We start from the raw sequence: 72089 nt of genomic DNA, 5'->3' as shown, positions 1-72089 counted from the left end.
TGAGGATGAGAAGAAATTAAGAGGGTGTGAATAGATAAGTCTATTAGTATACTCATATTAATATAGTATGGGATATATATATATATATATATATATATATATATATATGGTATATATATATGATATATATATATGGTATATATATGATATATATATCATATATAATATATGAAATTGACAGAAAGTATATTAATTTCAATTAATTTCAAAAATCCGTGCTGCTGATACAAATTCAACAATATTTGAAATAAGTTAATAATCACTAAAGTGTTTCACGAGTATTTGGAGATTACTGACATGATTTCTGTACTTGAAAATTTAACGCCTGGTAGTTTTATAAAAGTTTTTAAAAATCAAAACTGGCTAGCTCCTGCCTAATCCTAGATGTTCACTAGTGCCTTGGTATCTTCTTTTGAATTGGTTGTGAAAATAACATTTTATTATTAATAACTTTTTTTTGTTTTTAAGCAGAACATGCTCTCTCATGCTTACAATCTAATTACTTTAGAGATTAAGATACGAGATTAAAATTTTTAAGCCTGTCTGGGGTATATAACCATACTTTGTTTAAAAAGCAAAACAAAGAAAAAATATGATGAAATTATTTTCTTCAGCCCTGATTTATCACTAAAATGAAAAAGTACCTGGTTAAAATGGAAAGTAACAGTGGTATTTATAATGGTTATATCCTGAAGTTCTCAATGTTGTTTCCAAAAACTTAAAATTAATTTACTGAATCTCAGGAGAGAACTTCAGAATTCCATCTTTATTAAAAATGTGGAAAATCTTGTTCAAGGTCATAAGGCAATTTTCTATAAAACATTCATCACAGGAAACAAAATATTCACGGTCCTAATAATTAATGCTAATCATTGGAGGTTCTCTTGGTTGACACTAAACTTAAACTATTTCTTTGATTAAGACTAGTTTCTAGAAATCCACGTTTTTCTGTTAGTGCTCTCTACTCCACAGTCATTACTGACTATTCACTGTGGTAATTTGAATAGGTTTGGGTCCCATAGACTCATGTGGTTAAATAGGCAGTGGCACTATTGGGAGGTATGGCTTTATTGGAGGAGGTGTGGCCTTGTTGGAGAAAGTGTGTCACTGCAGACTTAAGGTATCCTATGTTTAGACTTCACCAATGTGGGACCATGATAGGATGACTTGAGTTTTGGTAGAAGTGTTGGCTGGAAGTATCCCAGAGACCCAACAGGTATCCATTGCCTATGAGGGATGGGCATCTATTCTGCTGCGCTCCCAGAATCCAGGCTCCTGGATTGTCATTGGGCCGTGCCATGAGGAACCATCGAGAAAGCCTTTAATGCTGTAGCATTTGCTGCACTTCCCTGAGATTTTCTCCACGGTTCCCCATGGCCCCAATGACATGAGAAAGTCCATAAGTTTTACAGGCTTTATTTTCATGGTGGATGGTAGCTGGATCTGGATGCACCTCCACTTAAGTCAGGGTGGGCCTGACTTAAATAGGGAGGGAGGAAGAGGAAGGGTCTGGGAAAGAATACTTAATTAGCCTTAATTAATAAAGCCCTCTGGCCTTTAGGTATCTCATTAATATGGAAATCTCTCTAGGGCTGAGGCCTGTAGTCACGCCCTCTACCTGTGCTCTTCAAGAGGGGTACCTGTGCTCTTCAGGAGAGGCTGCATTGTCCGTGACTGAACTGCGCAGGTTAATGGAGATCTTTGCCATGTCAGGAGCCTGAATTGTGGGAGCACAGCAGAACAGATGCCCATCTCTCACAGGCAATCAACACCTGTTGGGTCTCTGGGCTACTTCCAGCCAGGCCAGAGTTTTAAAATTATTAAGTTTTAAAATTTAATAAATAAGAAAAAACAAAATCTATTTCATTGAAGTTAAACAAGACCAACAGAAGAAAAAGAACCCAAAAGAAGGTACAAGAGTCAGAGATCTATTAATTCCCACACTCAGGAATCCCAAAAAAAACACTAAGCTGGAAACCATGTTATAAAAGCAGATGACCGGGTACAGATATGTTCAGGCCCCATACTGCTCCAGTCTGTGAGTTTATGTGAGCTTTGCTCATGTTTACTTAGAGAGCCTTGTATTCTCGTGTTCTCCCTTCCCTATGGCTCTTACACTCTTTCAGCCTCCTTTCTCTGAGTTTTAAGAGGAAGAATTTGATGGAGTTATCCTATTTAAAAATGAGTGTCCAAAAATCTTTCACTCTCTAAGTAATGTCTGGGTGTGGATCTCTATATTTGTTCCCTTTTACTGTAGAAGGAAGCTTCACTGAAGATGGTTGAAGGCAGGATTTAGTCAATCTACAAGTTGAAGCGAAGGAAAATGAGAACCATATGGTCAATAGACTTATTCCAAGGAACTTACTGCCCATGCACAGGTTAATACAAATAGCATTGCCTGAAAGAGACTCTAAAGTGACATAGGAGTCTGTGTGGTTTGCAGAATAACTTCTCCCTTGGTGCACAGACCCTTAACTTAGCCACAAGTGGGCAGACTTATGATTATATAGTTAATAGCTTTTGCCACTTTCCAGCTGGAGGTTTATTATCTTTCTGGTGACTTCTCACTATCCATCATTCTCCATGGCTCAAGGCCAGAAGAGCTGAAGAGGAATCCATATTTCAGTAAATACTCTGCAATGACAGATGCATGATCCTTCCCGATAATCTTTCAGAGAAGTACAAACGAGACAGGTTAATGCATTTGGTTGCTTATTTACTTCTGCAATAAAACCATGGAGGTTAGAGTGTACATGAATATGAACATATTCCTGAAAATAATTCCAGCACATAAGCAGACTATGAAATGATTTTGCTTATCCGTGAGTTAGCCATAACAGATTAATCAAAACAGCCAGTTTTATCTATTGAGGTGAGGAAAAAAGTATTAATAGATTAATTAAAATGAAAAGTAAATTGATGAAAATCTGAATCGTGAATTCCCCCCTCTACCATTAAATGAACCATCAATAAAATAAATATCTGCCCATGGAATGGGAGAAAGTTGAGCAACTTTTATAATCACAAATTCAGATCATATGAGAAAGCCCCATAACTTGTCAGCAGGATAGTGATTTATATCAGGGATCTAACCTTTTATTCTCACTCGCCTCCTTCTCTGAAGTCTCCACTCCCTTATCTCAGCTGACTTCAGGTCTCTGTTCCAGACCCCACTTGTTTAGCACTCTACCAGCAGAGGGACCTGGGAGATTTGAGACAATAAATGAGGCAGAATAAAGTCTTGAGCAATAGCCAACTTTATTTGGAGCATCTGGAAATTATACTTAGAGTGTCAAGAGAATGAATAAACTGTTCAGTCACAAGGGCAAGCAGCAAATGGTAGACAATCCATACATGGAAAAGTGACAAGTTTAAGGCTGCACACAGCAAAACACACTGTTCCATACAGGCATATCAATGCATAATAATTGTCCAATTGTAATTAATAATCGTATGCGAACTCCTATCTGCTATATGTGGGAGAGGCACCAAAGCACAATTCAAAAACAATTCTGATTTGAAGAAACTGAGGTCATAAGGCTCTTGTCTTGTTTTCTTGACTTTTTCTCACAAACACAGAATTCTCCTTGGAAGCCTCCATTATTGGATCTTGTTCCAACAGTACCCCATTTTGTAATTGGGTTGTTTTCTTAATATCTACTTTCTTAAATTCTTTATATATTTTAAACATTGACCCTCTATTTGATATGTAGTTGATGATAATCTTACCAACTACAGATTCCTATTCTGCAAGCTACAACTTTGTTCAAATGGCACTGTCTTATGCTATGCAGAAACTTCAGTTTCATGAGGTCGTATTTATTAGCTGGTAATCTTATCCTATGCGATGTTCTCTTCAAAAACACTTTTCCTATGCCAATGAGTTTCTACCTATTTCCCACCTTTTTTATATATGCATCAGGTTTGTTGTGTCTAATATTATATTGGGTTCTTTAATTGATTTGGAGTTGAATTTGAGCAAAATGGTAAGTAGGAGTCTATTTACATTCATCTACATGCAGAAATCCAGTTTGATCAGCATCATTGGTTGAAGATTTTGAATATTTTCTAGTTTCTATTTCTGCCCTCTTTATAAAAAATAAATTTGGTGTCCATTAGAGCATACACTTATGTCAGTGTCTTCAACTAAAGTCCATTAATTAATGTTTCTATTTTTGTGCTAATACCATGCTGTTTTTATTACCAGGGCTCTATTATCCTTCTATCTTGAAATATAGAAAGGTAATACCTCCAGCATATATTTCATTACTCATAATTGTTTTAGCTTTGCTGAGTGTTTGCTTTTCCATATGAAGCTGAAAATTGTCCTTCCAAGATATCTGAAGAATTGATTTAGAATTTTTGATGAGTATTGAATTGAATGTGTAGATTGCTTTTGGTACAATCAGCATTTCCTACAATTCCATCAGCAACCAGATCTTTCTACCTTAAATATCTTCTGCAATTTTTTCTTTCACTGACCTGAAGATTTTATTACTCCAGTCTTTCACTTGCTTGTTTAGTGTTTGTTCCGAGCCCCTCCGTGTCCCCTTCGCCAGCGAAAGAGATATGTGAGGCAGTGTTCAAGTGGTTATCACAGCGAGGCTTTATTCTTATATCAGCAGAAGCAGAAAGACCCCCAAGCCCGGAAAAGGCACTGCTATATGTACCCTAGAGTGGCGTGTTCACTTCTGATTGGCTGTTCACTCATTACCCATAATACGCCCCGGGATGGGCAGTGACTTTGGTGCGCTTTTTGCCTTTTGCACCTACATAGTTAGTTGTTTACTAGTGGGAGGACAGGATGCCCGCGCCATCTTGTAATGGCGAATGCTATCAAGCTCACGCGGCTCCTAACAAGTGTTACCCTGAGATAGCTTATATTATTTGAGGCTATTGTGAAAGGTGTGTTTCTTTAAGATTTTCCTCAAACTTTTTGTCATTTCTACATGAGAGGGCTACAGAATTTGTAATTTTTTTTTTGTATATATGTATAATTTTGGAACCAAAATTAACTAGAGTTAAAGTATTATCACTTATAGAAGATAACCATCACTGACATGTTTGAAACTTTCTAGAGAGAATATGGAACCAGCAAGTAGATGTTTGGAGGCGATGAGGGTACAGAAAGGGAAAATGTTTGATTTAACAACCGAAACACCAGACTTCTTAAAGGTTTGCAGAAGGGCTCAAGACTTTCACTATGATAAGGAGTGGGAACTAGCTGTGGAGTTAGGAGGCCTGTCAATAGCTGAAAGCCTCAAGGAAAATGGAGCCAAGGAAGACTACTCATCAAGAACTGCACTCTGTAGCAAGTTCACATTGATTAGCATGTGGTCCTGGTAGCTTTCACTGTATTTCTAAAGGCTCTGTGCCCTTATGTCCCTATGTGTACACAATGCTTAACATACAGGAAGTACTTAACCAGTGCTTGTTGCAATATTGACTGTTCAAACCAAAGTTTCGACTTGATAAGTGCCTTTTACTGGAAAAAAATAAAAAGATGATCATGTAGACTTTGCCTTTCAGTCTGTTTATATGGTAAATTACACTTCTTAATTTATATGTCGAGCCATGCATATGTCTCTGAGATGAAGCCTACATAATCATGATGGATGTCCTTTTTAATGTATTCTTGAATTCAATTTCGATGCTCATAAGAATTGGTATAGAATTCTTTTTCTCTGTTGTGTCTTTATATGGTCTGAGTGTCAGAGTAACTGTGGCCTTGTAAAGTGAACTGGAAAAGTCCCTTCTGTTTCTTTCTTTCTTTTTTTTTTTTTTTTTTTGAATAATTTTAGAAATGTTAGGCACTACATCTTCTTTGAAACTCTGGTAGAAGTCTGAACTAAAAGCATGTGGCCCTGAGTTATTTTGGTTGGGAGATTTTAAGGACTGCTTCTATTCCACTAGGAGTGATAGGTTTGTTTAAATTTCTTATGTGATGTTGATTTAATTTTGGTAAATGGCACCTATTAAGAAAAATTTTCACTTCTATTTTATATTTTTCAATTTTATAGAGTACAATTTTTAATAGTGTGACTTTGTGATTCTTTGAATTTCTTCATGACTGTTGTTATGTCTTCCTTTTCTTTTCTGATTTTGCTCATTTGGATCTTCTCTCTCTGCCTGTTCATTAGTTTGGATAGGATTGGTTAATTATTATGATTTTGCCAGAGTACCAACATTCTTTTGATTCTTCATAATTTGTTTCATTCTTGATGTTTATTTTATTGATTTCAGTCCAGAGTTGATTATTTCTTGCATTTTATTTCTTTGGGGTATGAATCTTTTCTTTTTGTTCTACAGAGTTTCAGGTGTTCTGTTAACTTGCTACAATAAAAATGTCTGTCATGTTCGAGTGAGGTGGAAGAGATGACATGAACAGATATAGACCTGTTTGAGGTGTGCATCCCCCAGGGCACATAGTCCTGTGATCCCTACCTCCAGCACCTTTGAGGTAGTCATGTAGCCTGATGCCCAGATTATAGATTTAACTTCCTCTCTCCCTATAAGGACAAGTGCAGTAAAAATTTTTTGGTTTCTTTGGAGACTCTAGGTTGACATTAATGTTTTATTGAGTCTCCAGAGAATGTAGGTAAAGTAGAAGGACAGGCCCATAAAAGCAGGCTGATATGAGAGTGGATATGATACAGGAGAAATTATAATGGAGAATAGAAATAAGAGTTAAAATAGCCTGAGTTCATGCTAGATGTGCCCACTTAGGGCTCCAAACATAGAGTACTGGGTCCTTTACAAGGTTCAGCAAAGTCTTGAAGGATTGAAGGTAAAGTAAGAAGAGAGGCCCCTGCAAGTGGTCTGCCACAAGGCTGTGGATGAGACTCAGACTTTTATTTTCTAAAGGATTTAACACAATGAAATAGAAATGATACATTTCATGGCCTATTATATTTGCATTTTCGTTTTATTTTTATCTCCTCCCATGATTATGGGCTGCTACCTTATGTCATTTCTTTTCAGCCTAAAGAACCCAGTTAACTTTGTGTAAAGCAAACCTGTTATTCACTAATTCCTTTTTAGTTTCCTTACCTAGGAAACTTATTCTCCCCCGACCACTGCCTTTCTCATTGTGTTGTGTCCTAGACTTTCTCTTTTAAAAGTTTGATTTAATCTCATTTAATTTTGTCCAGTTCACTTGTCTTGAGTTTGCTCTAGCCAAGATATTGACCTTAGGCTAGCTGATCTGTTGATCTTCCCAGATGGTCAGCCATTTGGAGCACTGTGTTTAGTGACTATTCTGCTGAGCATGGGGTTGTCCAATTTTATTCCTAATGAAGGCAGACATTTTTAGTGACGACACTTTTCATTTTCCAGTAAAACTGCTGTGTGGAAGGAGAATAGACTCACGCATGAACAACACCAACTCTTAGTTCTTCCCCAAAGTTCAGCAACTTCATTATCTCCCACTTTTCACTCTATTATACTTTTTCCACTGAACTCCAGAGTTAGAAAATGATGATCACAACCATATGTCTAGTATCTTATTTAACTGTGAGACTGTCTACTGGCCTTCGGGTGCTTTACAAGAAATTTTGTCTCAGGTATGCTCTTCAGTTTTATTATCTAGGTTAAGGACACTTTTTAAACATATTGCCATGATTATGGTTTGATTACACTTAACTGAGTGTTTGAGATGAAACTTATTCCATTTTCATTACCTACACAAATATGAGTAATGCTGAGATGAAAATAAGTTTTAATTGGATAAAAATTAAACTACAAACTGATGTTCAAAGCAAGCTGCAATTATCTGAACACTAGATGTAAGAGGCAACAAACGTGTACAAGCAAGAGAAAATATGAATGTTAGGATAAAATATTAGGGCCTAGGTGGAATGTTAAGGCCTAAGTAAAATGTTATGACCTAAGTAACAGTTACTTGGTTAACCTGCCATTACCAGGAAAGTTTCTCAGATGTTTCTGCTATTACTAGGAAACTTTCTAATGTCAAGATTGACTAAAAATTCTATTATGTTCTGGGCCCTTGAAAACCAATCACAATAGAAGTCAATGGAACTGTTTTGTATAGTTACATACTATAAGCTTGGATCCTACCACCCAACAGCACTTCCTGAATCTGTGAATAAGCTGATATAGCAGAACCTGCCCATGGGATAGACCTCAACATAAGAGAGACACTTGCAAAAATATAAGAAACTACTTGGAATAAGACATTCATTTTGTGTAGTGGTTTATTTAACTTTAAGTTCCCAAGACCTCCCTGGAAACTGACATCCTACTTGGCAGAAAGAGACATATGCACGGGTAACTGACATCCTGGCAAGCTAAGACATGAATGTTAGACAAGTTCCATTTTGGTAGAATTAAGACATGAACATTAGACAAGACAACCCTTCCAGTGTTGAATACCCCAACTAATGGGAGTAGGATAAATACACAACAAAGACATGTTCCTAAGGAAATCTCCTATCCGTAAATCCCAATTGGTGGAATAACTTGGCACAGATGTTTGTGAATTTGGGCTTAAAAACCCTGTAAGACCTTAACTCAGGACCAGGGTTTAGTTCCTGAATCTAGACCATGGCCCTGACTGACCAGTCCTGGAGCACATGATCAATAAGCTATCCCTGTCTGACTGAGATCAATATTTGTGTGGTTTGTGAGGCAATTTCTGGACTCCAACAATGGACATAAGATATCTTGCCTTATTCTTATGTTTTCTGATATATATTTAATACAAATGAATGATAAAAAGAAAGAAGGAAGAAACAAATACATGAATAAAATATATGTATACTATCTATACATGTAAGATACATTATATTCCTGTGTATTTGTAATACGTAGTTATTTAGGTATAGCTAAATTTACTTAGGTATAGCTTGGAATAAGTGCAAACTATTGAATTAATTTGAGTAAATGCGTACATACAAAAAATGCTGACCTTATTTATGAAATAGTTATCACATATTGTATTACTTGATACTATAAAATGATTAAGATTGCTTTCTTAAATATTGTTGTGTGACACTTTCCCTCATCTCCAATACTAACTAATGACAGACCAAAATAATATCATCAAAGTCCAACCTGTGAACCAATAAGATTTACCAGGATTACTTATAGGAACATAGGTCATGATTACTTACAGAAACTGAAAGGACTCAAAGTTAGCTGCATCACCAAGTTCATGAATAACAATTACAAAGTTGAGAAACTTGAAGTGACCCACACAGCCATCAGGCATTTTAACAAATAGAAAACCTGCTTTAACTACCTACTAGGTAGTTTAGTTGACCTGAGGCCTCTCCAGATCATCCATCTACTGGTTTCTAGTTTTACAGGCAGCTCATCTGGATTGTCTTCTCTATCCAGCAGAGCTTGACTGAGAGCATCTATCTAAAATACTTATGGCTTATACAATTTCAAGAAAGGAGGAAGATAATGAATCTTATCAGTTTCAGGAACTTCTTAAAGCCATTGAATTGTTTAGTTCTTGACTTTTAAGAAGTTTCACTGTAGTACTAAAAGTTTCATGTCTTCTGGGGACTTCTAGTCTTCTCACCTCCCTGTGAATAACTTGTCTTTTTTTTATAATGCTTTATTTACTGAAATTATAATATAATTACATCATTGCCTGTTTTTTTCTTTCTTCCCTTCAATCCCTCTTATGCAACTCCATTACTAGCTCTTAAGTTCTGGATGCTTTTTCTTTCATTCTTTTTACATATGTACACATATTGGAGACACATGATCAGTACATGATGTGTACATGTATGAAAAAAATCACAGCACATAACCATCACTCTATGTGATTAATACATGTTACTGTTCATTTTCAAACTGTATTAGCTATAAGTACTATAGCCATATGTTTACTCTAAGTATACTAGGTGTGATGATTTGAACAGTTCTGGATTCCATAGACGCATGTGTTTGAATGTTTGGCCCATAGGGAGTGGCACTAATAGATGTGGCCTAGTGGGAGTAGGCATGACTTTGTTGGATGGAAGAAGTATGTCACTATGGAGGCAGGATTTGAGGTCATCTATATGCTCGAGTTCTGCACAGTGTAGAATTCCAGAGACTTTTCCTGGCTGCCTGCAGAAAGCAGCCTCTTCCTGCCTGCTTTTGGATCAAGGTATAGAACTTTTTTCTCATCCTGCACCATTCCTGGCAGCACACTGCCATGCTTTCCACTATGATAATAATGAATTAAGCCTCTGAAACTGCAAGCCAGCTCCAATTAAATGTTTGCTTTTATAGGAGTTGCCTTGGTCATGATGTCTCTTCACAGCAATAAAACCCTAACGAAGAAACTAGGTGTGCCTTTCTATTGGAACTCTCTTTAAGTCAGTAAAGAAACACAATTTAGTTAGAAAGTCTATTTGGACCAGAAGTATTTGCTATCTATTATTTGATTGTACTACTAATATTTTTCTCTGAACGTTGCTTTCTTCCATCATCTTCTTACATAATACTTACCTTAAAAGGTGGAATTTAATCCCTAGGTACTACAAAAACAAAATAAAACAATTAGCACACACTCACACCCAGATACATACCAGCAAACTGTTAGCACTAAATCATTGGGTAGTTTCTTACTAATATATCTGTTGAGGCATATATTTTCTTTTTACTCTATAAATCCTAGACGTATTTTATTTCATGGTTAATCCAGAACATTCTTCTGTACCCTTATTTTCTTTAAGAGGAAGTTGCTTTTGTTGGCATTAGTTACTGAGCACCTCATTGACTAAGGTGCCATTTGACTATATAACAAAGCTACCCAGAAGTTAACGTTGTAAAATCAGCCTTATTTCAAATAAGGAAGAAAAGAAATTCATTCTTACACTTATTTTAAAGCCTGTCCTTATGCACACATTTTAAACAGAAACTTCCTCCTTACTAAAGTTATTAATCTTGAAAACTCAAAGGGAAGAACATCAAGCAATCAAAATGTAGAAAAGATATGCTCTTATTTTTTTCCATCTGAGATTGTTATTTTAATAGATACCTATGTCTTTTGTGTCTTTTCTGAAATGCACTCAGGTTTCACTTCTTTGCTGTCACCAGGGTCTGTTTCTAAAAGCCACATATTGATTTAATTTCCATGCACTGGAGTTCTGAATAGGGCTACGACTCTTCATTTACTCTCCATGTTTCACATTAATACATTTACTTCCATAGAAAATGGACTTGCAACAATGGTAATGATACCTGTCTCAACATTATCTCAAAAACACACTTCCATAACGAGAACAGGAGAAAATTTACATTCTGATTATTGACATTTAAGTATACAGAACATAACACTGCCATTATTTACAAGTGGAGTATTACTTCCATGAATATATGTAGAGAGTTTGTTAATTATATACCACAGTGTAGAAAAGATATTCTTGTACATTTTCAATGCCCCTTTTCCTCTATAATTACCTTTTAAGTAAGACAAGCATCTTGGCACTTCCTTAGTTATCATAAATGTATATTCTCTGACATTTATATATACCTTACACAGGATCATTAACTTTTAAAAATCTTTCTGATAAGAAATACATTCTCATTTCTTAGTATCTTGAAAGTGTAGAGACATAAGCATGATAAAGTTTCGGTATCAGTATACTCCTTTTGTTAGATTATACTTCATATTCAATAATGTTTATTAAAAGTTTACAGTATAAGTAATGCTAGTCTAAAGATTTGAAAAGTATGAAGATAATTGACATTTTTTTTCTTTCATGTGTCACAGCAAAACTAACACTTTGCTTTTCAGTCATTATGGAAGAATTTATGATTCATCTTACAACCAAAAGGGAAGAGGAAGTTAAGGGTCATATGAATACTATATTTGGAAATGGATAGACATTATTAGCATATCTAATTCTTCAAACTAAAAGGCTCTTTAGCATTTCCTGGAAGTAAGTCTCTTTGAGAATATTATATCCCTAACCTTGTAAAATGATCCCTGAAGATTCTTAATTATAATTTGAAAATGATAACTATGACAATGCTTGAATTTCTATTTTGAAGAGAAAAAATTAAGAACCCTGTGTGTCACTAATTTTTAATGGCCATTTTAAATATTTTTATTTGATAACTAATTCTTCTAAACACTGAACACAGGATTGAGTTCTAAATGATAAATACTGAGTTATTCCATTATACAGTATACCAGAAACTCAGAAATATGTTCTTGTATAAAAGTCTAGCATACTGACATTAAAAAATAAAACAAGTGAGTCTTGCCTGGCTCTGCAGCAGAATGCCTATTACAGCCTTCCCTCCTCCCTGCCCTTGTAGATTCTACAGATCTTCCCATTCCAACCTTCCAACCTCTTTCCTACTAGGAAACGCAGGAGCCATCACATTCTCCTAAAATCCATAGAAGGGAAAAAAAAAAAAAAAAAAAAAAAAAAAAAAAAAAAAAAAAAAAAAAAAAAAAAACCCAAGGAACAAAATACCCAATAAAGACAAAACTAGAAAACAGCACCTGTACCTACAGCCATCCTTTTCTAAAATGCTTAGATACCAGTATAAGAACATAAACAATGATAGCCAGGGAATTATGTCCCAAGAAGAGCCCATAAACTGTACAGTAGCAGGGCCTGAATATTCAAACGACACTGAAGCATAAGAAAGAGGGCCCAAGTGAGGATGCTTTAATCCCATTTAGCAGGGAAAACAAAATCACAGGAGGCAGAGAGAAGGAGAGACTGGGTGGGAGAGAGGAGGGGGAGGGGGAAAGGGGAGCAGGATTAGGAATGAGGGTAGAGAACAGAAGAGAAATCCAGAGGACCAGGAGAATTAATGGAAATATGGGGGTGGGAAGCACAGGATCCTCTATTAAGTCCCAGAAATCTGGAAGATGAGAGACTCTCAGGACTCAATGGGAGTGACCTTAGCCCAACTTGGGATCCATCTCATGGGGGTGGGAGGAGAGACCAACACTTGACACTATTACTGATGCTATGATGTATTTACAGACAGGAACCTAGCGTGGTGGTCCTCTGGGAGTCTCTACCAGCAATTGACTGGGACAGATGCCAATACTTACACCCAGTCATTAGACTGAAGTTAGGGACCTCTGGAGGAATTATGGGAAGGACTAAAAAAGATGAAAAGGAGGGCTACCACATAGGAAGATCAGCAGTCTCAATTAACCCAGACGCCCCAGGAGATTTCAGAGATAGAATCACGAACCAGGCAGCTGAGACCACAATGGGCTGTTCCAAGGCCCCAGGCGCGCATATATATATATCAGAGGACTATCTGGTCTGACATCAGTGGGAGAAGATGTGCCTAATCTTGAAGCCCAGGAAAGGAGATACAGGAGTGGGGAACACCCTCTCATAGGCAAGGGGAAGGGGGAATAAGATGAGGAACTGAGAAGGGCACCAGGAGGTGAGGGCCAGCTAAAATATAAATAAATAAAGTAATTAATGAAAAATAAAACTACAAGCCAGAGAGAGAGAGAGAAAGGAAGGAAGGAAGGAAGGAAGGAAGGAAGGAAGGAAGGAAGGAAGGAAGGAAGGAAGGAACCTCAAAACAGTATTATGGAGATGATTCAGATCCTTAAAGAGAAAATGTACAAATCCCTTAAAGAAATCCAGGAGACAGGCTATGCCTGCTAAGACTAGGTAAGCTGCCCACCCACAGACCTCCACTTCATACCCTCAACAACCTCAGGCAAACACTACAACCACCACCAAACACCCATGCACTCTCCTACTCTATCCCACCCAATCCCAGGCCGTTATCTTTCAGAAGACCAGGTAGTTCAGTCACTCATAGACCTTTCCCACTCTTTTGGTTCCCTCTGGTGAGGACTGCCTTCCCAACCAATTACAGGCCATGCTCCTCAGTTGTTCATATCCTACTTTGTAGCTATGCATCACCCCCAACAGCTGCAGATATTCTCCATCCAAACATGGACAGTACCTGCCAGAAGATCAGGGAAGCTGTACACCTGTGGACCTCCTCCAATGTCATTGTGCGGCTACAGCAACACTATCCCCAGTCTCCCTCCCCTCCTCTTCACCATATATCAGGCTGCAACTCAGGTACTCCCTGCTGGACCAGAGACAACACAGGCCACCAGAACTCCACCAGTAGGCTACCCACCTGTGTGGGGAGCCAACATAAGGTGGCTATCATCCTTGCAGCCATCTTGAGCCATATATCCTGACAAGAGACTTGTTTTCAACAGCCTACAACAGCTGAGCACATTCTGATAACATCTTGTTTTATATACCCAGAATTTTCCCTTGGGTGTGTGTGACTTAAAGGTGTGACTTAAAGGCATGACTTGAGAAGTCAGACTTATAAAAGGCAAGAGAAAGACAGAAGAAAGATGCTGAAAACTTGGAACTTGGAGGTACTAGGGACTAGGAACTAGGGACTAGTAACTCGAGACTTAGGACTTGGACTAGGAACAAGAAACTTGGAAAGAGAGAAGAAGAGAGACTTGAGAATAAATGGGACTGAATCACACTCTGTCTGGTCTCCATTCTTCGTGTCCGCCTTCACTCTGTCTCTTGCTGAACCCTGACCCACGGACCAGAGCAGCAGTACGAGCTGGAACAATTTAGCCCCCAAAGCTTGGGGCAGTGTGGGCTCTAACAATTTTGGCCCCCAAGCTTTTGGCAGTGAGGGTTCCAACATTTGGCAGAGCGGTCCCCGCACACACGTGCAGACTTTTTAAATTCTTTCTTTGTACTTTCTAAGCCCCATTCGCAAACCTCTTCTTCATCTCTGTGTACCAGCCTGTAATTTGTGCTGAGACACCCTGCTAAGTCCGAGTCCACACAGGACACTAGAACTCCTGTCCACTACTTAGGTGGAGATGCTCTGCTCTAAAAGAGACCATGCCTACCAGCAAAAGACCAGCCCCCAAACCAGTGGAGACCCCTTGCTTATTCACAGACCACACAGGCCAAAAGAGCAGAAAGGAAACAGAAACGATGAAACAACAAACCCATCCAACATACACAAACACAGAGAATGGCACCTGGACCTATAATCATCCCAAACCCAGATGCCTAGAGGCCAGCATAAGAACACAATCAACAACCAAGACAGTATGGCACAACCAGGGGCCAGCAATCCTACTACAAAAAGCCCTGATTATTCAAATGAAACTAAAGCACAAGAAAAAAAAAAAGAAAAACAACTAAAAACAAAGTTCATAAAGATGATAAAGTTCCTTAAAGATGAAGTGAATAATCCCTTAAAGAAATAAAAAAGAAAAACAAAAAAATAAACAAGATTAGTGAATCTATTCAAGAAAGCTAATAAAAAACAAACAAGCAGTAGAAGGAAATGAATAAAATTGTTCAAGACTTGAAAATGGAAGTAGAAACAATAAAGACAACCCAATCTGAGGGAAAACTTTTAGGTAAATGAACAGAATCTACAGATGCAAATATCACCAACAAAATACAAGAGATGGAAGAAAGAATCTCAGGTATTGAAGACAGGTTGGAAGAAAATGGTAAATCTAAAGAATTTCTGACACAAAAAATCCATGAAATCTGAGACACTATGAAAATAAAGAATAGAAGAAAAAGAAGAATCCCATAAATCAAAAACCCATAAAATTCTTTCAACAAAATCATGAAATGATTTTGAAATGAAATGAAATGAAAGTAGACACATGACAGACACCAAAAAATCCAGAGAATCATAAGAACATACTTTAAAATTCTGTACTTCACAAAACTGGAAAATCTAAAAGAAATGGATAATTTTCTTCACAGTTAAATCAAGATCAGCTAAGCAATTTAAACAGATCTATAACCTCTAGTGAAATAGTCCTTAAAATTATCCCAACCAAAGTCCAGTAATAGCAGATTTTAGCTCAGAACTTTACAAAATTTTACAATGAAATTTAACAACAAGGCTTCAAATTATTCTACAAAATAGAAACAGAAGGAACACTGTTCAACTCATCTTATGAGATCACAGTTTTCCCGATGCTAAACCAAATAAAGATACAACAAAGAAAAAGACATATAGATGAATCTCCCTTATGAACATAGATGAAAAATTACTCTAAAAAATACTTGCAACCATTATCCAAGATGACATAAAAATTATCCACCATGATCAAGTAATATTCATTACAGAAACACAGGAGTAGTTCAATACGTGAAAGGAAACTGAAAGACAGAAACTAATATGATAGTTCATTAGATGCAGAGAAGCCTTTTGACAAAATTCAACACTGCTTCATGATAAAAGTCCTGGAAAAATTAGGAATACAAGGGACACACCTAAACATAACAAAAACAACAGGTCTACAGCCAACATCAAAACTAAATGAAGAGAAACTCAAAGTAATTTTACTAGGAACTGTTCAATTTCAAATTCAATTTCACTAGGAACAATTTCAATCATGAATGAGACAAGGTTGTCAATTGTCTCCATACTTAGTGGATACACTTGAACTCTTAGCCTCCCTGATAAAACAACAGAAGATCAAAGAGATTAAAAATTGAAATGGAGGAACTCAAAGTATATTTATTTGGAGATGATTTGACATGTATGATTAATACATACAGCAATGGAGATGGATACAAAATAGAAAAAGATTTTTACCAACTCACATCTGAAAGAAGAATATTATCCAAAATATACAAAGAACTCAAGAAAGTAGATATTTTAAAAAAACAAATAATCCAATTACAAATTGGGGAACAAATGGAAACAGAAAGTTTTCAAGAAAGAAATCACAAATGGTTGTGGAAACTTAAGAAATGTTGAACATTCTTAGCCATCAGGGAAATGAAAATCAATACAACTTTGAGATTTCATCTTACACATCAGAATGGCTAAGGTCAAGAACACAGGTGACAGATCATGCTGGCAAGGATGTGGAATAAGGGAAACAATCCTCCATTGCTAATGGGAGTAAAAACTCATAGAGCCAGAATGAAAATCAATGTGATGATTCCTCGGGAAGATGGAAATTGATTTACCTTAAAATCTAGCCATAAGACTCATGTGTTTATACTCACAATACTCTCTTTTTGGTTTTGTTTTTTTCTATTGTGAATGGGACCAGGTCTCTGATTTCTTACTCTACATGTTTATAATCAGTGCATAAAAATCTAGTAAATTTTACATGTTAATTTTATCTGCTGTCTGGTAAAACCATTCTGGAAATCATTCTGGCGGTTCCTCAGAAAGTTGGACATAGTACTGCCTGAGAATCCAGCTATACCACTCCTAGGCATATACCCAAAAGTTGCTCCAACATATTACAAGGACACTTGCTCCACTATGTTTATAGTAGCCTTATTTATAATAGCCAGAAGCTGGAAACAACCAAGATGTCCCGCAAAAGAGAAAAGGATACAGAAAATGTGATACATTTGCACAATGGAATACTACTCAGCAATTAAAAACAACTACTTCATGAAATTCATAGGCAAATGGACAGAACTAGAAAATATCATCCTGAGTGAGGTAACCCAGTCACAAAAGAACATACATGGTATATACTCACTGATAAGTGAATATTAGGGAAAAAAATCTCAGAATATTCACAGACCATATGAAGCTCAAGAAGAAGGAAGAGTAAAGTGTGGATGCATCAATAATACTTAGAAAGGGAAACAAAATAATCACAGGAGGTAGACAATGAGAGGGACTTGGGAAGAAGAGAGGAAGATGAGGAGGGAAAGAGGGGACAAGATCAGGTGTGGAAGGAGATAGGGAAAATATACAAAGAATCAGGGAATTGAACAGAGGTGTGTAGCAACCGGGAATGGGGAATGGGGAATAACCACCGGAAAGTCCCAGATGCCAGGAAAGCAAGAGGCTCCCAGGACCTGACAGGGATGACATTAACTGAAATACCTAACAAATGGGAAACAAAACCTGTAGAGACCATATCCAGAGATTAGGCAAGACCCCTGGTTGAGGGATGGGTCTACCAGCCTGTTTCAAAAATGTTAACCCAGAATTGCTCCTGTCTAAAGGAAATACAGGGACAAAGAGTGGAGCACTAATTTAAAAAAAAAAAAAAAAAAAAAAAAAAAAGGCCATCAAGAGACTGTCCCACCTGTGGATCCATTGTATATGCAGACACCAAACCAGATACTATAGCTGCTGATGTCAAGAAGTACTTGATGACAGGAGCCTGATATAGGTGTCTCCCAAGAGGCTCTGCCAGAGCCTGACAAATACAGAGGTGGATACTTACAACCAACCATAAGACTGAACACAGGGACCCCAATGGAGGAGTTAAGGGAAGGACTGAAGGAGCTGAAGGGGTTTTCAACCCCATAGGAAGAACAACAGTATCAACCAGCCAGACAGCCCAGAGTTCCCAGGGACTAAACCACCAATCAAAAAATACATATAAAGGTATTCATGGCTCCAGCTACATATGTAGCAGAGGATGGCCTTATCTGGCATCAGTGGGAGGAGAGGCCGTTGGTCCTGTGAAGGTTTGATGCCCCAGTGTAGGGGAATGTTAGGACTATGAAGCAGGAGTGGGAGAGTTGGTGGGGGAGCACCCTCATAGAGGCAGGGTGGGGGATGACATAGGGTGTTGGCAGAGGTGAAACTAGAAAGGGGAATAACATTTGAAATGTAAATAAATAAAATAACCAATTAAATAAATAAACAAATAGAATATTCTTATATTTAAAAAATATGTACTGTCACTTTACTGAACATATTAATTAGTTCTAGTTTTTTGATAGACCTTCTGTTCTGAGCCAGGTCCCTGAGAAGACCTTGGGCGCTAGCTCTGCAACCAATCCACAACACCCAGAGGAGGCTGGACTCACAGCAGCTCTAATACACCTAGGAACATAGGATAATAATAGGATCACAGGGTCTCAGAAGGTTCGTCACACCAGGATTTCAGGATTCCAGAGGCAGGATGGCTCCCAGAAGCTCTTACACTCAGTGTCTCAGGATCACAGGATCACAGAGACAACTGGACTCTGAGGAGTTCTGACACAATGAAGATAACAGGACAGACAGGCTCCAGTCAGAGACAATGAGTACAGGAAGCACTGGAGATAACTAGATGGAAAAAGCAAGCACAAGAACATAAGCAACAAAATCCAAGGTTACTTGGCATCATCAGAACCCAGTTCTCCCACCATAGCAAGTCCTGGACACCCCATCACACAGGAAAAGCAAGATTCAGTTTTAAAATTACTTCTCATGATGATGGTATAGAACTTTAAGAACATAAAGAATTGCCTTAAAGAAATATAGGAGAACACAAGTAAACAGGTAGAAGCCTTTAAAGAAAAAAAACACAAATATCCCTTAAAGAATTTTAAGAAAACACAACCAAAGAGGTGAAGGAATTGAACAAAACCAACCAGGATTTAAAAATAGAAGTAAAAACAATAAAGAAATCTCAAAGGAAGACTACCCTAGAGATAGAAAACCTAGAAAAGAGATCAGGGGTTATAGATACAAGCATCACCAACAGAATTCAGAGATAGAAGAGAAATCTCAGGTGCAGAAGATACCATGGAAAACATTGAAACAACTGTTGTTTTGAAAATGCAAAATGTAAAAAGCTCTTAAACCAAAACATCCAGGAAATTCAGGAGACAATGAGAAGGCCAAACCTAAGGATGATAGGAATAGAAGAGAGCAAAGATTTCCAACGTGAAGGGCCAGTAATCATCTTCAATAATTTTTTTGAAGAAAACTTCCCTAACCTAAGGAAAGAGATGCCCATGAAAATACAAGAAGCCTACAGAACTCCAAATAAACTAGATCAGAAAAGAAATTCTCCCTGTCACATAATAATCAAAACACAAAATGTACGACACAATGAAAGAATATTTAAAATGGTAAAGGAAAAGGTCAAGTATCATATAAAGGCAGACCCAAAAGAATTACGCCAGATTTCTCATCAGAGACTATAAAAGCCAGAAGATCCTGTACAGATGTCACATAGACCGTAAGCAAACACAAATGCCAGCCCAGATTACTATACCCAGTAAAACTCTCAATAACCATAGATAGAGAAACCAAGATATTTCATGACAAAAACCAAATTTACATAATATCTTTCCACAAATCCAGCCCTTAAAAGGATAATAGATGGAAAACTCTAACACAAGGAGGAAACTATACCATATAAAAAATAAGAAAGAAATCTTCCAACAAATCCAAAAGATGATAGCCACACAAACATAATTCCACCTCTAGTAACAGGAAACAACAATCACTTTTCCTTAATATCTCTTAACATCAATGGACTCAATTCTCCAATAAAAAGACATAGACTAATGGACTGGATATTTAAATAGGACCCAGAATTTTGCCAAATAAAAGAAAGGCACCTCAATGACAAAGACAACACTACCTCAGAGTAAAAGGATGGAAAACAATTTTCCAAGCAAATGGTCCCAAGAAACAAGCTGGAGTAGCGATTCTAATGTAGAATAAAATCAACTTTCAACCAAAAGTTATCAAAAAATAAGAAAGGACACTTCATACCCATCAAAGGAAAAATTTACCAAGATGAAGTCTTGATTCTGAACATCTATACATTAAATGCAAGGGCACCCACATACATAATAGAAACTTTACTAAAGCTCAAAGCACACATTGCACCTCACACAATAATAGTGGGAAACTTCAACATCTCACTCTCAGCAATGGACAAATTATGGAACCAGAAACTAAACAGAAACACAGTGAAACTAAGAAAAGTTATAAACCAAATGGATATAACAAATATTTATAGAACATTTCATCCTAAAACAAGAGAATATGTCTTCTTCTCAGCACCTCATGGTACCTTCTCCAAAACTGACCATATAAGTGATCACAAAACAGTCCTCAACAGATAAAAGAAGGCTGAAATAATCCCTTGCATCCTATCAGATCACCAGGGAATAAAATTGGTCTTCAATAACAAAAAGAATGGAAAACCCACATACAAGTAGAAACTGAACAATGCTCTACTCAGCAATAACTTAGTTAAAGAAGAAAAAAAGAACAAGAGAGAGAGAGAGAGAGAGAGAGAGAGAGAGAGAGAGAGAGAGAGAGAGAAGCCTTTTATAATTTAATGAAAATGAGGACACATTATACCAAAACTTGTGACACACAATGAAAGCAGTGCTAAGAGGAAAACTCATAGCTCTAAGTACCTACAAAAGGAAACTGGAGAGAGCATACACTAGCAGCTTGACAGCACACCTGGAATCTCTAGAACAAAAAGAAGCAAATACACCCAAGAGAAGTAAATGGCAGAAAATAATGAAACTCAGGGATGAAATCAACCAAGTAGAAACAAAAAGAACTATACAGAGAATCAGCAAAACCAGGAGCTGGTTCTTTGAGAAAATCAACAAGATAGATAAACCCTTAGCCAGACTAACCAGAGGGAACAGAGACAGTATCCAAATTAATAAAATCAGAACTGAAAAGGGAGACATGACAACAGAAATTGAGGAAATTCAAAAATCATCAGATCCTACTACAAAAGCTTATACTCAACGAAACTGGAAAATCTGGATGAAATGGACAACTTTCTAGACAGATACCAGGTACAAAAGTTAAGTCAGGAGCAGATAAATCATCTAAACAGTCCCATAGCCCCCAAAGAAATAACAGCAGTCATTAAAAGTCTCCCCACCAAAAAAAAAAAAAAAAAAAAAAAAAAAAGCCCAGGACAGATGATTCTAGTGCAGAATTCTATCAGATCTCAAAAAAAATCCTAATACCAATTCTCTTTAAACTATTTCATAATATACAAACAGAAGGAACACTACCCAACATTGCCACGATTTCCCTATCTATTGAATATAGTATTCAAAGTCTTAGCCAGAGAAATTATATAACAAAAGGAAGTCAAAAGGATACAACTTGGAAAGAAAGAAGACAAAATATCACTATTTGCAGATGATATAATAGTATATGTAACTGACAGAAAAAAAAATCTACCAGAGATCTCCTAAACCTGATAAACTTCAGCAAAGTGGCTGGATATAAAACTAAGTGAAAGAAATCAGTAGTCTTCTTCTACTCAAAGGATAAACAGACTGAGAAAGAAATTAGGGAAATAACATTTAATAATAGGGAAATTTGTGACTTCACAGTAGTCACAAATATAAAATACCTTGGTGTGAATGTAACCAAGGAAGTGAAACATCTGTATGACAAGAGCTTCAAGTCTCTGAAAAAAGAAATCAAAAAAGATCTCAGAAGATGGAAAGATTTCCCATGCTCATGGATTGGCAGGATTCATGTAGTAAAAATGGCCATCTTGCCCAAAACAATCTACAGATTCGTTGCAGTCCCCATCAAAATTCTTCTTAAAGTTAGAAAGAGCAATTTGCAAATTCATTTGAAATAACAAACAACCCAGGATAGTGAAAACTATTCTTAACAGTAAAAGAACTTCTGGGGGAAATCACCATTCCTGACCTCAAGCTACAGAGCAATAGTGATAGAAACTGCATGGTATTGGTACAGACACAGGAAGGGAGATCAATGGAATATAATTGAAGACCCAGAAAGGAACCCACACAACTATGGTCACCTTATCTCTGATAAAGGAGCTAAAACCATTAAGTGGATAAAAGACAGCATTTTCAAAAAAATGGTGCTGTTGAACTGGAGGTCAGCATGTAGAAGAATGCAAATTGATCCATTCTTATCTCCCTGTACAAAGCTCAAGTCCAAGTGGATCAAGGACCTTCACATAATACCAGATACACTGAAACTAATAGAACAGAAAGTGGGGAAAAGCCTTCAATACATGGGCACAGGAGAAAAGTTTCTGAACAGAACACCAATGGCTTATGCTCTAAGATCATGTATTGACAAATGAGCCCAAATGCTCACAATACCCAAGATATAACTCACAGACCACATGAAGCTCATGAAGAAGGAAGAACAAAGTAGGGGTGCTTTGGTCCTTCTTAGAAGGAGTAAAATATACTCACAGGAGGAAATATGGAGACAAACTGTGGAGCAGAGATCAAAGAAAGGGCTTTCTGGAGACTGCCTCACCTGAGGGATCCATCCCATGTGCAGTCACCTAAGGGAGACACTATTGTGGATGCCAGGAAGTGCATGCTGACAGAACCTTGATATAGCTGTCTCCTGAGAGGCTCTGTCAGAGCCTGACATATACAGAAGAGGATGATCACAGCCAACCATTGAACTGATCACTGGGTCCCCAATGGAAGCCCATATTTTTGAGTTTTTGGTCTCCAGTAGAAATGTCTGTAAGGGGACTGATAAGCATGATAGAGTTTTACATTAGTTCACTAAAGTTCACTTAATTCTTGTGTATAGCATACTCTAAGCACTGACTGCTGGTTCCCTAGAGCTTTCGTGGTGGCAAGTTACTTCCTCATCTATTCTAACTCCTTGGAAAGACATTCTAATTTCTGTTGTGTACCCAAGCTTCTAGTCCTAAAATTACTAGACAGCTTACTCTTTCTCTACTCTCAATCCAAGTCTTAAAACAAATGAAGATAATTATATAACTGCTTTTTATAAAGTCCAGAAGAATTAGTTCTATAAATGAACCTGGTAGTCAAAGAGAAATAAACCTAGGAGTCACAGAAAAAATAGAACTCTGCATTATTTTTGTGTGTCTACTACTCTTCACAACGTGGTCACATCATCTCTCTCCTAAGCTGGAAGCAGCTGTCCTTAGTGTCTCACTCTAGACAATCAAAATAGTCTATACTGTTTTATGGCATCTTGAACTACCAAGACAAACAACAACATGGGAGTTATTCTACTCTTGGTACTGGAATTATCATTTAATAACTTATAGCTTCTGGAATAACAGTATCATTATCTATCTATGCAAAGTACATCCATTGAAACATTTTTGTTTTGCTTTGTAATTTTCTTACAAGTTGTAGATTTACATAAGATAGATATATAGATAGATGATAGATAGATAGATAGATAGATAGATAGATAGATAGATAGATAGATAGATAGATAGAAGATAGAGATAGGTAAGATATACATGCATGTATACATATATGTATATCATATCTCTGTGTGTGTTGTTTTTGTTAATCCTCCCCCTACTGTTTTATCACCCACTTTTATTGATTTAATTGTTTATTTATATTTTCTGGCATTTATTCATATTTTTCACTTTTTTATTTATTCTTCATGAATTTTGCATCATACATTCTAATCCTACTCATCTCTCCATCCTTTCTTATCTGCTCTATGCCTTCACAACCACACCAACAAACTAACAAAGAAAATAAGATAGAAAAAACTATGTCCTGGAAGCTGTAGTGTATCACAGTGTGTCATGTAGTATACTCATTCTCTACACATTTTTACTTGCAAATGCTCATTGCAATAAGTCATTGTTCTGATTTGAGACCTCTAGTTTCTGCTACACTATAAATACTGTATCCTCATCCTGATTTCTCTCAGATATCTTGTTGTTGCCCTGTGTCATGGAGATTCTGCCACTTTAGATCTGCATGACTTGTCCTTTCATGTATTCATAGATAGAGTAGATGTTGGTATGGGCCAACTTAAAGCCCTAGATCAGGGCCTGGGTAGTAGCTGAATTGATCAGTTCTCAAGCTCTTCCACACCCACACCACCAAGGCAAACTCTCCAGCATTGCCGAGGATAGCTCATCCAATGCTGCCTTCCCTCTCGTGGCCTCAAGGCCAGCTTACCTGAACCCTTGCAACCTGGGTAAGCTCTATTGTGCTGCCCATAAAAGGGGTGAAACAAGATCTGCAGAACAATTCTGGTAGCAGTCTAGACCAGAGATATCTGCATGACCTTTGGTAGTAATATTGCCTGGGACTTCAACAAAGACTGCAGTTGCAATAGAATCACAGACTTGGACATGGCCATGGGAGGCAACATGGGCCCAGATGTCACCATGACCTAAAGTGTCAGTGCAGGCCATTCAGATGAGGAGCCAACCCTCCCACCCCACCCCTCACCCAACCCACTCTCCTGCACCACAGCCCTAAGACTGGTCTCAGGTGGCAGCCCAAACCACAGACATCTGCATGGCCTTTGGTGGTAACTCAGGCCATGGACATTGACACAAACTGCTGCAGCAGGACCACACACCAAGACATGGCCCTTGGCAGCAGCTTGGACTGGGATGTCATCATGGCCTCTGGTTATGCAGACTCCCCTTATCGGTGGGAGTCTCCAGTTCCACCTTTCTTTGCAGTGTATGAACCCTTTGGCTTTACTTTCTCACTCATCTCTACCATGTACTCAATCTTTCCCATCTCTCTATCACATATTTACCCATCTTAGTGGTGGTAGTGGTGCTCTGGTGGTGTGCATGAGTATATTTCTTCTGGTTACCCTGGGTGAGTCTGGCTAAAATTGGCACTTGGGTGTCTTTCTTCTGGTAGCCCAAGGCCAGAAGGAATGGGGAGGGTGCTTGAGTGTGTTTCTTCAATGCCCTAGCTGACATGGCTAGGGTGAGTGTAATTCTTTATAATTTTCACAAAAGGCGAAAATACAGAGTCTAAAGAAAGGAGAATTAGTTGCTATGAAAGAAAAAAATATTAATGACATCTGAAAATGACAAAAGTACATACTCATTAAACATATTGTGCAAACACCTGCACACCAATATGAGATTTATGTATATATTCATGGCAGAAAAATAACACAAACATTTTAATGAATTTTATATTTCACAAAATTTGTCTTGTGCTTGTTTTATTGTATGCTGATTTTACTTGCTGCCATGCAAACATGCTAAAAGCTAATTCTTAACCTGTTAAGTTCCCACTATCCATTGCCATGTCTGTGTAGAGACTTAAAAGCAGTTTGCTGTTTGAAAAAGAAAAGCAGCACATATGGAAATGTGGGAACATGCCCTAGCCCTGGTCACTGAAATATACCATGCTGCATTTGAAGTAACAATACCTGAGACAGCCCCTTTTCCATATGCAAAATTAAAATCAACAGTTATGGGAGATTTTTCGCGTTCTATGGTTTCTTTTCAGGCAGTATTTCTATTGTTTTTTATCTAAAAGTTATTCATTAAGGCTTATAGAAACAGGACGTGAAGCTGATATGTACATTTCAAACATAGCATGATTGTCTTTGAAGAAGAAATTCAGTTATAAGGTACTGATGCTGTACTTAACTGTTAGAAGAATGGAGAAGGATAAAGGCAACAGAGATTTTTTTAATCACAGGCTTTAATTTAAATCAGAAATTTCTTCATAGAATTCCTTTGATAATTGCTTTTAATTTCTCTATCATTTGTCTTTTATGTTTTTAGCTATGTTCATTATGAGAAAGACTTTAAATTTCAAATAATGGTGCATACTGAATTCTCTATTGCCTCAATTTTCATTTCACTAAATTCTTTTAATATTGAAATGAACAATGCATTCTGATGTATCCAGCTATTAAGGAACATTTGACTAGTCAAATATAACTTTTTAAAACTTAGTTCTTTTATTCCCACACTCTATTTTAATGCATTCTTATAGCTTTTTATTGTTTTAATTATACCAGTTTTCAGATCTAATTAATTCTTCCAGCACAATGGCTTATTAAAATGCTTTGACATTTTAATAAACAGTGGAGATGTATGGTGTGTGTGTGTTATTTTATTATTTTATAAAAAGCAATGGAGGTTAGTTGTGTAAAATTGCTAATTTTATTTCAAAATAGTTAAATCGGTTTTGCACATAAAAATTCTAAATATCAAAATTAAAATTCAGTTTGTTCCAAATAATGCTATTCTCCCCACTCAAAAATTATTCATCAATAATAAATGTATTTTACACCATAGCCAGTACTATAATACAATTTTAAGTATCAAAGAATCATACCTCATTACTATGTATTTTACTAACAATATTTACCAGACACAACTTCAGACTAAATTAAAAATGGCTTACAACTAGATAGTGCTTGGACTACTATCTAAACCTTATTGTATTATTTCAATTTTTAGATTTATTATCTCGTTTTATGTGCATTAGTGTTTGGCTAGCATGTATGTATATGTACCATGTGTGTATCCAGTGTCTGCAGAGGATTGAAGAGAGTGTTGCATCCCCTGATCCTATAGTTACAGATGACTATGAGCCATTAGGTGTGTTTGGTGAACTGAACCCAGGCAAGAGCAGCTAGTATTCATAACCACTGAACCAACTCTCCAACTCCCAAATGTTATTAAAAATTTCACAGTATCCCACTTCCCACCCAGCCCAGATCAGTGGCCCAATACTTACCCAAACACTACAACCTGAATGTGAAAGACTCTATCAGTAGGACAAATCGGCAACCTACAAATTGGGGGAAAAAATCTTCATAAATCATACATCAGAAAGAGGGATATTATCCAAAATATATAAAGAATTCTAGAAGTTAACCTCCCCAAAATAAACAAGCCATTTAATAAAAACGTGGTACAGAGCTAAACAGAGAGTTCACAACAAAAGAATCTCAAATGGCCGACAAGCACTTAAAGAAATGTTCAAAGTCCTTAGTCATCAGAAAAATGCATATCTAAACAGCCCTGAGATTCCACTTCACACCAATTAGAATGGCTAAAATCAAAACCTCAGGTGACAGCAGATACAGGTGAGGATATGAAGAAAGGGGAACACTCCTTTAATGCTGGTGAGATTGCAAACTGGTACAACAATCTGTAAAACAATCCAGCAGTTCATCTAAAAATTGGATATTTCCAATAGTTCTACGTGAAGACCCAGATATGTCACTCTTGAGCGTATACTCAAAAGATGCCCCACCATACCACAAGGACGCATGATCCACTATGCTCATAACAGCCTTATTTGTAATACCCAGAAGCTGTAATCAACCCAGATGTCCTTCAACTGAAGAAAGGATACAGAAAATATGGTTCATTCACACAATTAAGTACTATTCACCCATTAAAAACAAGGACATTATGAATTTTTCAGGCAAATGGATAGAACTAGAAAACATCATCCTGAGGGAGATAACTCAGACCCAAAAGGACATGCATGGTATGGACTCACTCATAAGTGGATATTAGCCAAAGAGTACAGAATGCCTTGGATACAGCCCACAGAAGTGTGTCAAGCAGAAAAGTTCACTTAGAAGGAGTCAGAGGAAGGGAGGAATCTGGGTAGGAGAGAAGATGAGGATGGGAAAGGGGGAGCAAGATCAGATATAGGGAGAGGGGACAGCAGAACAAATGGAAATAAGCATCCTAGAAGATAGATAAGTGGGAGGACTCTCTAATAAATACCAGAGACTGGGAAGATGAGAGACTCTCAGGATTCAAAAGGAGGAATCTTAGATGAAATGACCAACAGTGGGGAGAGGGCATTTGTAGAGTCTACCTCCAGTAGAAAGACAAGGATTATTTCTGTCTAAAAAGAACTCCAGGGACAAAAATTCAGAAGAGATTGAGGGAAAGGAAGTCCAGTAACTGGCCCCACTTAAGGTCCATCTCAAGGTGAGACTCGAAGGCCTGACACTATTACTGATGCTACGGTGTGCTTACAGACAGAAGCCTAGCATGGCTGCCCTCCAAGAGGCCCAACAAGCAGGTGACTAAGACAGAAGCAGATACTTATACCCAACCAATGGACTGAAGTCAAGGACTGCTAAGGTTGAATTAGGCAAAGCTGGAAGAAGCTGAGGAGGAGAGCTACCCCATAGGAAGACCAGCAATTACAACTAACATGGATCCCTGAGATATCTCAGACATTGAGCCACCAACCAGGCAGCATCCAAGAGCTGGTACAAGGCCCCCAACACACATACAGGAGAGGACTACCTGGTCTAGCCTCAGTGAGCAAAGACACACCTAACCCTCAAGAGACTTGCGGTCCCAGGGAGTGGGGAGGACTGGTGGGCAGGCATGCTCTTGGAGGCAGAGGGGAAGAGGAATGAGATGAGGAACTGTGGGAGGACAGATCAGAAGGAGGAGAATGACTGTATTGTAAAAAAATTAATTAAGAGTAATAGAAAAGTACATAGTATTCATATTCTTCATCTTCTTATTTCTGCCACAAATAAAATTTACCTTTAGACGGTCTTAGCTGGAAGTTGTGCATATCAACTCTATAAATAACCTAATAAATCCACCTTAACATGTACCTGTGTCTAGCTGTATAATAAACAGTCTTTAATCTGTGTAGTCATTCAATAACTAAAACTTACAAGAATAATCATCACCTCAGCTATGAGAAATAAACATACTAAGATCTTATTATAGAAATTTTTTCCTAAATGTTAATTTTACATTTATAAATCAAGAATTTAAATGCTATGTGCACCAGTCAAAACTAAAATCAAAATTGAATCAATAGAGAACATTTTAGTGTTTTCACTGTAGCTTTGAACATTACACAAAATAGCACTGATTGAATCCGCTAGATTCGATCTTTACCAGAGCATGCTCTACACAAAAGTCATCATGAAAACAAGGTGGCTTCCTTTATAGAATTTCCTGTGTTGAGCATCAATTATCCTTCAGCCTTCTTTCTCCTTTAAAATTAAAATAAACTCTGGGATCTGAGCCTGTCATGCATCAGATGTCTGATGTCTGCTTCCTTCTGCCTCCATAGTCTCATTTTTTATACAGCCATGTCATGAAACACCAGATTAGAGCATAAGACCAGAGCAGATGGCAGTCTGAGAGTCCCTTTTCATGAAAACAGATGAGCAATACAGTTTAGGTTTCTCCCTAGGTTTATGGAGAGCTTGTGTTCAAGTTGATGGACTACAGATCATCAATGATGGGTGTTGCATTAGGATGGAAAGTTTGGTATCCTTGTTTTCACACTGTCATTCTTTACTGCTTCAACCCTTGAATAAGATTCCACTCAGACTTGCATCTAGACAAGTTGTGTTTTCTCCAGTACTTTGTTAAAGACTAGCTTAAGCTTTTGTCTATTGTACCACATCTTTCTTTCTTGTTTCTTCCTTTTGACTTCTCAGCAACTGAAGTGTGGAATTTTCTGTCACCCCACTATACAGCCAGGGCACATATTTAAGATTATGATTAAGAGTTGATCTCAGAAGTTTCCGGATGAAGTTGACAGCTTATTAGTTTCTCAGGTACAGAGTCAAAATGTTTACACAAACAAACACCATTTGAAGCCATGCATGAGACTAATGAACATTTATCAAATTGAACCAGCCCCAAAACTGAATAAAATTCCACTTCTCCCGTTTTCAAGTAGTCTACCCACTTCTAGTCTGGATTCTCTCCACTAGACTTCATTTGCCACTCTCAAGTTGAAGTCCCAAGAAGCCATGCCAACCTTTTTCATAGAACATCTCACTTCTGCTGTTTCATGTCATAAATTTTCATTTTTTAATATGGTACTTTTGCATTGCTTTTTTTTAACAATAATTCTAATTCAATTCATTTATTCCCACAGGAAACCTCTCTTTGTCTCATATATACATTCATCTTACACAAACACACACATAAAAACACACATAAACATATACATATATACACACACATGCACATAAACACACATGAAAAGAAGAAATAAATGCATGAATTGATGCTATCTCCTGAGGCTATGTTGGTGTCTGTTCTGGTGCTGGAAGCCATAATGAAGTCCATAGTCTGTGCTGCCTCGGAGACCATGTTGTGGTCGTGTTCTGTGCTGCCATGGGAGGCCATGTGGATGTCTGTCAGTGCTACCACTGGCTGTTATGGGCAAGGAAGCTTTTTTCCAGTGGTATGGATTACTGCACACTCATAGTTGAGAATAAGAGACATTGAAGGATTGTATAACAACCCTCCCCACACACAAAAAAAGAAAAAAAAACAGTCTACATAGGAAGCCATTGAAGAGAGTCTTTAAAGATTTTGAAAGGGATACTGAAGTGAACTTTTTCATAGTTGATACTTTCTAGGAGCTAGGAAAGAAGCGACTCAACTCTGGTATTTTTGAGGGCCCAAATACTGAGAATTTGGCAATGCTGCAATGAGTATGTGGACAACATAAATTTGACTTGATGTATCTGGGGGGAGGGCACAAGCATAGTAAGATGAGCTTTGGAGGGATGGGAAACAAGTGTCATAGAGGTACATTGTATGAAATCTCCAAATATTTAATAAAAATATTATATTTTGGAAAAAAATTAATGAATAGGGCTTTAGGAGAGGGTTCAGTAGTAAAAGTCTTTCCTATGCATGAGGACTAGAGCTCAAATCTCCACAACCCAATTATGGGTATGGCAACCTATCTGTAATGCCACCACTTGTATGGTGAAGACGGAAAATCCCTAGAGCAAGCTGATTACCTAGCCAGAGTAATCATATCAGTGAGGTCTGAATTCAACTGAGAGATCCTGCCTCAGTGAATTAGGTGGACCATTATCAAAAAAGACTTTCTATATCAGCTTCTGACCTCCACAACCCACACATATACATACATATGTACACATATGGGAATATGCAAAAAACACACATACACCACACACACACACACACACACACATATGCATGTAAAAAAGAAAAATGATAAACAAATAACCACAGCAGCCATCTAATGATCTTGAACAATAACAGACTTCCTATAAAGCAAAAAGTACAGTGGAATAAACTGGAGAAACTTGGGTTTTGATTAGAAAACTGAATTACTGAATAAACACATTTTGATTGATTGAAATATCATAAATTTATTTTCAAACTCATCAGTCAATCTTTGAATTATTGCTTCACAAGATCTTATGATATGTACTCCATTTACTGCTTTTAGGCATACTGAGTAATAAAGATTTTATAGTTGTTTACAGTTCTCAGAGACAGAATTTTCACCAAAACATACCAAATTTTATTAAACAATTTTATATAATTCTGAACGATATTTCATAGGACTAAAATGACACAAAATTTGAAATTGATCAAATAAAACATTTTGATTTTTAATGTTGATTTCAGCAATGATTTATGATAACATTTGTAATTTATTTATCACCTAAATATATAATACCATTACTCTGAAATTAATTGAGTACAAAAATAATAAACTTTACAAAGGGTACGTTCATGTTTGCACACCACTAGTGTAAATTAAGTGTTTTCCTAAGATACGTCTACCATAGCAAAGTATAGTCTGAGTGCTTTGCTTACATGCTTGGTTACTTGTTTGCTTTTTTCTTTCTCCTTTCCTTCTGTTTTTTAGCCATTTGTGGGTGGACGTATCAGATCTCAGAAGAGTTAGCATCTATTACAAAGAAGCAGTTACATCTCTGACTTTAAGTATAAACTATGAACATAATTTGTCAGGAGCTGTGCCTTTTGCTTTACTTTTCTTTCTCAGTTGTCTTTTATTGTTATTCTTAACTTATTTGTAAATTATTATACTTTATATTATAAGATATATCATTATAATTGTCAGTCCTATGTAAAGTTTTGAAAAGAGGGAAATGAGCTGATGCTTACAACTCTGTATAAGAAGAGAAATGATATTAATATGTCAGTACTATGAGTAAAACAAATAATCCAAACAACAAATTTAACGTCCAGATAATAACAGCAGAATCAAATAAGCCCTCTTTAAAAATTTAGAAGAGGCATCTATTGGCTACTTATTCCTTCATATAGCATAAAATATTTTTCTTTTCATGTTAATTCACCAAAAATTTGTTCCCTGCAAATTAAATGCAAAATCAAAGTCATTAATAAAATATAGTATACATCTTAGCAAATCATGCCTATGAATGGCACTCTAATGGAAAATTGATGATATTACAGATCTTTAAATTTGTAGAACACAGAAAAATAGAATTTGCTCTTGCTGACAAAAAGTATGTTTTACTTGAACAAATGTAAACACTAAATTTTCTACTAAACTTACAAACAAAAAAGAACATGTTAACATATTTTAAGTAACTTAGTTTTGTTTTATTAATCATCATAATAAGTTGTCAATAAGCTAGAATGCCAGGTTTCTGGCTGATTTCTACCACCCACTGCATGTGTACCTTTAGACAACTTCATAAATTCCCCTAGTCTCAATCTCTTTATCTGCAAACTGTAGGAGATAGTACTTAATGCCTTGAAAATAATAACCAATTGGTCATTGCAATAATTAAAAGACAGACTAATGCATTTATAACATTGTATATACTTAAAGAATAAACTGCTGTACATATCATATGCATAAAAGTATTCATTCTAGATGTACAAATTAAAAGCATATCTTTAAATTTTCTATTTTAATTTTAATAAAGTACATAAATACATGATACATAATTTTTTCAGGTTGATTTGTTCAGAAAAAAAAGCTGAAATCTTCAATCTGTTTTTGTACTGTTTAAATGTTTGTCTATTTCACAGTTTTGAAATAATAAGTTTATTAATCACAGCAATAGCAATAGTACATAAATTAAATTCAATTAAATAAAACTTACATTGAATATATTCAATATAATGATTTTACACTTCATCAGAAACAAAATGTAGTAAACATATTTACTACATACTTTCATCCAGTATTGAGATATTTTGTTTTCATTTATTTCACATTGTTTTAGACAGCTGGTCAAATCTTAGACACATAAACAAAGAAATGTATTGCAGGGGAGCTTAACTGCATTGGTTGTGCTTCCACGTTGTCATGTTGTAATGTCACAGTTTCTCCGTATTACCAGAGTTGTCAACATTCTTCATAATCTTTAGACATGTAGTGCAAAGTGGCTTGCATCTTTGTCCAAGAAGCACTAAAAACAGACAGCACCTTAGACGACATGGGGCAACTCCCTCTTTTATGGGCAAAGAAACTGATATCTACCAAATGGCTCAAGAGCAGAAAGAAGTCTTTCAACAAGTAGAGAATTCAGACTTCAGTTCCCTATATACCACTGCTTGGTGTTTACAGTGTCCTGTCATCAAGTTATGACCAAGTTATGAGAAAACTTGATTCATTGTAGATCTAATGGATGTGATTTTAAAGCTATTGTTATGGCCTTTTATAAAGTTGTATTGAGACCTGCAAAAGGTCCTGTCTTCAATTCCACTAAAGATACAGCACTGTTAATAGATTTTAAAAAGTAGAAGGAGAAAATTGATGATATCCATAGCTCTATCTAAAGTTTGTGATGGAATCATTATGTTATCCTGATTAAAGAAATTGCTCTCCTTTGGTCAATCTGCCCCAACTATTATCTGAGAACATGTAATCGAAAAGTGCTGGGTGACATGTCCTAACAGGAAAAAGATAGAGTTGTAAGTTATTAGAAGATATTACTTGACCTTTTATTTATAGCAGAGAAAAAGAAAGAAAAAAAAGCTGCCTTAAGATCTTTTGCACGAAGACACTATTGAATGCTAGTACATCTCATAGAAGGCTGCACTCTAATCAAAATATTGGTGTAACATAACAAAGTTTGACTTTACACTGTGACAATCAAGAATTTTTTTTCTAAAATTGAGGACTTATCTACCTACTCGTGAATATTATCAATGTAGATGTAAACCCCACAATTTCATAAAATTGTTTTTCAAGATTTTAAGGTAAAATTTTTAATTATTTGCCTTTTCTTCAATTCTTGTAAATCTAACCAAAACTTATCAAGAAATTAAAGAAGTTAAACTATAATTTTTTATCTCAACTTCAATTTAACACACACACACACACACAAACTTTTTTGTCCTAAGTTTCTTATATAGCCCAATCTGTCTTCAAAATTACATCAGTACTCTTGTCTCAATGTTCCAAGTATTGAGATTGTAGATGTGAATCCTCACCACACACACACACACACACACACACACACCCTTTTTTCAGTAGCCTCTACCACTGAGCATCATGAACTCTATTTTTTAGAAGAAACTTCTTTTATTGAAAGTAATTTTTATGCTTAAGAACAAATTTGGCAGTCTGGAGAGATATCTTAGAGATTAAGAGCACTAGCAGCACTTCCAGAGGTCCTGAGTTTAATTCCCAGCAACCACATGGTGGCTCACAACCATCACTAATGAGATCTGGTGTCCTCTTCTAGCATATAGGCTACAAGCAGGCAGAACAGTGTACACAAAGTAAAGATAAGTAAATCATTTTTAAAAGAACAAATTTAGCAGACTGTGAACATTCAAATAATCTTAATGTTGGGATTTCTATTGTGCAACTTTCTTTACCATAATTGAAAGATTCCCATTATCTTAATTCATTAAACAGATTATTCCACCAAGAGCCATAGGAAAAACAATTAAAAAACATGTCAAGCATGAGAAGCCTCTTTCTGAGTTGTTGGCCATGGTAGTCCAAGGGACTCCTAAAAGATCAGCTTTTGCTGTTACTTTTGATTGCCTCACAGAAGCTGAAAGTAATTCTTTATTGCTAAAAACACCACATACTTTATACACAGGATCTGGAGGATCCCCACTGACTCTGACCTGAACGTTTCTTCTCTAAAGATTCCATGCAAGCTTCCAAGAGTGGAAAGAAACCAATAGTCAGTCATACACAACTATAATACATATAAAATACAACAATGCCCAGCATAGTGACATATCTCTAAAGATAGAATAGTGGCAAACACCATTGGCTGTAGTCCACAATTCTGTTACTATAAGTCTTACTCAATAAGAGGTAAATTATGCCTAGAAACCTACACAACTACCTGGTGCCAATTAACCTTTGGAGAGAACCTACAATTTCCACTATACTAAACCAAAATATTTCCTAACTAATTATATATATATATATGTATATATATATATACATATATATTCGCATATGCCAAGATAAGTATAGGTCTTGTCCCTTATCAAAGCATCATCTTCTTGTGACTATGGTTCTCAGCTTCACCTGATGCATCAACAATGTAATCCCTGGAATTAAGCCTCAGAGATCATAATTTAAAAACTAGATTGAATTGTAGGACCCAGAGGAGCAGGAAGTTTTCATATTTAATCTTCTACTATTGTCAGAATCACTATGCCCATGAAGTCCTAACAAAGCTTCTTAAATAAGACTTGAACAAAGATGACATAAATAGACAGGTTCTCATGAAAAGGGGTGGGGGGAGTGTGGAATCTCATGGGAGCTCAACCCCAGACAAAGAATTATAGGCAACTAAAAAATGCCAAGAGCAGGAGAAATTGTTTTCTCCAGGGAAAAAATTTCAAATCTGTTATCCTAAGATCTATGTGTTGAGGTTTATATATAAAACACGAGCCATAAATTTTAAAGTAGCAAAGTACTGTGTTTGGGAAGAGTTAGAAGGGAGAGAAAAACCATGGAGTGATATGATTATACTTTAATTTCAATGTCTTAAAAATATTCTTAAAACTCTATAAATCTCAGTTCTTCTGGCTTAGTCCTGTGCTAATAATTCAAATCTTAGCTTTAATTACTCTCAAAATAAATGAATAAACATAATGAGAAATTAAAGTATAGAGAGAATGTAAAGAAGAGATTCCCTTGGACATGAATTTGATCTACTCAACTCAGTGTCACTTGGTTGGAGAAAAAAAAAATTTTCCCTCTCCTAGGAGGTATAAGTGACAGTTCAGTTGTTAACTTTTAATCCTGTGGCTAGGTTTTCATTCATTCAGACATTCATCCATTCATTCATGCATGCATGCATGCATGCATTCATTTTTTTAAAAAAATTAACAAAATAAATATAGTAACAAAAACTATTACATCAAAGGTAGACAGTACAAACCAACAAAAGAAAAAGAGCCTGATAGAGAAAAGGCCCAAGAGTCAGAGACTCACTCTCTCAAACATTCAAAAATTCCATGAAAACACTAAACCAGAAGGCATAATATAAACATGGAGGACCTGGTGAAGACATATGCAGGCCTTGTGCATGCTCCTTCATTCTCTGTGATTTCCCATGAGCATTTTTTTTCACATGGTGACTTAGAGGGTCTTGGTTTTTGCTGTTGTTGTTATTGTTGTTATTGTTGTTTTGTTTGTTTGTTTTTTATGTACTTACTCTCTGCCATTTGGATCTTACATTCTCTCTGCCTTCTCTTCCACAGAACTCTGAGCTCTAAGGTGAGGGATTTGATGAACACATACCATTGACTGCTGAATAATCCAGTAATGTCTGGCTGTGGGTCTCTATATTTTTGCCACCTGCTGGAGGAGGAAAGTTCATTGATGATAGTTGAGCAAGACACCAATCTATTAGTATAGCAATGTATCATTAGGCATCGTTTTTATCACTAAATTCTTTTCTTTTTTTTTAAGACCAGTATTTTCTTGTTTTACCCTAAGTCCACAGGCTATCTAGTCTCAGATTCTATTTGAGGTTACCCAAGCAATATCAAGAAGTATAGGTAACATCCCATGGAATGGGCCTTAAGGCAAATCAGATATTGGCTCCCACAAGCATTGCACCACTACTGCCCTACTATATATTGCAGGAAGTATTGCACTGTTGATAAAAGGTTTGTTTGTCTTGATGTTTATGTTATGTTTGACACTTTTGAAAGCCAGCAGAGAAGCTTCCTGTACCAACGACTCTGGATTATAGGGGTGAAGGGTCTATGCAGGTACTAGCTCTCTATCTCCATCTTCATTGAGTTCCATAGGTGTTGTCTTCAGTGATGAGGACTAGCTATCAGTTTGTACAGAGTACATATACAGTCTTTGCAACAACCTGAGCTGTTTACAGATCCACATGGACACTCTATGACAAGCAGGTAGGGAGACTTTTAATGACTGTTTCTGTTTCAATAAGAGCTATAGGTTTGTTTAAATAGTTTATCTGATCTTGATTTAATTTTGGTAGCTGGTACCTGTTGAGAAAATTAACTTTGTTTTTAAAGATTATTCCAGTTTGTTGGAATACAGGTTTTTAAAGTATATATGTGCATGTGTGATTCTCTGGATTTCCTCAGTGGCTACTGCTATGTCTTCCATTCCATTCCTGCTTTTGTTAATTTAGATTGTCTCTCTGAGCCTTTAGTTAGTTTTGATAAGGGTTTGTTAATTTAACTGATTTTTCTCAAAGAACCAACTCTTTGTTTCATTGATTCTCTGTAGTTTTTTGTTTGCTTACTTGGTTTTTTTTTTTTGTTTGTATTTTATTAAATTGAGGCCAGAGTTTATTTCCTGCTATCTACCTCTTTTTACTATGATTTCTTCTTTTTTGTTCTAGAGATTTCAGATGTGTTATTAAGTTGCTAGTATGATAGCTCTTCAAAGTTTTTCACAATATTATTATTGATTAGGGAATTTCATCATTAAACCCGAGTACGTTCACTTTTCTGTCCTCCCATGTCTGCCCCTTCTTGAGAGCCCTGCCTCCCCCAAAGAAAAAAAAGAAGAAGAAAAGGAGGGGGAAAGCCCAATTTGTGTTGCCTAGACACTCACTTTTGAGCAAGGTCAAACTCCCTGTGGCCAGCCTTTTAAGGAAAACTGAGTCTGCCTCATACTAAGTGGCACTGGGTGGCCTAGCTTGGAACAGTGCTGGAGAGTTCACCCTGGTGACTCGGATAATAGAGAGCTCTCATGCTGACCAACTCAGCTGCTACCCAGGCCCAGATTCAGGGGCCTGAGTGGCCCACTCCAAAATCTTTATCACCTGTAAACAGTTGGAATCCATAAAAGGGCTAATCCTGTTGGCCCAAAACTGTAGGATCTCCATGACACAGGGCAACAACCAGAAAACCAGGAATGAACATTTATAAATGAATAAGTGTGGACAGAGGGGCACACTGTGACACACTATAGCTTCCTCCTTAAGATATTTTCTATGGTTTATATGTTTTGCATGCACATGCATGTGTATTTGTGTGTGTGTATGTGTGTGTGTGTGTGTGTGTGTGTGTGTGTGTGTTATTTTGAGGGGGAGGTTGCAAAGGCAATAGGTAGATATGAGGAGACAGGGAGATGAGCAGGACTGGGGTACACGTGTCTGAGGCAAAAGAAAACAGGTGAATGACCTGCCAACCAGTTGAACTGCCCCGCCTCCTAGATTCGATTCCCAAAGACCCAATCCACTTCTCCCTACCACCATCCCACCTCATTGCACAGACCATTACTTTGTCCCCTGCCCTGCCTCTAACCCCAGTGGACTCCTGCTGCTCAGATACTGGCCACAAAAGTCAAAGGAGCAGGCAAGTGACCTCCTTACCAGCTGAATATTCCCACTCCCTAGACTCAGTTCACAAAGACCCACTCCAATACCTCCTCTCCCACCTCACTGCCCAACCAGCTTCCAAGACACTGCTCCCAACTCTTAAAGACTTCAGCTACCTGCCACTACTGTCTGAAAAACAGGTACAGGCTACACCATTCAGAAGAACAAAGACATGCTGCTTCATCAAAGGTTAAGCTAACCATTAAAAGTTCAGCCCCCAACATGGATAGAGACACCTTACTAGATCAGAGCTCATGCTGGCAACAGAAATCAAGGCCACAAAGACCAGACGACCAAAAAGGAAACAGAAGCCAAGAAACAAAACACCCATCCAATAATGACAAATTCAGAAATCAGCACCTAGACCTACAATCATTCCAAATCCAGATGCCTAAACATCGGTGAAAGAACACTGTCAACAATAGCCAGCACAATATGGTACCACAAGAGCTTGGGTATCCTATGACATCAAGACCTGAATATTTCAATGAAGCTGAAGCACAAGAATATCACTTTTAAAACAACATTATAAAGATGATAGAAGTCATGAAAGAGAAAATGAAAAATTACTTTTAAGAAGTAGAGAAAAAGACAAACAAAAAATGAAGGAAAGTAATAAATCCCTTAAAGAATGTCAGCAAAGCTATGAAAAAACAAACAGGAGAAGGAGGTTATTTAAGATGTGAAATAAAACAGAAGCAATAAGGAAATCAAATTAAGTGAATTCTGGAAATGGAAAATCTAGTTGAACAAACAGTAACTATATGCACAAGCATCCCCAACAGAATACAAAAGATGAAATCAAGAATCTAAGAAACAGAAGGTAAGATAGAAGAAATAAATTAGTAGATCAAAGAAAATGTTAAATCTAAAAAGTTCCTAACACCAAACATCCAGGAAATCTGAGACACTATACAAAGACCAAACCTATGAATAATAATAGGAATATAAGAAGTTCCTACCTCGAAAACCTGCAAAATATTCTTAACAAAATCATAGAAAAAAACTGTGCTAACTAAAAGAACATGACTATAAAGGTACAAGAAACTTACTGAACACCAAATACCAAATAGAATGGTTCAGAAGAGAAAATCCCCAGGCCACATAATAACCAAAATACTAAACATTTAGAAGAAAAAAATATTAAAATCCACAAGCCAAAAAGTCCAAGTAACATATAAAGACACTAAAAGTCAGAAGGACATGAACAGATAGATGTCTGGCAGAGTATAAGAAACCATAGATGCTACTTAGAATACTATAACCAACAAAACTTTCAATCACTATACATGCAGCAAACAAGATATTTCATGACAAAACGAATGTAGACAATATCTATTCACAAGTCCAGCTCTACATAAATTATAAAAAGAAAAACTCCAACCTAAGGAGCTTAATTACATGAAAACACAGGCAATAAGGAATCTCACAGCAGCAAAACTCAAAGAAGAGAAACACACACATACACACACACACACACAGAGGCACACATGCCTTCACTACCAACAACAACAACAACAACACATTAACAATTATTTGTCATTAAGGTATCCCAATATTATTGGAATCAATTCCCCAATAAAAGGGCATGGGTTCACAGAATAGATATAAAAATAGGGTTAATCCTGCTGCATACAAGAAACAATATCAAAAATATAATATTATATTATATATTATAATATATATTATATTATATATATTATAATATTATATTTATATAATATCAAAAATATTAATATTGCCTAAGAGTTAAGGGTGGAAAAAAATTTTTCCAAGCAAATGTACATAAAAAGCATATGGTGTAGCTAATCTAGTATATAACAAAATAGACTTGAAACCAAAATTAATCAAAAAAGATGGAGAACATTTCATAGTCATCAAAGGAAAAATCTGTGAAGATGATACTTCAATTCTTATCATCTATTCCCCAAACTCAAGAGCGCTCACATTTTTAAAAGAAACATTACTAAAGCTTAATCACACAGAAAATCTCACACATCAATAGAAAGAGACTTCAAATACCCTATTCTCACCAATGGACATGTCATCCAGACAAAAACAAAACAGAGAAATAATAGAGCTAACATATAACTTAAATGAACCTATCAGATATCTGCAGAATATTTTACCCAAACACGAAAGAATGAGCATTCTTCCCAGCACCTCATAGACTGTGGTGAGGTGAGTAGGTATAGCCCCAAGAGAGTCATGTGTTTGAATGCTTGGCCCATAGGGAGTGGAATTATTTGAAAATATAGCCATGTTGGAGTAGATATGGCCTTGTTGGCAGAAAATTGAAATAAACCCCTATATCCTATCAGACCACAACTATTTAAAGTTGAACATCAACAACAATAGAAGCTAAACTATCCTTGAGACTCATTTCAGATATCCTGCTGTTGCCAAGAATCAAGGTGATCTTAAGTGTACGCAGGACATCTGGGGACAGGTTCCAGCTCAGGACCAAGTTGATGTGAATGGCCTAGACTGCCTCCTGAGGCCATGTTAATAATGCCACCTTGGCCTGTGCTGCTGCTGAGGACTGTGATGGTGTCCATAGCCCAGTCAGTGGCAGAAGGAACATTAATGAACTTTAGGCAGCTGCACACCTCTATGTCAGCCCCCTGTGGGCTTACCAGGCTCAACATTTGTTCTTGTAGACTGTAGGCAGTATCATTGCCCTGTGCTCTCTGTCTCCAAACAGGCCAAGCAGCTCAGGCCAAGGACCAAACCTATTCAGGAATGACATTTTAGTTCTCCAGGACTGAATCCTCCACTCCAGAAACTGGAAAAACTATTGAGGTTTAATGACTCTGAGAACTGCATATGGTCCTGAAAGACACCTGAGTTGATCAGCTGCATGCAGGCCTATCTTCAGGCATGGAGCAAGGACTTATTTCTCTCTTGTTTTCTCTTATTCTTTTTTTTTTTAATGTTGGCACTTAGTGCTATGAACTTGCATCTTAGAACAGCTTTCATTGTGTTACATGAGTTTGGTATGCTGTATATCCATCTTCAATCAACTCTTAAATGTCTCTTTTCTTAATTTCTATCTAGACTTATTGTTTGTTCAGGAGAGATTTATTCAATTTCCATGAGTTGTTACATTTCTGTTATTTTTCTTGTTGTTGACATTCAGCTTTAATCTTTGATGATCAGATAGGATTCAGTGTATTGTCTTGTTTTTTTTGTGCCTTTTGAGTCTTGCTTTGTGTCTTTGTGTGGTCCATTTTGGAGAAAGTTCTATTGGGTCCAAAAAAAAGTACATTCTTTCATATTTAAGTGAAATATTCTATAATTATGTGTTAGGTCCATTTGATCTTTATGTCAGTTATGTATAGAATTTATTTATGTATAGAATATATTTAGTTTTTGTCTGGATGTCCTGTCTATTGCTGTGAGTGGGGCAATGAAATCCCCCACCAGCAGTGAACATAGAGCAATATGTGATTTAAACTATCAAAATATTTCTTTTACAAAGTTTGGTACCCTAGTGTTTGGAGCATAGACATTAAAATTTGAGATGTCTTTTTGGTAGATTTCTCCTTTGATAAGTATGTAGTTTCCTTCTCTATCTCTTTTGATCAGTTTTAATTTGTCTATTTTTTAATATATTAGAATGGCAGCACCAGCTTGTATATTTTTGGGGGGGTTTTATTTTTTATTTTTTGAGACAGGGTTTCTCTGTGTAGCCCTGATTGTCCTAGAACTCACTCTGTAGACCAGGCTGGCCTTGAACTCAGAAATCTGCCTGCCTCTGCCTCCCAGGGGATTAAAGGTGTGGTCAGAGGCCAGGTGGCAGGCCAATCACTTTGTTTTAGGATAGTCATATCAGCTTCTGTGTCAACCAAGCCTTGGAATTCCTTTCCATCAAGCCATAGTGTCATCATACGTTTTTGTTTGACTATGGGCTGTACCCAATATGCATCAGAGGAATCAAAGCCTTTATCCCCTCCCTTAGGTCTCTTATATTTGTGATTAGTAGGGAACAATAGAAGTTACAATAGTTGATCTATCCTTCTTCCTGTAGGAATGGTGACCATATTCTGAATTACCTGTGCCATTACTTTAATCTCACCTTGATAATCATGTTCTATAGCTCCAGGAAAAATCTGTAGTCCCTGCATAGTAGTACTGCTTCTTCCCACTATCAGACCGAACACATTTGAATAGAGCAGTTCAAACACTCCAGTGGGTAAGGCCTGAGGTCCCATTTCTGGGGTTAATACTGAGTGGGTGGCAGAACTGAGGTCTAGTCCTGTGCTTCCTGGTGTTGCTTGACTAAGTTCTGAAAGGGATTGTTGTTTGCTGGTATAAAACTGACTGCTCCATAATAAGCCTGTTTTGGTTTGTGTTGGTTGGGGCCTGAAGCTGGCCCCTGTTCCTGTTTCCCTGATTATGGGAAAGGGTATTTCCTTGTGCATCTCTTTTGGACCTACATTCACTAGCCCAATGCCTTCCACGTTTGCAAAGTGGGCAGAGCCCAGGCTGTTTTCTCAGCTGTCTCAGGGTTAACTCATTTTCTGCCTCACAATCTCTTGCAAAGTGTCTAGGCTTGCCACATTTAAAACAGGCCTTTTGGTTTCTAGTAGCCAAAAAATCTCTTACTTATTGTCCTTGCATGGCAGCCTCCATAGCTAAGCCCTGTTGGTAGAAAGGACCTATGTCAGAACAGAGTCTGATATACCGCATAAGGCCTGTCTTTTTCCTGTAGGGTCTAATGGCCGCTTGACAGGCAAGATTGGCATTTTCATATGCAAGTTGTTTCACATAATCTACTCCTGCCTCTGCATTACCAAAAATCCTCCCTGCTGTTGTCATTAATTGATGAACAAAATCAGAAAATCGTTCATCAGGTCCTTGTCTGACTGCTGTTGAGGATGCACCAGGGTCTCCCTTTGCCAGGAGTTTGAGCCAAGCCTTTATGGCTGCATTTTTAATTTGAATAAATAAGCATGGCTCATATTGCACCTGGTTATCACTAGAAGCAAATTGCCCTTCTTCTACTAAGACATCAAAGGAGCAACCATTGCCTGCCTGAATGTTTCTCCTGTTTCTTTACAATTCTCATGATACTCTGATTTCCAAATAAGATAGTCACCACTGCTAAGAACTGCTCTCACTAATGTATTCCAATCACCAGGAGTCAGCCACTTCTCTGCAGCAGACTCTAAAATTGCAAGAGTAAAGGGAGCAGTGGCACCATATTGTGATACTGCATTTTTTAATTCCTTAATAATTTGAAAATTAAACCCTGTGTGATGTCTCCAAGCAACCTTTTGATCGTCTCTGGTCTCAGATACAGGGAAAGCCTCAGCGTCTCCCTTCTCTGGATGATCTGTGGCTAATCTAAAGCTATATGATAGAGGCTGCCTTTGGACTCTGGGTTGAGGAACACAAGGAGCCGGGGGATTTTCACAGTTTACCTCTCGAGACATCTTCCCTGTCTTTAATTTTTGTAGCTGATTAACTAAGTCCTGATACTCTTTTTCCAACTTTATTTGTTGTTTAAGAAAAGATATTTTTTCCTGTAACTCCCTTCTGGGATCTATAAGCACCATCTCCATTATGGGAGCATTTGGAGGCAGAGGCACATAGGAGAGGGGCTTTGGAAAGAGGGCCATTCAGGGTCATAATGTTCGACTGCCTCTTCCTCTGGTCAGCACAATCTGGCTCTGACAAATCATCATCAACCGTTGGTTGTATTTTAGATTCTAATTTCGGATAAATACATTTCTTTTTATTTTGAACATGAAAGATAACATTTAAGGAAGAAGCAAAAGCAGACAATTAACACATGTGAGCAGTAAACAGCAAAATAAAAACAGAGAGTTGAGTTCAGGCTGACTTATTTCTTGCCCCACTTTCATTATCATGACTTATTTTTCTTGAAGCAACAGATTCCCACAGTGATCACCTTCATTTAACTTCTGAATTTTTGGCAGATCCTTCTTCCAGTAAAGTCCCTTACTGGGTCTCTCGTTCTTGCTGCCTCACGTTGGGTGCCAAAGTGTTAAGGACCGCTCTGCCAAATGTTGGAACCCACACTCCTAAAAGCTTGGGGGCCAAAATTGTTAGAGCCCACACTGCCCCAAGCTATGGGGGCTAAATTGTTCTGGCTCAGATTGCTTCTCCAGTTTGCAGGTCAGGGTTCAGCAAGAGAGAGAGTGAGGGCAGACAAGAAGAATGGAGACCAGACAGAGTGTGATTCAGTCCCATTTATTCTCAAGTCTCTCTTCCTCCTAGTCCCTAGTTCCTAGTCCCTAGTGCCTCCAAGTTCCAAGTTTTCCAGTCCTTCTTCTGTCTGCCTCTCATCTTTTATAAGTCTCACTTCTTAAGTCACACCTTTAAGTCACACACACCCAAGGGAAAATCCTGGGTATATAAAACAAGATGTTATCAGAGTGTGCTCAGCTATTGTAGGCTGTTGAAAACAAGTCTCTTGTCAGGCTATATGATTCGAGATGGCTGCAAGGATGATAGCCACCTTCTGTCGGCTCCTCATACACCACCACTGCCCAGCTTTTTTTTAAAGATTTATTTATTATGTACACAGTATTCTGCATATATGCCTGCATGACAGAAGAGGGTGCCAGACCTTACTATGGATTGTGAGTCACCATGTGGTTGCTGGGAATTGAACTCAGGACCTCTTGAAGAACAATCAGTACTCTTAACCTCTGAGCCATCTCTCCAGCCCATCAGCTTGTTTCTTAGGTACATTTCTTAGAATATCTTTTTCCAACACATTACTCTGAGGAAATGTCTATCTCTGATATTGAAGTGTTTTTTTCTTGAATGCAGATGAAGTATGTATCGTGTTTTTACACTCATTCTATTAATCTGTGTCTTTTTATTAGGAAAATGAGACCATTGATGCTGAACCAGTGATTGCTGAACTTGTGATGATGATTCTTGGTTGTCGACTGGACTGTATTTAAGATGAACTACAATCAAGTAATGAAGAACATACCTGTAAGAGATTTATGCTTAGTGGGTAAATCTACTTCTAGTCCAGGCTATTAAGAGAGGAAGACACACATTTTGAATCTTGATCTTGAATTTACCTTTTTAAATTAAAGTCAAAGGCCTTTAATTTAGATTTTGATATGGGAAAATATACCTTTAATATGGGCTACACCTTGTGCTGGAAGTATATACAGGGGTGTAGAAGTAGGAAGCTTTTGCTCTTAGCCTGTTTGACCTGCTAACACATCCATTCATTCACTAGAATTGGCACCTACTTCTTTAGAAGTCATGCTATTCAGTCAAAGCTAAACTCAAACTTATAATGTAACCCAAGCTTACCTTAAAATTACAATCCTCTGCCTCCATCAAGTTCTAGGATGGCATAGTAAACCACCATGTATGCCTTTCAATCTTCTTTTTTTTATTTTATATTTTATTTACATTTCAGATGCCAATCCCTTTCCCCATTTCCCCTCCCTAGAAAACCCCTATCCTATGCCCCCTTTTTCTTTTTGCTTTTATACAATTTTTTAAATGTTAATCAAAGGCTTTATAAGTTTGGTAATGCTCAATCAGAAGTGTAACCCAATACCCAACCTAGATATATAAACTATCTTTGACTGGTGGAGACACGTGAACATCTGCCTCCATGCCCCCTGCCTTTCTCTCTCTTTCTCTCTCTCTCATCACCTAGCTTCTCCTCTCCTTCTTCTTCTCTCCTTACTCCATCTCTTCCTCTCGGTACTCCTTCCCCCTTAGCTCCTCCTACATATAACCCTTCCCATTAAAATAAAACTTTCCTCTCAAAATATAATTAGAGCATAATTATGCCTATTTGTACCAGTGAGGTACAAGATAGTCCTAATACCCAGTCCATCATTTTGTTGACTAACCAGAACCTCTGTCATCTCTCCTAACTAAAACCCTTAGTTTTGAACCTGGCTTTTTTCTTGGCTTTAGAATGAATGTCAGCTGAAAACCATCCACTCAGATCTTTTCTCTCAAAGTAAATAACCAGGATTGGCTATGAGACCTATATGGCTATAGGTCTTCAACACCGTCATAAATCCAGAATGACTGAGTTAACTGAAATTATGGGAAGCACTAAGCATAACTTCTAAAACTTAGCCAATTTATAGAGACCACTGAACACCTGGACATTCCCTATACTACCAAATGTTGGAGCATCAAATCTTCAGCGTTCTGGACCAGAATCATCTGACAGACCTTAGTGAAGCAGAATTATTAAGTGCTGATTATTCTGTCTAGGCAGATATAATCAGTTGACTATTCTGCAAGTGTATCCTTTTCTGGACAGCAATTTGTCTGTAGATGGAAAGAAGCAATACTTGCCTAGTGGCTGTCACTGCACAACTAGAGTAACTCCAAGGATGCTCAATTTCTTCTTAGAATCCAAGACAGGAAGCTGTCAGGAGAAGACAGGTTTCTAATCAAAATGAACATTAATATAGAAATATTTGTAACGTCAATTCTATGGACTTCTGATGTTTTGAAAACCAACTATGCATGTAAGGTAACCTAGACTGTTGTCTATTAACTCCTCTCAGCTATTTCTAAATAGAATATGGAAAACACCCTAACAATAAACTCAAAGCCATGAATTTGCTATAGTCCCTTAACTCATAAGCTAACAGTCCCAAATCAGTTAAAAAAACTTAAAGAAGGACTGGGTCTAAGCCTTGTATTCCTAAATGTGTTACACAGGCACAATGCCCATGAGAGTATCAATATTCATCTCACTTTTATATCAATAAAAAGCTAATACCAATGAAAACCTTAAATTTGAAATCAAAGTAAATTTTGTACCATTTAAGAAATTATAACTTTATCTTGATATTAATTATACAGATTTCTACCAATAGGTTATGGCTATGCAATAAGTCCTAGCTAATCCTCCCTGTTCCAACAAAACCACTACTTTCCCCTAGAAAGACAGGCCAATATTAACCAACTTAGTCCCCCAGCCCAGGGAATAGGGGCGCTGACTCTTCTTTAACTTCTTCAAGCTGATTACAGGCATTGAGATATTAGAAGAGGGGTGGGGGGAAGAGTAAATTGATAAGTCTCTGATGCTGTGTCTTCACTGCATCCAGATGGAATTCCAGGACATCAGAGGTTTGGGCAGGTCTGCTCAGTATGCTTGATGAGTAGATACACGAAGACTGTGTATTCTGCAATATACAATTCTCAGAACAAGGATTAGTATCAAGAAAAAAACATTTTTTTTTTCCTAGAGGGCTGACATTTTTTTAAAGATGTTGGTTCTAACAACTTTTCTTTTATTCCCCCTTTTTAAAATTGGTTGTAATATTTACATTTCAAATTTTATCCCCTTATTCCATTCCCCACCACCACCCAGGAACCCCTTATTCCATCCTCCCTCCTTGTGCTTCTATGAGGGTGTGATTTTCTAGTTTCTATGATGCTGTTTCCATTAACATAAACTGCCTCCTAAATTTGTAAATCCTTCCCTTTGTGTTATTAAATCTCTTATTTTTCTCTTTTTCTTTCTTTTTTTCTCTTTTTTCTCCTTTCTTCCTTTTTTCATCTCTCTTTTTTTTAATTGGGTATTATATTTACCTTTCAGATTTTATCCCCTTACCCCACTTCCTCCCGCCACCCAGAAACCTCCTATCCCATCCCCTCTCCTCATACTTCTATGAGGCAGTGCCCACACCTACCCCCCCACTACCCCCTCCTTACCCTCACATTCCTTCCCACACACTCTGTGTTCATTTTTATGGGACCAAGAAACTCCTCTCCCACCTATGCCCAACAAGGCCATCCTCCCCTACATATACAGATGGAGTCATGGCTCCCTCCCTATGTGCTCCCAGGCTGGTGGTTTAGACCCTGGGGGGGTTGGGGGGCTCTGGTTGTTTGGTATTGTTGCTTTCCTCCTGGGGTCACAAACCCTTTCTGCTCCTTCAGTCTTCTCTCTGAGTTCTCCATTGGGAAACCCTTGATCATATCAGTGGTTAACTGTGAGCATTGTCCTCTGAATGTGTTAGTCTTTGGCAGACCTCTAAGGAGACAGCTATATCATATTCTTGACAGCATTCACTTCCAACCATCCACATCAGTGTCTAGCTTAGGTGACTGTACATGGGATGAGTACCCAGGTGGAATGGTCTCCTGATGGCCCCTCCTTCAGTTTCTGTCCCACGTTTTGTTTCCATATTTGCTCCCTTGAGTATTTTTGTTACTCGTTCTAAGTAGAAATGAGGCATTCCCTCTTGGTCTTCCTTCTTCATGAGCTTCATGTGGTCTGCAGGTTGAGTCTTTGCTATTCCAAGCTTTTGGGCTAACATCCGCTTAACAGTGAGTAAATACCATGTCTGTTCTTTTGGGATTGGGTTAACTCATTCAGGATGATAATTTCTAGATCCATTCATTTATCTAAAATTTTCTTGAATTCATTATTTTTAATAGCTGAGTAATACTCCATTGTGCCTTTCAGTCTTCGTAACAGCATGTCCTTATTTTCCTACCAAGTAATAAACTACTCCAAAATTTTGTTTTCTAACTGAACTATGATTTACTATATCTCATGATTAATAAAGTTTAATTAGAAAATTGGGCAAAGTTAGATAGATGTTATTATTGTTATACATGGAATCTGTTGAGCTGCCTAAATCATATTCAACTAGTAGATGGACCCAGGAAACTTCTAAGAAGTTGACCACTATGTCAACTGTCTTCAAAGAAATAGTTGTAGAGGGGCTCAGTTGATGCTGAGTTAAGACAAGTAGCAGATGAGTGAGTCCAGCAAAAAATTTCATTCTTTTTCGTCAAACTTGATAGAAAATATCTAAGCAGTACAGGAATGATTTTTTCTTTTTTTTTTTTCTTGGATATTTTATTTACTTACATTTCAGATGTCATCCCCTTTCACCATTTTCCCTCCCTAGGAAACCCCTATCCCATCCTCACTCCTCCTATTGGCTTTTATACCATTTTAATTAAAAGTATTAAGATCAGTTATAGGTTGAGGAACTAGCAATACAATAGATGCAAATAGTCAAGGAACAAGCAAGTTAATAAACACAAATAGTTAAAGAACAAGCAAGGCAATAAACAAAATTATATGAACACTCCCATGATCCCTGATTCTAAGGCTTATCAGGATGACCAAAATATCTGAGTCTACTTTCCTGTTCTAGCTCAAAGTCATTTTCATACCTAAAGCCTAATTCTTTGTTCTAGCCTAAGATTTTATTACTGCCTGAAATTACTTCTTTGTTCTAACATAAGATTTAGATTCCTGCCTGGAATTACTTCTTTGTTCTAGACTAAGATTTAAATTCCTTCCTGAAATTATTTCTTTGTTCTAGCCTAATGGCAGATTCCTGCCTGAAGCCCATTTTTTTGTTCTTGGCCAATGTCAGTTTTCTGCCAAGCAACCCCAAAAGTTCTCCACATTTCCCTTTCTTTTATTTGATATTCAAGACTGAGCCTATCTTAGGTCATTCTGACAAGAATGCCTTCCTTATCCATTTTGCAATATGTATAACTTAAAAGCAATGCACTTGTCTTAGGTTGGTAAGACTCTGTGCAGAATCTTACCCATCCTTGGCTTGCCAGCCTGTTAATTTAGTAACTCTGTCTAGGAGTCCATTTTCAGGTTGAAGCTATGTACTTTGGTGGCCAAAATGTTGATGTTGTTAAAGGCAAGCTATAACATAATGGGCAGGAATAAAAGTATTCCCAGGATAAAAAAGGGTAGCATGGTCAATCTATACTGCCACTCTTGAAGCTTGACCAAAATAGCTTGGGTTTTTTGTTATTCCAAATGAATTTGCAAATTGCTGTTTCTATCTCTATGAAGAACTAAGTTGAAATTTTGATGGGGATTGCATTGAATCTGTAGATTGCTTTGATAAGATGGCCATTTTTACTATATGAATCCTGCCAACCCAAGAGCATGGGAGATCTTTCCATCTTCTGAGAGCTTCTTCAATTTCTTTCTTCAGAGACTTGAAGTTCTTGTCATACAGATTTTTTACTTGCTTGATTAGATTCATACCAAGGTATTTTATATTATTCGTGACTATTTTGAAGAATATCATTTGCCTAATTTCTTCCTCAGCCTGTTTATCCTTTCAGTGGAAGAAGGCTACTGATTTATTTGAGTTGATTTTATATCCAGCCATTTTACTGAAGTTATCAGGTTTAGTAGTTAGTTTTCTAGTAGAAGTTTTGAGGTCACTTAAGTATAGTATCATATCATCTGCAAATAGTAAAATTTTGACTTCTTCCTTTTCTATTTATATCCCTCTGACCTCTTTTTGTTGTCTAATTGCTCTGGCTAAGGCTTCAAGTACTATATTGAATAGGTAGGGAGAGAATGGGCAGCCTTGTCTAGTCCCTGATTTTAGTGGGATTGCTTCAAGTTTCTCTCCATTTAGTTTGATGTTGGCTACTGGTTTGCAGTATATTGCTTTTACTATATTTAGTCATGGGCCTTGAATTCCTGATCTTTCCAGGACTTTTACCATAAATGGGCAATGAATTTTGTCAAATACTTTCTCAGCATTTAATGAGATGATTATGTTTTTTTTTCTTTGAGTTTATTTATATAGTGGTATGTTAATAGATTTCCCAATATTGAAACATCCCTGCATTCCTAGAATAAAGCCTACTTGATCATGATGGATGATTGGGCTGATCATTTTGATGTGTTCTTGGATTCTATTTGCAAGAATTGTATTGAGTATTTTCATCAATATTCATAAAAGAGATTGGTCTGAAGTTTTATTTTTTGCTATGTCTTTCTGTAGTTTAGGTATGAGCGCAATTGTGGCTTCATAGAACAAATTGGGAAGTGTTCCTACTGTTTCTATTTTGTGGAATAGTTCGAATAGAATTGGAATTAGGTCTTCTTTAAAGGTCTGATAGAATTCTGCACTAAAATCATCTGGTCCTGGGATTATTTTGGTGAGGAGACTTTTAATGACTGCTGCTATTTCTTTAGGGGTTATGGGATTGTTTAGGTGGTTTATCTGCTCCTGATTTAACTTTGGTTCCTGGTATCTGTGTAGAAAATTGTCCATTTCATCCAAATTTTTCAGTTTTGATGAATATAGGCTTTTGTAGTAAGATCTGATAATTTTTTTTATTTTCTCAGTTTCTGTTGTTATGTCTTCCTTTTCAGTTCTGATTTTATTAATTTGGGTACTGCCTCTGTACCCTCCTGTTAGTCTGGCTAAGGGTTTGTCTATCTTGTTGATTTTCTCAAAGAACCAGCTCCTGGTTTTGTTGATATTTTGTATAGTTCTTTTTGTTTCTACTTCATTGATTTCAGCCCTGAGTATGATTATGTCCTGTCCTCTACTCCTCTTGGGTGTATTTGCTTCTTTTTGTTCTAGAACTTTCAGAGGTGCTGTCAAGTTGCTAGTCTATGCTGTCTCCAGTTTCTTTTTGTAGGCACTTAGACCTATGAGTTTTCCTCTTAGCACTGCTTTCATTGTGTCCCACAAGTTTTTGTATGAGGAGCCCTCATTTTCATTAAATTCTAAAAAGTCTTTAATTTCTTTCATTATTTCTTCCTTAACCAAGTAACCAACTCATCATTAAGTAGAGCAGTGTTCAATTTGCATGTGTATGCAGGCTTTACATTTTTTTTTTTTATTATTGAAGACCATTTCATTCTTTTTGTATCTCTTAAGGCCTGTTTTGTGACCAATTATATGGTCTATTTTGTAGAAGGTACCATGAGGTGCTGAGAAGAAGGTATATTCTTTTGTTTTAGGGTGAAATATTCTATAGCTATCTATTAAATCCATTGGTTTACAACTTCTTTTAATTTCCCCGTGTCTCTGTTTAGTTTATGTTCCATTGCTGAGAGTGGGGTGTTAAAATGCCCCACTGTTATTGTGTGAATTGCAATGTGTAATTTGAGCTTTAGTGAAGTTTCTTTTATGAATGTGGTTGCCCTTGTATTTGGAGCATAGATGATCAGAATTGAGATTTTATCTTGGTAGATTTTTCCTTTGATGAATATGAAGTGTCCTTTCTTTTTCTTTCTTTTTTTTTTTTTTTTTTTTTTTTTTTTTTGATAACTTTTGGTTGAAAGTCAATTTTATATGATTTTAGAATGGCTACTCCAGCTTGTTTCTTGGGATCATTTGCTTGGAGAATTGTTTTCCATCCTTTTTCTCTGAGGTAGTGTCCGTCTTTGTCACTGGATGTGTTTTCTGTATGCAACAAAATTCTGTGTTCTGTTTATGTATCCAGTCTGTTACTCTATGTCTTTTTTCCTCCCATTATTGCTGTTATTAGAAGTAAAATTATATTTGTATAGCTATCTTCTTTGGGTTTGTAGAAAGATTACTTCCTTGCTTTTTCTAGGTTGTAGTTTTCCTCCTTGTGATGGAGTTTTCCATCTATTATCCTTTGTAGAATTGGGTTTGTAGAATGGTCTTGTGTAAATTTGGTTTTGTCATGGAATATCTTGGTTTCTCCATCTATAGTGATTGAGTGTTTTGCTGAGTATAGTAGTTTGGGCTGGCATTTGTGTTCTCTTAGGGTCTGTATAATATCAGTTCAGAATCTTCTGGTTTTAATAGTCTCTGTTGAGAAGTCTGGTGTAATTCTTATAGGTCTGCCTTTATATGTTACTTGACCATTTACTCTTACTCCTTTTAATATTTTTTTGGTGCATTTGATGTTTTGATTATAATGTGACTGGAGGAATTTCTGTTCTGGTCTAGTCTATTTGGAGTTTTGTAGGCTTCTCGTATGTTCATGGACATCTTTTTTTTTCAGGTTTGGGAAGGTTTTTTTCTATAATTTTGTTGAAGATGTTTACTGGCCCTTTAAGTTGGGAATCTTCCCTCTCCTCTATATCTATTATCCTTGGGTTTGGTCTTCTCATTGTGTCCCAAATTTCCTGGATGTTTTGCGTTAGGAGGTTTTTGCATTTTGCATTTTCTTTGCAGTTGTGTCAATGCTTTCTATGGTATCTTTTGCACAGGAGATTCTCTATCTCTTATATTTTGTTGGTGATACTTGCATCTATGATTCCTGATCTCTTTCCTAGTTTTTCTATCTTCATGGTCGTCTCCCTTTGAGATTTTTTTTTTATTGTTTCTACTTTCATTTTTAGATCCTAGATAGTTTTGTTTAATTCCTTCACCTGCTTGGTTGTGTTTTCTTACAGTTCTTTAAGGGATTTTTGTGTTTCCTCTTTAAGAGCATCTAACTGTTTACCTGTGTTCTCCTGTATTTCTTTAAGGGAGTTATTTATGTCCTTCTTGAAGTCCTCTATCATCATCATGAGAAGTAGTTTTAAATCTAAATCCTGCTTTCCCTATGTGATGGGGGGTCCAGGACTTGCTATGGTGGGAGAACTGGGTTCTGATGATGCCAGGTAACTTTGGTTTCTGTTGCTTACATTCTTGTGCTTGTCTTTTGCCATCTGATTATCTCTAGTGCTACCTGAACTCACTGTTTCTGACTGGAGCCTGTCTTTCCAGTTATCTTGCTTGTGTCAGAACTCCTCAGAGTCCAACTGTTGGACTGTGGTGTGTGCAGGTGTGGATTCTTGTGGACTGAGTTGTGGGTCCTTTGTGTCTGCTGCCCCAGGTGACTGGAGCTGAGGCTGGAGAGCAGAAGCACTGCAAGTTTACTGAGTTCACTCCATGCTACCCCAAAGGATGTAGGGCTGTGGGAAGCCACTTGACTCCTCTCAGGGTGGAGAGAACACAGTTTGAGACCCTGTGTGGGCCAGAGCTTTTGGGTTGGGCTACCAGGGCTAAGAGACAACCAGAGACTGACTGGTTTCAGTTCTTGGGCTCTCAGGTGCCACTGAGAGGCTGCAAAAGGGTTGAGGGGGGGCATATGGTCTGGACGGAACCACAGCCAAAGGGCGGAAGGAGAAAAGATGAGCTCCGGTGGTTCCCCACAAGGAATGAGACTATTGGTCACAGTAACTTGCTTGACTGGGTCTTGGCTGGCTCTGCTAGCTCGCTTGAGTTGGTGAGCTCCATGGCTGGAAGATAGAACGGTCTTTGGTGGGAGATTAGGCAGTGTCTTGGTGGTTAAAAACCTTCTTCACAGTTCCCCACAGTGGGCCCCAAATATGAGAGGTAGTCCATGGTTTTAAAATGTTTATTGTCATGGCAGAAATTGGGTGAAGCTCTACCCCATGTTCTCAGGAAGAGCCTGAGGTTAAATACCTTTTGCAAGTAAGAGGAGGGTCTGGGAAGGAATCTTAATTGACTATGCCTTCTGGCCTTTAGGTATCTCACGAATATGGAGATTTCTTGAGGCTCTGAGGTCTGTAGTCATGCTCTTTACCTGTGCTATGTGACCAATGACCACAAACATCTCTTTGGGAGTGGCTGTGGAGGCCTGAAGCTAAGTGAGAGCAACCAGGGCCCAGGAGCAAGGCCGAACACCTACTGTCCCTTTAGTATCTCTGGGGTTCGAGGCCTGTGCTTGACCCAGGCTAAGGTACCCAGCTGCCTCTCACAGCCCACTGCCCCACATCCAGCTGTCTCTGTGATCCTGTGATCCTGATCTCCTGGGTGGAAGAGCTCCTGGGACTCAGGCTGCCTCTGGGATCCTGAAATCCTGCTGCTCTGAGTGCAGTGGTTTCTCTCGGATGGGTTAGGATATGGTGTCTTCACAGGATCTAAGAGTCTGCCCCAGCCTAAAGGACCAAGTGAGGGGGGCAGAACGGGAGTGGTAGACTGGAGGGTAGGGTTTGGGTGGGTAGCTGTAGTGGCACATATTCCCCACAAGTTGGGAGGAGCTAAGGTGGGAGGATTAAGAAAAGAAAGAGTAGGAGTAAGGAGAGGACCAGGGGAAGAAGTGGAGGAATAGGGAAGAGCAGAGATATAGGAGCCATGGATGACCATGCATGTACTTAGAGCAGTCCTGTATAATAACTTATATCTAGGTTAATTAATTGGTTTACACTTCCAATTGTGTGGGCATCTTGTTTATTGTGCATAATCAAACTTATGAAACCTTTGGATAATCTAAGCATTAGAGTCTCATTTCTACCAGGTACCATGTGTATGTTGGGATGGTCTGGGCCCCTCCCAGCCTTGTGGAGACAGAGTGGAAGGTTGGCAGAGCCATCTCCCATGCAGGTATCTCATGGGTGGCATGGATGGTGTCTCTGGCCACCTGAGCTGGTGGCCTATGTAGCAGCAGCAGTGAGAACATGCAGCTTCTCATGACCTCAGGCTTAGCCTAGTTGGGAACATGGTAGCTGATTAATAAAAAAACAGATCAGTTGCCGCTGTTTAAAATATAACCACAACAGGTAATGGGTCCTGAATGCCCTAGGCTTCCAGTTGCAGCTCTGGGACATAGGGTTATGGGAGAAGCTTCTTACCCACTGCTCTTAGTGCAATGGCTCCTCTAGAATGAGTCAGGATATGGTGTCTTCATGGAACAGGACCAGCCTGTGAATCCAATGATATTTGCCATGACACTTGAGATGGCTCCTTACTCTTAAATCCCAAACTTCCTTCCAATAATTTGAGTAAGATAAAGAGCATCAATCCATTGTTGATCAATAGATCTAACATAATTACTAAAATTATAAGTACTGTTATTCAAAAATTATAAATGTTTTACATATTATTTGTAAAGATGACAAATATGGTATACTCTCTGCAATGTGTAGATGTTTACAGAAAAATCAAGAGGAATGTATAATACAACTACCAGAAGATAGTAAGGACACAGAAGAAAGGACAGAGGGAAGCTGGGCTAGTTAAAGCATGGTTAGAGTTTTGAGACATTAAGTTCTCATATTAACCAACAAAAAAAGATTGACTATAACTCAGAATAATGTATTCTGTATAATATATGTAAACACAGAGTAGTAAGTGGGTAGAAACTTTAATTGCCTTTATTTTATCAGTACAGTGTGTTTATGTATTAGAATTCTACACTGTACTTCATAGATATGTATAATTGTTATATTAATCACACTCTTTTGGAGTTTAAGAAAATCACCCAGATTTGTTTTCTTTAAATCCTGTAACATGTATTTAATTATTGCAGACTACTGCATGGATTTTTGCAATTAAAATAATAATCACTAAAATTGTATATATAAATCAAAATTTGTTTACAGAACACACATGAACTTAGCAGAAGATATAAGATTTACCAACACATAGTTATTGAGAAGCTTGCATTTCTACTGAGATACTGAGAAATAAAACCTGAAGATAACCTCACTAACACAGACTATAACTCAAGTGCTGTAACATGACTCTGTTGATTAAAACAGAGGTGGGAAACAGTCTGATTTACATTGATCTCAAAGAATTTTAGGTTTTGCCACTACTATCCCCATATCCAAAGGATGGCTACATAATCAGTTTTCAAAGCCTCATATACAACATCCACCAGAAGATGTTTCCAACCCTCCCAATGGTACCAGCTTCCCGGTTTCCACCTCTCCAAAGCTCTGCTTTCATTTACCTTGGCTACTTGTTCAGTATTTTTTTTTGTACTTGTTCAGTCTTCACTCTCCTCACAAAACCATTTGCCTTCCTTACTGCTGTGTTTCCTTAGTATAGAGTACAGAAAAAAAAATCTTTCTTTTAAAGTAATATGATATGTGAACCTATTCGTTGTTAAATAATTCTCTACTCTAGTCCAAGTAATCAGAAGAATAGGATTAATAAAACATCCTGGGCCCTATATTCAAATATTATCACATATCTTTTTATAGAAATTTGATACTCTTGGAGCTGATGATATGGGTCAATGGATAAAATAAAAGTGCTTGGTGTGTACATACACAAGTCAGAAGTCAATGCAGAAAAGTTGGTTCTCTCTGTCCTCTGGGTGAGTGGGTCCCAGGGATTGAATTCAGGATTTCAGTCTTAGCAGCAAATGTACTCATGAACTTTTCCACCAATATCTTTATAATATCATGATATAAAATGACCTTTTATTCACAATCCTTATTTCATCATATTATTGGCCTTTGTATATTTGTCAAATACTGCCATCATTTACCTGAATCAACTCTCACAAGTTTAATTCTTAAAGGATCCATTTAGAAACAATAAAACAGTGGCCCAACAGGGATTTAAAAAAAAATTGTAAGTTAATTTTTTGTATCTAAATTGAGTGTGACCCTTAACCATAAGGGCATGTTAAACAGTGAGTGTTTAAATATCTTAGCAACTCTATATGATAATGTATTTCACAATTTGACCGTATAAATACATCCTGATTATGAATTCAATTATATGGGACTTTTTATCTATGAAATCTTTCTCATAAATTTATACAGCTGGCTATCATACCAGGACAGTATTGCTGTAAATAAACAGTGATATTATTTACTATGCAGAGCATTAGACAAAAGTCAAATAATTAAGTAATAAAAATCTGTGTAATTAATTAATAAAAAGACATCTTTGAGTGTCTTTAAGGGTACTCTCTTCACTTTGAGAAGACATGTAACACTCATTCTGTTGTCATTTGCTCATTTAAGGATAACATAGCTTCAAGTTTCCTTCTTTGAGTGACTGATTTTGCTGGTTGATATTTTAAAAAATAAAAAAATAAAAAACCACTGCCTGGTGGGCCAACTTCCTAAGCTTAAGAAGCAGTGGCTCTGCTTAGCTCAGGCTATGGGTGCCACAACTAGACCCACAAGACCACGGCTCCAGCCAGCCAAAACCACCAGCCCTGGCACCCACGAGACGTGGGCGTGGTGACTAGATCTGTCACTTCACCATGCTGTCCACAATGCTGGACTGAAGCCCAGACAATATCTGCCATGCCCAGGGTTCCAGGTAGAATGAAGACTCTCATGCTTAAAGATTATCCAAAGACTTTATATATTTGGTAATGGTCAATTAACAATATGCTCACACAATTAAAGTTGTTACCCAATACCTAACCTTAGGTAAAATTTGTTACCCAGGATTGTTCTTGATGTCCTAGTTCTCCATGGCTACTATCTCTTTGCTCTCTCCTCCTAGCTCCTCCTTTTCCTTCTTTTTCTTCTCCTCTTCCTTCTCCTCGCTACTCCTACATTAGCTCCTCCCCAATCACTATGCTTATTGCAAATAACATAGCAGCAGCAGGAAACCATCCTGCTAAAGACTTAAGGTTTTCATTTCTGATTTCAGAATTGTATATACCATGTTTTCATCATATTCACTCACTCTCCTATCTCCTCCCAGATATTCCCTATTCTTCTGTTAGGGAAAAATCAAATTATGAAATTTGCACGTAAGCAGAGAAATCTGTTGAAATTTCATTTTGAGTGAGCCCAGACCCAAAAGGACACTGTATGTATTTTGTCATTGGTGTCTCTAGACTTTCGACTTTAATACTTCTTGGTTTGTATCTTTTAATTGAATTTAAAACTGTAGTGTATATAATGTCTCCCTCTACATCTTTTCTAAGATCATCCCCCTATAAAGAAGAGTGTCACCACCCATATAAGCCTAAGCTTTTTGTTCTCCAGATTTTAAGGTTTTTAATTTTCTGTATGTCTTTTTATTGAAAAACAACTTTTTTATACAGTGTTTTCTTTCTCTTTCTTTATTGAAAATAGATGTTTTTAAAACATTATATTCTGATCAGTTTTCCCCTTCCTTAATCCCTCAAAGGTTCTTCCCTCATTTCCTCCTATTGGAATGCACATACTTTTTGTCTCTCATTAGAAAATTAATAAGCATCTAAAGAATAATAAAAATAAGATAAAACAAAATCAAACAAGCTAGAGCAGGACAAAACAATCAAACAAATAAAAGAAAAAGAGGCAAAGAAAGAGCATAAGATCCATATGTAGATAGACAGGAACAAATGTTTATTTGCACAGGAATTCTCTAAAAACACAAAAGCAGAACCCATTACACACACACACACACACACACACACACACACACACACACAGGACCTGTAAGGTTTTTAAAGTGCCCTGTAAAAACCTTAAGACATATAACCTTGGAAATTAAGTTCATTTTGTCTTGAACATCTACTGCTGAGCATGAGGGCTGTTATTTTATTTTTCATTTTTAATTGGTTATTTTATTCATTTGCATTTCAAATGTTATTCCCCCTTCTCAGTTTTCCCTTTGCAAACCCTCTATCCCATCCCCCTGCTTTTATGAGGGTGCTCCCCCACCCAGCTACCCACCTACTCCTGCCTCACTGCCCTAACATTCCCCTACACTGGAGCATCAAGCATTCAAAAGACCAAGGGCCTCTCCCCCCCTTGATGTCACATAAGGCCATCCTCTGTTACATATAAAGCTGGAGGTAGGGTTTCCCCCATGTGTACTCTTTGGTTGGTGGTTTACTTCCTTGGGAGCTCTGAGGGGTTTGGTTGGTTGATTTTATTCTTCCTATGGGGTTGCAAACCCCTTCAGTTCTTTCAGTCCTTCCTCGAAATCCTTGATTGAGGTCCCCATGCTCAGTCCTATGGTTGGCTGCAAGCATTTGCATCTGTATTGGTCAGGCTATGGCAGAGCCTCTCATGAGGGAGACAGCTATATCAGGCTCCTGTCAACAAGCACTTCTAGGCACCAAAAATAGTGTCTGGGGTTGGTGGCTGCATATGGGATGGATTCCCAGGTGGGGTAGTCTCTGGGTGGCCTTTCCTTCAATCTCTGCTCCACTCTTTGTCCCTGTATTTCTTTAGACAGGAGTAACTCTAGGTTAATATTTTTGAGATGAGTGGTTGGGTGGTTTGTATCCCTACTGAGACTTCCTTGGAGAGAATTGATTTTTTCTGGCTTCTTTTTCAAAGATCAAATTTACATGGGTGTGTGGGTTTATTTCTGGGTCTTTAGTTCTATTCAATTGATTGAACTGTCTGTCTCTGTACCAATACTTTTTAATCACTATTTCCCTATAATACAGCTTGAGGTGAGAGATGATGATTTCACCCAGAAGTTCTTTTACTGTTGAGAATTGTTTTGGCTATCCTGGGTTTTTTATTTTTCCATATGAAGTTAAGAATTGTTCTTTCACAAAGGACACTGTCAATAAGACAAAATGGCAACCAACAAATTGGGAAAAGATCTTTACCAATCCTACATCCAATAGAGGGCCAATATGTACTATATAAAAAGAACTCAAGAAATTAGACTCCAGACAACCAAATAACCCTTTTTAAAAATGGGGTACAGAGCTAAACAAAGAATTCTCAACTGAGGAAACTCGAATGGCTGAGAAGCACCTAAAGAAATGTTCAACATCCTTACACATCAGGAAAATGCAAATGAAAACAAAACTGAGATTCCACCTCACACCAGTCAGAATAGCTAAGATCAAAAACTCGGATGATAGCAGATGCTGGCAAGAATGTAGACAAAGAGGAACACTCCTCCATTGTTGGTGGGACTGCAAGCTGATACAACCACTCTGGAAATCAATCTGGTGGTTCCTCAGAAAATTGGACATAGCATTATCTGAGGAACCAGTTTTACCACTCCTAGGCATATACCCAGAAAATGATCTAACATATAACAAGGACATATGCTCCACTGTGTTTATAGCAGCCTTATTTATAATAGCCAGAAGCTAGAAAGAGTCCAGATGTTCTTCAACAGAGGAATGGATACAGAAAATGTGGTACATTTACACAATGGAGTATTACTCAGCTATTAAAAATAATGAATTCATGAAATTTTTAGACAAATAAATGGATCTAGAAAATATCATCCTAATATTCACTCACTGATAAATGGATGTTAGCTCAAAAGCCTACAATACTCAAGATACAGCTCATAGATCACATGAAGCTCATGAAGAAGGAAGTCCAAAGTATGATTGCTTGAGCACTCCTTAGAAGGAGTAACAAAATACTCATGAAATAAAATATGTAGACAAAATGTGGGACAGAAACTGAAGGAAGGGCCATCCAACAACTGCTCCACCTGGGCATGTGTATGCCAGGAAGTACATGCTCCTTAGAAGTATGCCAGAACCTGACATATACAGAGGTGGATGCTCACAGCTAATCATTGAAGTTAGAGCTCTCAGGGTCTAAACCACAAGCCTGAAAGCACATAGGGAGGAACCCATGACTACAGTTTTATATGTAGGGAGGATGGCCTTGTTGGGCATAAGTGGGAGAGGAGATCCTTAGTCCCATGAAGGCTGGATGCCCCAGTGTGGGAGAATTTGAGAGCAAGAAGGTGGGAGTGGGTAGGTAGGTGGGGATACATCCTCATAGAAGCAGGAGGAGGGGGCATGGGATAGGGAGTTTCGGGGGGGGGGGGATTGGGAAAGGTGATTACATTTAAAATTTAAATAAAATATCCAATAAAATGATTTTTTAAAAAAAGAATTGCTCTTTCCTTATCTGTGAAAGATTGGGTTGTAATTTTGATGGAAACTGCATTCAGTTTGTAGACTGCTTTTGATAAGATGGCCAAATTTTTACTATGTTAATCCTACCTATCCATAAGCATAGGAGATCTTTCCATCTACTGAGGTAGTTTTCATTTTCTTTCCTCAGGAACTTGGAGTTCTTGTCACAAAGATCTTTTACTTGCTTGGTTAGAGTTACACCAAGATATTTGTTATTTGTGGCTATTGTGAAACATGTTGTTTCCATAATTTTTTTCTTAGCCAATTTGTCATTTGTATAAAGGACAGCTACTGATTTGTTTGTGTTAATTTTATATCCGGCGACTTTGCTGAAGTTATCATCTGTAGGAGTTCTCTGGTAGAATTTTTGGGGTTGCTTATGTATACTATCATATCATCTGCAAATAGTGATATCTTGATTTCTTCCTTTCCAATTTGTATCCCCTTGATATCCTTTTCTTGGATGGTTGCTCTGGCTAAGACTTCGAGTGCTGTATTGAATATATAGGAAGAGAGTGGGTAACCTTGTCTAGTCCCTGATTTTAGTAGGATTGCTCCAGGTTTCTCAGTATTTAATTTGATGTTGGCTGTTGGTTTCTGTATACTATCTTTATTGTGTTTAGGTATGGGCCTTGAATTCTTGATCTCTCCAGTATATGAAGGGCTGTTGTATTTTGTCAAAGGCTTTTTCAGCATCTAATGAGATGATCATTTGATTTTTTTCCTAGAGTTTGTTTACATAGTGAATTATGTTGATGGATTTTTGTATATTGAACCATCCCTTCATCCCTGGGATGAAGCCTACTTGATCATGGTGAATGATAGTTTTGATGTGTTCTTGGATTCAGTTTGTGAGAATTTTATTGACTAATTTTACATTGATATTCAAAAGAGAAATTGGTCTGAAGTTCTCTTTCTTTGCTGGGTCTTTCTGTAGTTAATGTATCAGAGTTAACTATGGTTTCATAGAATGAATTAGGTAGTACTGTACGATATCTCTCTGTGATTTCATCACTGTCCTCACTTCTCTCTACCCCTCCATCACAGGTTTGCTGAATGACAGCACCATTTCCTGGTGCTAGAAGGGCCTGTGAGAGGTGAACTTTGCTTGTTATATACTGATCTCAAGGTCCCCACTGACCACCAAAAACCACTGGGAATCCACTCATAAGCAAAATTCAAACTGGAGCTTGGAACCTCCAACCTCTCCAATGTAGTGGATGGGTATAGAAGGCCCTGAGCTGGTCAAGCCTTGTCTTTTTATCACAGGTACAGTGGAATAAGAGGCTTTTCAACTTGACAGTTACATGATTGTCTGACATTTAAAAATTGCAGCTTGGCACACTTCTATTGGCTAGTGACGATTTCGACTTAGTGTGGACAGTGGTTGCTCACTTAAGCAATCTATTTTAAGGACATCTGATACATTAGGTGCTTTCCTTATAAAAGTAACTGACTGTCACTAAGAATGGAGTGGCTGTTGCTAGAAATGTTTCAGTTCCTGGAACAAGTTAGGGTTTTTTCAGTAATTGAGTTCAATCTAGGATCAACTTAAGATAAAATTGAGTCTGAAGGTAAAATAGGGTTTGTAATTTTAAGCAGGGCCCTTCAGTGCTCAAAGAGGGACTGTGGATGAAAGTATCCTGCTCTATATCTTACAGTCTGGTCAATGTGCTGGTGACACAATAGATGTGTTTACAAAATACTCATCATGGAACCAGGCCATAGAGAAGCATGAAACATCATGTTGTTTCTACCTGGGTGCCAGCACCAAGGAGGCCCAGAGCCACTGTGGGGAGGAAATCAAAGTCTAATTTGTGGAATGGTGAAGGGGAAATCTCTAACAGAAGTTGTGAAGGCCCAGGACTTTAAAGTAACTTCTTTCTACACACCAAGCTGTGGACTGTTCTGACAGAAGCATTGGGCACACTGATGCTCACCTAGGCTGGCTCCCCTAAAGAGACCATACAGGTACTGACACAAGGGACATCTCTGAAGAATGCTGGGGCCTGACTGAGCCCTGAAATCATTGTCAACCTTCTGAGAGAAGTGTCAAAACAGGCAGATGTGAATTTTGTGAATGCTATACTTCTGGTGATACAGGCCTCAATGTCACCACCCCCCACAGCCTTGTGGTCCCAGAACAGAGCATCAATGAATGCCTCCAAACTGTGGCCCTGGCACATGTCCCCTATCAAGCTGTGGGCTTGGTCCACAGCAATGTTGCATGCGTTCAATAGAGGTATCTTCAGGCCAGAGGTGACACTACACAGGAGCCAGCCCCTGCTCATGTTCCAGGCTCAGCCCTCCAACTGTGTAATGCTGCCCACTATGGTTGGTCTCCTGGCATAAAGAGTTGTTCAATCCCTGTTCATCAAACCTCCAATGTATCTGATGGAGCATCCTGGCAGGTCATGGTCCTCTCTTTTCTGCTCCCTAGCCTGGAAGCATGGAAGTAGCACATGTATGTCTGAGGCTTTCCAGTTCTGCTTCTAACCCTGAGATTCTGTGTCCCCAGACTCTCAGGCTCTTCTTAAGAAACTCCTCACTCCCTGTGATCTATAGAGAGAAGATATCCATATTCCTGGGATAGACCTGGGCATCTTCCTGAAATAACATCTAGTAAAGAATCTCTTAAAGAAAAAATATATGTGAAAAAGGGGGTATACTTCATGACACACTGTAACATGCTGAATCTTCTACAATGAGATTTTTTTATTTGTATTTTCTTTTGGCAGAAATGTTGCAGGTGCAGAGGGCAGATACAAAGGGATGGGGCCATTAAAGGGATTAGGGTATAAGGTGTGAAATTTATAAGGAATCCAAAAGTTTTTAATGTATAACTCTTAGTTGTTGTTTTAATGGGCAAATAATAATCATACTGGCTAATCTATTGAAAGAAATGAGGACATGTCTAAGTTACCTACTTCCTTTGTTACTTCACTGTATGTTTTAGGTATCTAATAATAACACAATAAGGTAGAGGTAACACAAGGCTGGGTAGATTGTAGACAGCCACAAATTCACCAGACCGTTTAAGGAAATATAAGTGCACTGAGGTATTCAAAATTCCTTACATATAATTTAAACAAAAATTAAAATTGATTTAAATACTAACTGGTTTTAAATCAACAGCCTGCTTCAAAATGTTAATATCCTTCACTAAGACACAGTATGTCACTAAAAGTCCTCATAGTATTATTTTATAAAAATGTTTCAGTTATTATTTAGTCCACATTGATCAGTAAGAGATAAAGGACAAAATTGATTAATTGAAATAGCAAAGGGTAAAAAAATTATGACATATGTATTAGTCAGTGTTCTCTATAAGGAAAAGACACATACAAACACACACACACACACACACACACAAGAAAGAAAGAAAACACACACACAGGGTCTTAATTAAAGTGGGTTACAGGCCATGGTCCAGATACTTCAACACTCTCAATCTGGTGCTATAGGCCCAGGAAAATTCTAAAGAGCCACTGGTCTTCAGTCTACATTGGAATGATGGAGAAGAAGTTCAAGCACCAGTGAAGTAATGACTCAGCAACAGGACAGATGAATGTGCTAGTGTGAATAAGAGCAAGCAGACAAAAAGCAAAAGCTTCTTTCTTCGATGTCTTTTTATGTGGGCTTTCACCAGAAGGGTTGGATCTTCCTATCTCAAATGATGCAATCAAGATAATCCTCCACAGGCAGGCCCAGCTCCTTATCTTTTGCTCAATTTCAGATGTAGTCAAGTTCACAACCAGGGTTAGCCATTCCACATCTATAATGTTTAAAATGTAAAGGGCATTGTTGATTTGAGATTATCTATGTTGATTGGCAAAATAACAGGAGACAGAAAGCTGAATTTAAGCTCACTAAATTGGATATCAACATTTTTTTTAATATTACTAATATGACAAACATAATTAAGTCTCCTTTTGGATATGAAACTTTTGACCAATTTATCTAACAGTAACTGATGACATGAAAATTTTGTGAAGCAAATTTTGTGAAGCAAAAAGAGAGAATCTCGGGTGCAGAAGATGCCATAGAAAATATTGACACAATGATTGAAGAAAACGCAAAATGCAAAAAGCTCCTAACCCAAAACATCCAGGAAATCCAAGACACAATGAGAAGACCAAACCTAAGGATAATAGGTAGAGAGTGAAGATTCTCAAAGGGCCAGCAAATACCTTCAACAAAATTATAGCAGAAAACTTCCCTAATCTAAAGAAAGAGATTCATATGAACATACAAGTAGCCTACAGAACTCTAAATACACTAGACCAGAAAAGAAATCCCTCCCTTCACATAATAATCAAAACATCAAATGCACAAAACAAAGAAAAATACTAAAATCAGTAAGAGAAAAAAGTCAAGTGCCATACAAAGGCAGACCTATAGGAATTAGACCAGACTTCTCACCAGAGAATATAAAAGCCAGATGATCCTGTACAGATATATAGACCCTAAGAGAACACAAATGCCAGCCCAGGCTACTATATCCAGCAAAACTCTAAATTACCATAGATGGAGAAAACAAAATATTCCATGACAAAACAAAATTTACACAATATTTTCCACAAATTCAGACCTACAAAGGATAATAGAAGAAAACTTCAACACAAGGAGAAAACCTACACCGTAAAAAAAGCAAGAAAGGATTCTTCCTCCAACAAACCCAAAAGAAGATAGCCACACAAACAATTCCCACTTCTAATAACAAAAATAACAGGAAGCAACAATTATTTCTATTAAATATATCTTAACATCAATGGACTCAATTCCCCAATAAAATGACCTAAATTAACAGACTGGATAGGTAAACAGGACCCATTATTTTGCTGTATACAGGAAATAAACATCAGTGAAAAAGACAGACACTACCTCAAAGTAAAAGGATGGAAATTAATTTTCCAAGTAAATGGTCACAAGAAACGAGCTGGAGTAGCCATTCTAAGGTTGAATAAAATCAACTTTCAAAAAAAGATAAGGAAGGAGACTTCATACTCATCAAAGGAAAAATCTACCAAGATGAACTCTCAATTCTGAATATCTATGCTCCAAATGCAAGGGCAATCACATACATAAAAGAAATTTTACTGAAGCTCAAAGCACACATTGCACCTCACACAATAATTGCAGAAGACTTAAACACACCACTGTCAGCAATGGACAGACATGGAAACAGAAACTAAACAGAGACACAGTGAAACTAAGAGAAGTTATGAACCAAATGGATATAGCAGATATCTATAAAATATTTTATCCTAAAACAAAAGAATATACCTTCTTTGAGAAGAAGGTATATTCTTCTACAAAATAGACCATAAAACTGGTCACAAATCAGGCCTCGACAGATATAAGAAGATTGAAATAATTCTGTGTATCCTATCAGATCACCACTGATTAAAACTGATCTTCAATAACAACAAAAACAATGGAAAGCCCACATACAGGTGAAAACTGAACAATGCTCTACTCAATGATAAATTGGTCAAGGAAGAGATAAAGAAAGAAATTAAAGACTTTTTAAAATTTAATGAAAATGAAGGCACACTATACCAAAACTTGTGAGATACAATGAAAGCAGTGCTAAGAGGAAAACTCATAGCTCTAAGTGCCTACAAAAGAAACTGGAGAGAACATACACTAGCCGCTTGACAGCACACCTGAGAGCTCTAGAACAAGAGAAGCAAATGTATTCAAGAGGAGAAGAGGGAAGGAAATAATCAAACTCAGGGCTGAAATCAGCCAAGTAGAAACAACAACAAAAAAAAATTATACAAAGAATTAACAAAACCAGGAGCTGGTTCCTTGAGAAAATCAACAAGATAGATAAATCCATAGCCAGAGAACCCAGAGGGCACAGAGATGGCATCCATATTAATAAAATCGGAACTGAAAAGGGAGACATAACAACAGAAACTGAGGAAATTTGAAATCTCATCATATCCCATTGCAAAAGCCTATACTCAACAGAACTGAAAAATGTGGATAAAATGGACAATTTTCTGGATAGATGCTAGGTAACAAAGTTAAATCAAGATGAAATAAACCACCTAAACAATCCTGTAACCCCTTAAGAAATAGCAACGGTCATTAAAATCTCCCCACCAAAAATTGCCCAGGATCAGATGGTTTTAGTGCAGAATTCTACCAGACCTTCCAAGAAGATCAAATACCAATTCTCTTCAAACTATTCCACAAAATAGAAACAGAAGGAACACCACCCAGTTCATTCTATGAAGCCACAATTACACTCATACCTAAACCACACAAAGACCCAACAAACAAAGAGAACTTCATACCAATATCCCTTATGAATATAGATGCAAATTAAATTCTCACAAACCAAATCCAAGAACACATCAAAACAATCATCCATCATGATCAAGTAGGCTTTATCCCAGGAATGCAGGGATGGCTCAATATTAGGAAATCCATCAGTGCAATCCACTATATGAACAAACTCAAGGAAAAAAAAAAAAAACACATGATCATTTCATTAGATGCTGAGAAAGCATTTGACAGAATTCAATGCCCATTCATGGTAAAAGTTCTGAAAAGATCAGGAATTCAAGGCCCATTCCTAAATATAATAAAAGCAATATACTGCAAACCAGTAGCCAACATCAAGCTAAATGAAGAGAAACTTGAAGCAATCCCACTAAAATCAGGGACTAGACAAGGCTGCCCACTCTCTCTCTACCTATTCAATATAGTACTTGAAGTCTTAGCCAGAGCAATTAGACAGCAAAAGGTCAAAGGGATACAAATAGGAAAGGAAGAAGTCAAAATATCACTATTTGCAGAAGATATGGTAGTATACTTAAGTGACCCCAATACTTCCGCAACAGAACTCTTAAACCTTATAAATAATGTCAGCAAAGTGGCTGGATTTAAAATCAACACAAATGAATCAGTAGCCTTCCTCTACTCAAAGGACAATGAGGCTGAGAAAGGAATTAGAGAAACCACACTCTTCACAATAGTCACAAATAATATAAAATACCTTGATGCGTATCTAACCAAGCAAGTGAAAGATCTGTAAAGAACTTAAAATCTCTGAAGAAAGAAATTCACAATGATCACAGAACATGGAAAGATCTTCCAGGTTCTTGGATTGGCAGGCTTCATATAGTAAAAATGGCAACCTTGCTGAAAACAATCTACAGATTCAATGCAATCCCGACAAAAATTCCAACTCAATTCTTCACAGAGTTAGAGAGCAATTCTCAACTTCATTTGGAATAGCAAAAAACCCAGGATATTGAAAACTATTCTCAACAATAAAAGATTTTTGGGGGGAATCATCATCCCTGACCTCAAGCAGTACTACAAAGCAATAGTGATTTAAAAAAAAAAAAAAAAGTGCATGGTACTGGTACAGAGATAGGCAGGAAGAACAATGGAATAGAATTGAAGACCCAGAAATGAACCCACACACCTATGGTCTCTTGATCTTTGACAAAGGAGCTAAAACTATTCAGTGGGAAAAAAATACAGCCTTTTCAACAAACGGTGCTGGTTCAACTGGAGGTCAGCATGTTGAAGAATGGATATAAGAATCTATCCATTCTTATATCCTTGTACAAAGCTCAAGTCCAAGTGGATCAAGGACTTCCACATAAATCCAAATACACAGAAACTAATCGAAGAGAAACTGGGGATGAGCCTCGAACACATTGGCGCGGGCACTGGAAAAGTTCCTGAACAGAACACCAATGGCTTATGCTCTAAGATCAAGACTTGACAAATGGGACCTCATAAAATTGCAATGCTTCTGTAATGCAAAGGACACTGTCAACAGGACAAAATAGCAACCAACAGATTGGGAAATGATCTTTACCAATCCTACATCTGATAGAGGGCTAATATCCAATATATACAAAGAACTCAAGAAATTAAACTCCAGACAATCAAATAACCCTATTTTAAAAAACTGGGTAGGGAGCTAAACAAAGAATTCTCAACTGAGGAAATGTGAATGATTGAAAAGCACCCAAAGAATTGTTCATCATCATTAATCATCAAGGAAATGCAAATCAAAACAAAACTGAGATTCCACCTCATACCAGTCAGAATGGCTAAGTTCAAAAATTCAGGGGATAGCAGATACTGGTGAGGATGTGGAGAAAGAGGAACACTTCTCCATTGTTGGTGGGATTGCAAGCTGGTACAACCACTCTGGAAATCAGTCTGGTGGTTTCTCAGAAAAGTGGACATAGCATTACCCGAGGACCCAGCTCTACTACTACTGGGAATATACCCTAAAACGCTCCAACATATAACAAGGACACATGCTCCACTACGTTCATAGAAGCCTTATTTATAATAGCCAGAAGCTGGAAAGAATCCAGATGTCCTTCAACAGAGAAATGGATACAGAAAATGTGGTACATTTACACAATGGGGTACCACTAAGCTCTTAAAAACAATGAATTCATAAAATTCTTAGGAAAATGGATGCATCTAGAAAATATCCTGAGTGAGGGAACCTAATCACAAAAGAGCACACATGGTATGCACTCGCTGATAAGTGGATATTAGTCCAAAAGCTTGCAATACCCTAGATACAACTCACAGTCCATGTGAAAATCTCAAGAAGAAGGAAGACCAAAGTATGGGTGCTTAGGTCCTTATTAGGAGTAACAAAATACTCATGAGAGCAAATATGAAGACAAAGTGTGGAGCAGAGACTGGAGGAGGGGCCATCAGTTCTACCTTGGGGTCCAGCCCATGTGCAGTTACCACACTCATACACTGTGGTAGATGCCAGGAAATACATACTGACAGGAGTCTGATATACCAGACTCCTGAGAGGCTCTGCCAGAATCTGACATATACAGAAAGCAATGCCTGCATCTAACCATTGAACTGATCATGGAGCTCTTCAATGGAGGAAGTAGAGAGAAGACTAAAGATGCTGAAGGGACTTTTGGCCCCTGGGAAGAACAACAATACCATCCAACCAGAGTTCCCAGGGTCTAAACTGCCAGCCTGGGAACATACATGGAGGGACCCATGGCTCCAGTTGTGTATGCAGTCACACATTGTCAGACATTGGTGGAAGAGGAGGTCCTTGGTCCTGTGAAGGCTAGATGGTCCAGAGTGGGGGAATCTGAGGGCAGGGAGGGGATAATTGGTGGATGGTTGGGGGCACACTCTCATAGAAGGCATTTGAAACATTGAATTGATGCTCTTTATTCTATTCAAATTATTGGAAGGAACTTCAGAGTTTAAGAGTAAGGAACCATCTCAAATGTCATGCCAAATACCAATGGAGTTGTGTTACTTCTAAAATTTACAGTGATAGTCATTATACTTAGGAAAAAGTTTAAAGACACTTGCAAGTATTTGGCATGATTCTAACATCATTCTGAATGTTTTAACTTTGCATAGTGAGCTTATGAATTTAAAGAATGCTTCTCTGCTGAAATTTGATGCTGCAGATACTGCTAATAAAATTACCCATGGCCTGAGGTCAATATTTTTATTATGGTCAAGCTTCAAGAATGTCATACATAGCTTGATCATGCTAGCTCTTTTTGTTCTGGAAATACTTTTATTCCTGCCCATCCTATTAAAACTTGTCTTTAACAACATCACCATGTTGGCAGTCAAAGCACATGGCTTGAACCTAAAAATGGATCCCCAGAAAGAGTTATTAATTTAACAGGCTGGCAATCTAAGGACAGTTAAGATTCTTCACAGAGCCTTACCAATCTAAGACAGAAATG

At 37.5% G+C, this 72089-nt stretch overlaps 1 pseudogene; it reads left to right on the top strand.

Annotated features, from left to right (window-relative positions):
- Nucleotides 1-38840: 38840 nt before the first annotated feature.
- On the top strand, nucleotides 38841-64845 carry LOC117717354 (D-3-phosphoglycerate dehydrogenase pseudogene; annotated as a pseudogene).
- The last annotated feature ends 7244 nt before the right edge of the window (nucleotides 64846-72089 follow it).

This window comes from Arvicanthis niloticus, chromosome 11 (assembly GCF_011762505.2).
Source record: "Arvicanthis niloticus isolate mArvNil1 chromosome 11, mArvNil1.pat.X, whole genome shotgun sequence".
In the NCBI taxonomy this organism is placed as follows: domain Eukaryota; kingdom Metazoa; phylum Chordata; class Mammalia; order Rodentia; family Muridae; genus Arvicanthis; species Arvicanthis niloticus.
This window is presented reverse-complemented; position numbering and strand designations above follow the sequence as displayed.